General features: G+C 44.0%; 1 protein-coding gene across 3 annotated transcripts; it reads right to left on the bottom strand.

Annotated features, from left to right (window-relative positions):
* Window positions 1-19,905: 19,905 nt before the first annotated feature.
* CCNT1 (cyclin T1) lies at window positions 19,906-46,019 on the bottom strand. 3 transcript variants are annotated; one of them, XM_077483309.1, is made up of 10 exons: window positions 45,827-46,018; window positions 42,382-42,463; window positions 40,866-40,994; window positions 34,925-34,985; window positions 34,348-34,410; window positions 34,209-34,254; window positions 33,843-34,006; window positions 30,224-30,294; window positions 27,386-28,222; window positions 19,906-25,592 (listed from the first exon to the last, which is right to left on the bottom strand). In XM_077483309.1, exons 1-10 carry the CDS (start codon window positions 45,970-45,972, stop codon window positions 25,542-25,544), a joined length of 1,650 nt encoding a protein of 549 aa, XP_077339435.1. In that variant the 5' UTR covers window positions 45,973-46,018; the 3' UTR covers window positions 19,906-25,541. The 3 variants fall into 3 exon arrangements, with proteins under 3 accessions (XP_077339435.1, XP_077339434.1, XP_077339436.1); XM_077483308.1 differs by having other exon boundaries at window positions 19,906-28,222; window positions 45,827-46,019; XM_077483310.1 differs by lacking the exons at window positions 34,925-34,985; window positions 42,382-42,463; window positions 45,827-46,018 and having other exon boundaries at window positions 19,906-28,222.
* Window positions 46,020-72,089: the final 26,070 nt, after the last annotated feature.

The following is a 72,089-nucleotide window of genomic DNA, read 5'->3' on the forward strand; positions in this document are numbered from 1 at the left end:
GTACCTCTTCTACCCATAGTGCAAAGCAACAAAAGGTATAGGTACCACAAAAAAATGCACTGACTGCTGAGCACTGTAGTTCAGCAACTGCCGCTGTTACCAAGACTCAGTCCTGTGCCTAAGCAAATGCTGCCTGGGAATGCCTGTGTCCTCCACACTCACATGCGTCTTTCAGCTCTGTGTCCCTCCATAGGCTGTGTGTATCTGAAAAAGAGTGCATTTTAAAGCCTATGTAGCCTAGTGCGCCCCCCCCCCCCTCCCTTTTTTTTTGTTTTTTAAACAAGCGTTTCCCGCGCGAGCAGAGGCTTTAACCCTGCTGAAGAGCATGGAGGGGAGGCTGGGGCAGAGGAGAGGAAAGAGCCTGTGGACGTGAAGCCGCTGTAATGCCGGCAGCGAACAGCGGTGGATGGTGGCGGACGGTGCGGTATGTTACCGCTCTCTGCCCAGGCCTGTCTCAGTCACCTAATCCGCGGAGGTGAGAATCCCAGAACGAAAAAAAAAAAATCTTACCTTCATCCTTCCTGGAGCATGGCTGGAGGAGCATAGAGCGTGGACACCAAGCAGACAGATCAGGCATGAAAGGTATGTGCTCTTGGCAGCCCCCGGTGGTGACTATAGGCATAGCATACATTTACTTAAAAGGAGAAAACCTACTAGAATTAGAAAAATTCTTGAGGAGTCTCCCTTACCTTATCCAGCTGCAGGGTTTGAACAACAGACCCAATCTTCACCTCTCACGGTGGGCTTTGTTAGGAAAAAAACCTTCAGAAACTGGGGCCCCCTTGAATAGGGGGGATCCGCAGTTCTGGGCCCGTAAAGCACCCTGCCAGGAATATGGCTGAAAAAAACAAATACTTGGTCCCAGGGTCCAGCTCTCTAAAAAGAGAAGCGTTACAGGTAAAACCTTGTTTCCTCGGACACGAGGCCCGGGTACCATCCAATTCGGTCTGGAAAAGACACTTTGAATGGATCCGGTTGCATAGCTGGCCCCAGTAAGGATATTCCAGTGGAGCTCAGCACAGCACATCTTTACCTGTGACCAACACCTAAGACACTGGCGAAAAAACAGAGGTACCTCCAGTAGGGGGAGGGGTCATATGGGGGATTGAACTTCCTGTCTAGGTTGTGCCAGTGTCCAATCACCTAGTGATACCCTATAACCCATCAGTAATTACTGAGTCTCTGTGTCCTGTGATGTACGAGAAAGAAACATAGTTTTGAGGCTTCTGTTGGTCAGTAGAGGAGCAGTGGAGAGGGCCACCTCAGTGATGCTTTTCAAAAAAAATTTTAGTCCTCGGCGCCCAGGGCTGTCAGCTTCCATATCCCATTGGCAGCGTCTGCATCATATGGTGGGAGATTATCTAGGGGCAAAAACAGACATGGACAGCTTTCCAGTTGACAATCCACTGGGTTACTGGGTCATGAGAATAGTCCATTGGCCAGTACTTGCCCAGTATGCAATTGAGCTGCTGGGCTGCCCTGCATCCGGTGTGCTTACTGAACGGGTATTCAGTGCTGCTGGAGATTTTGTGACAGATAAGAGAGTGCATCTGTCTACAGACTACGTGGACCAGCTGACAGTTATCAAAATGAATCAGTCCTGGATTAGCAGCAGCTATCAAGCCCCTGATGCCGATGTCACTGATTAAGTGCTTTCTGGATCTGGAATCTCTGAAAGACTGTCTTTTCTGCCTAGCTTTGTGGGTGTTGCTTTGATCTGGAAGACATTTTTTGATGTAGATTTTATGGGCACAATTAACACTTAAGGGCCAAGTTTTCCACACCTGTTTCACAGGTGCATATAATTTAAATTTTTAACAGCAAGGCCGATTCTTGCTTTCATCAAGAGTACCTCTATAGCAGGGATATGCAATTAGCGGACCTCCAGCTGTTACAGAACTACAAGTGAGGCATAGCAAGACTCTGATAGCCACAAGCATGACACCCAGAGGCAGTGGCATGATAGGACTTGTAGTTTTGCAACAGCTGGAGGTCCTCTAATTGCATATCCCTGCTCTATAGGGTTATGGTGTCAAGGCACCACCGACAATCAAAGACCAATTTTTCCTCATCATAGAGACTTTTTTTTGGCTTTATAAATGTCATTATTGCTGCAGCAGGTTCTATACATAGTTCAGATGTGCCACTTTACAAGCAGACTAAGAAACTTTAAAGAAACTATATTTAAAGGAATTTCTAATTTTTATGGTTTCACTTTAAGCATCAGTAAATCACTCCTCATTTAAAACGTTATGTTTATTGATACATGTCCCCCAGGGAAGTACCCGATCCCCCATGCCCTTTGTATGCCCAAATACTTGCATACAAGCCTTCAAAATGGGCGCTTTTGATTTTTCCAGTTCAGGTCCCATAGACTTCAATGGGGTTTGTTATTTGGTTCCAAACTTTTGTGATGTTCACAAGTTCAGCCATGAACCAAACCCGGGGTCGTTTGGCTAATGTCTAGTGCAGAGTTTCTGAGTGTGCTATATACATAGTGCAGAGTTCAGGCATGCGCTATCTACAGAGTTCAGGAGTGCACCCTGTGTACAGAGTGCAGGGCTCATGCACAAGCTCTGAGGGAGGGGGCTTGTCTCCCAAAATGCGTTGTCTTTTCAGCAACAGATGTTTGGGCATCCACCATGCTGGAGTTGTGCAGAGTTGATGAGTGCACTACATACAGAGTGCAGAGTTCAGGAGTGCTCTATGTACAGAGTGCAGCGTTCAGGAGTGCGCTATGTACAGAGTTCAGGAGTGTGCTATGTACAAAGTGCAGAGTTTAGGGGTACGTTACGGACAGAGTACAGAATTTCTAAGTGCACTACGTGCTTAGTACAGAGTTCAGGAGCACACTACGTAGAGTTCAGAAGTGCGCTACCTACAGAGTGCAGAGTTCAGGAGTGCGCTATGTGCAGAGTTCAGGAGTGCACTATTTACAGAGTGCAGTGTTTTGGAGTGCGCTATATACAAAGTTCATGAGTGCACTACGTACAAAGTGCAGTGTTCATAGGTACGCTAGGTAAAGAGTGCAGTGTTCTGGAGTGCACTACGTACAGAGTTCAGGAGTGCACTACAGTGTAGAGTTCAGGAGTGCGCTACGTACAAAGTTCAGGAGTGCGCTATGTGCAGAGTTAAGGAGTGTGCTACGTGCAGAGTTCAGTGTTTTGGAGTGCGCTACGTACAGAGTGCAGAGATCAGGAGTGCGCTACTTACCGATTGAAGAGTTCAGGAGTACGCTACGTACTGAGTGCAGGGTTCAGGAGTGCACTACAGTTGTGCTCATAAGTTTACATACCCTGACAAAATGTATGATTTCTTGGCCATTATTCAGAGAATATGAATGATAACACAAAAACATTTCTTTCACTCATGGTTAGTGTTTGGCTGAAGCCATTATCAATCAACTGTGTTTACTCTTTTTAAATCATAAAGGCAACATAAACTACCCAAATGACCCTGATCAAAAGTTTACATACCCTGGTGACTTTGGCCTGATAACATGCACGCAAGTTGACACATAGGGTTATTAAAGAAAACCTTCCTCACCTGTGATCTGTTTGCTTGTAATTAGCGTGTGTGTGTGTGTGTGTGTGTGTGTGTGTGTGTGTGTGTGTGTGTGTGTGTGTGTGTGTAAAAGGTCAATGAGTTTCTGAACTCCTGACAGACCCTTGCATCTTTCATCCAGTGCTTCACTGACATTTCTGGATTCTGAGTCATGGGGAAAGCAAAAGAATTGTGAAAGGATCTGCGGGAAAAGGTAGTTGAACTGTATACAATTCAGGAGTGCGCTACGTGCAGAGTGCAGGAGTGCACTATGGGCAGAGTTCAGGAGTGCACTACAGGCAGAGTTCAGGAGTGCACTGCGTGCAGAGTTCAGGGGCACGCTACATTGAGTTCAGAAGTATGTTATGGACAGAGTTCATGAGTGCACTAGGTACAGAGTGCAGAGTTCAGGAGTGCACTGCATACAGAGTTCATGGGTGTGCTACATACAGAGTGCAGTGTTCTGGAGTGCGCTACGTACAGAGTTCAGGAGTGCGCTACGTACAGATTTCAGGGTGCACCGTGTATTCAGAGTGCAGAGTTCAGGAGTGCGCTACGTACAGAGGTCAGGAGTGCGCTACGTACAGAGTTCAGGAGTGCGCTACATACAGAGTTCAGGAGTGCGCTACGTACAGAGTTCAGGAGTGTACTACATCCAGAGTTCAGGAGTGTGCTTCGTGCAGAGTTCAGGAGTGTGCTACATGCAGAGTTCAGGAGTGTGCTACATGCAGAGTTCAGGAGTGTGCTACATGCAGAGTTCAGGAGTGCACTATGTACTGAGTGCAGAGTTCAGGAGTGCACTACGTACCGAATGCAGAGTTCAGGAGTGTGCTACAGTTGTGCTCATAAGTTTACATACCCTGACAAAATGTATGATTTCTTGGCCATTTTTCAGAAAATATGAATGATAACACAAAAACATTTCTTTCACCCATGGTTAGTGTTTGGCTGAACCCATTTATTACCAATCAACTGTGTTTACTCATTTTAAATCATAATGGCAACAGAAACTACCCAAATGACCCTGATCAAAAGTTTACATACCCTGATGATTTTGGCCTGATAACATGCACACAAGTTGACACAAAGGGCTTTGAATGGCTATTAAAGAAAACCATCCTTCCCTTTGCATCTTTCATCCAGTGCTGCACTGACGTTTCTGGATTCTGAGTCACAGAGAAAGCAAAAGAATTGTCAAAAGATCTGTGGAATAGGTAGTTGAACTGTAAAAAATTCAGGAGTGCGCTACGTGCAGCGTTCAGAAGTGTGCTACATGTAGAGTTCAGGAGTGCGCTACGTAGAGTTCAGAAGTATGTTAGAGGCAGAGTTCATGTGTGCGCTAGGTACAGAGTGCAGAGTTCATGAGTGTGCTGTAGAGTGCAGTGTTCATGGGTGCTCTATGTAAAGAATGCAATGTTATGGAGTGCGCAATGTACAGAGTGCAGAGTTTAGAAGTGTGCTATTTACAGTGTAGACTTCAGGAGTACCCTGTGTACAGAGTGCAGGGTTTAGGAGCGCGCTACAAAGTTCATGAGTACGTTATGTAGAGAGTTCAGGAGTGCTCTACATACTGAGTGCAGAGTTCAGGAGTGAGCTACGTGCAGAGTTCAGGAGTGTGCTACATGCAGAGTTAAGGAGTGTGCTTCGTGCAGAGTTCAGGAGTGCTCTACGTACAGATTTCAGGAGTGCGCTACGTACAGATTTCAGGAGTGCGCTACGTACAGATTTCAGGAGTGCGCTACGTACAGAGTTCAGGAGTGCACTACCTAGGGAGTTCAGGAGTGCGCTATGTACAGAGTTCAGGAGTGCGCTATGTACAGAGTTCAGGAGTGCGCAATGTACAGAGTTCAGGAGTGCGCAATGTACAGAGTTCAGGAGTACGCAATGTACAGAGTTCAGGAGTGCGCAATGTACAGAGTTCAGGAGTGCGCAATGTACAGAGTTCAGGAGTGCGCAATGTACAGAGTGCAGGGTGCAGGGTTTAGGGGTGCACAAGCGCTGAGGAAGGGGGCTTGTCTCCCGAAATGCGTCATATTTCCAACTACAGATATTTGTTTCAAATCTTCTTTTTATTATTATTTTTAGAAAAAATAAATAAAATAATCAACCATAATACATTCTAGTACATTTACAACATTATACATAAACCCCTAATCAACCATAATACATTCTAGTACATTTACAACATTATACATAAACCCCATTCAATATATACCACCTTTATTATCATCAACATACCCCCATACACACAAAAAAAAAAAAAAAAAAATCCACCTTACCCTTCTCTCTCCTCTTACCTCTCCCTCCCTTTTTACATTATAAATATTCCCTCAATCCATTTGAGAGCCTGAACTCTTCCCACTGCTTCCACACCATTGGTAACTGATTATTTATATATCCTTCTTCTCTTATTTGTTTTTCCATGTAACATATTTCGTTCAATTCACATACCCATTCCCACACTGTTGGACTCACTGTTTCTTTCCATTTACGTGCTATTATTGTTCTAGCTGCTGTTGTCATATGTTGTATTATCCCATTTTTCATACTATCCACGATATCTGATGTAAGAGAGAATAATGCTACCTTCACATCTGGAGCCAATTTTTTTCCAGTCACTTTTTGATATATCTCAAAAACATTTAACCAAAAGTTTTTTAGTTTTTTACAGCTGAACCAAATATGTTCCATTGTCCCTTTTTCTATCCCACATCTCCAACAGTTCTCTGTATTTCCTTTGTTAATTTTTTTTAATGCCACTGGACTCCAATACCATCTCATTGTCACTTTATAATTTCGTTCTTGATATTTTACCGCCGTTGAGGTTTTATGTATTATTCCTAAGATTTTTTTCCATTCCTCTTCTGTAATTATTTCTCCTAGTTCTTCTTCCCATTTTCTTATTCCTATTAAATCTCTAATATCTCCTGTAGGTAACAGCGATACATATACTTTAGATAGTTTATTCTTATGATTCTGCTCTTTTAATATTATCTGCTCAAATTTAGTTAGTGATCTATTTATTAAGTTTTTATTTGTTTCAACAAATGTTTCTAATTGATGATATTGTAGCCAGTGTTTTTTTACTTCTAATCCAAAATCAGTTAGATTAGGCATATTTCCATCCACCAGTATCTGGACCAATCTTATATTCTCCATCTTGTTCCACTTCAAATATCTGACGCTTTCCAATGCTGGCTTAAATTCTGGGTTGGACATCAATGGAGACAAGGGTCCAGTCCTGGAGGATAGCTTGCCTTTTTTTAACACAGCATCCCATATTTTTAAAGTAGCTCTTACAAAAATTGGCAGATCCCTATTTTTTTCCCTTAATTCAGGTTTTATCCACGGCAAAAATTTCAGCTGTGTCCCCGCAATATCTTCTTCCAAAACAACCCATTGTTTATTTTTACCATCGTGTTGCCAGTTTATTATTCTAACCAATGAGGCCGCCTGCATATATTTTACAAAATCAGGTAGTGCTAAACCTCCATTTTCTTTTGTTCTAGTTAACGTTTCCCTTTTTATTCGGGAGTTTTTTTTTGCCCATATAAAACTATTTATGGCCTTCTTTAAATCTATCATTATCCTCTTAAGTGGAACAATGGGTAGTGTTTGGAAGATATATAAAATTTTTGGTAATAGCTCCATTTTTATTATATTTATTCTCCCTAGCCATGAATATGTTATTTTTTCATATTTTTGCAGTTGTTTTATTGCTTTACGTATAACCACATTATGATTTAATTCCTGTAACCGTTTCAGATCCCTCGGGATCATAGTACCCAGGTATTTGATCGCCTCTTTCTGCCATTTGAACGGGAAATCTTTTTGTAAAAGTGATTGCATTTCTTCTTTTAAAGTAATATTCATCATTTCTGATTTATCGTAATTTACCCTAAAATTGCTCAGTTCCCCAAATCTATCCAGTTCTTTTATTATATTAGGGATTGTTATAATAGGGTTTGCTATATATAGCAATAGATCGTCTGCATATACTGCCAACTTATATTCTTTATCCTTAATTTTAATCCCTTGTATATCTTTATTATTCCTTATTGCATTAGTTAAATGTTCCATTACTATTATGTATAATAACGGGGATAGAGGGCATCCTTGACGGGTCCCGTTTGACACTTTTATATACTCTGAAAACATCCCGTTTATTCTAACTTTGGCCCTTGAATTGGCATATAATGCCATAATCCTGCCTAACATTCTAGGGCCTAGTCCTATCTGTAATAGTGCCTCCTCTAAGAACCGCCATCCCACCCTATCGAAAGCTTTCTCAGCATCTATAGTTAGTAAACAGGCTGGGATGGCGGCCCTCTGAGCATGCTCCATCAGTGTGCATGTCTTTATTATGTTGTCCCTGGTTTCTCACCCCTTTATAAACCCTGTTTGATCTAGGTTTATATATTCTGGCATTCTTAAAGTTAATCTATTAGAGATAATTTTTGAGTATAATCTAATGTCAATGTTTGTTAATGAGATAGGACGAAAGTTTTTACTTAAAGTATGATCTTTTTCTGGTTTTGGGATAAGTATAATATGTGCTTCCGTACTTTGTGGTACAAAGGTTTGCGTTTTAGTTATAGAATTATATGTTTTTTTGAGTAAGGGTATAATTAAATCTTGAAATTCTTTATAAAATCTTGCTGTATAGCCGTCTGGTCCTGGGCTCTTTCCCAGGGCCATTTCAGCTATTGCCCGCTGTATCTCCTCCCCTGAAATTTCTTCTTCCATTTCCTCAATTACTTCTCTAGGGAATCTAGGCAAAGCTGTTTCGTTAACGTATTTTCCAATCTTTTCCGCCCTTTCCTCTTTTTTATTTTCTTGTTGAATTTCTATATTATATAATTTATCATAATAGTTTTGGAATGTTTTTATAATTTCAGTTGGGTCGTATGTTATTTCCCCGTTTGTTTTTAAAATCTTTACTATAGATGTTGTGGGCTGTTGTTCCCTCAGTGTTTTTGCTAATAATTTCCCCGTTTTATTTCCTTGTTGGTACCATTGTGTTCTATTCCTGTCCCTTATACGCAGAGACTCCTCATCAAGCACCAACTACAGATATTTGGGCACACACCATGCAGGAGTTGTGATTTAATCGTCTCATGTTTGTGAGTATGTTTTTGACTTTTTAATAAATTGGAAATGGTGTTGGAGGTAATGCACTAGGCGTTTGCACCCTCCTTTGTCTCTTTTTTGCAACCCCAACCCCCCCACTGTGAAAGCATGTAGGAATCTGTTAGATCTGGAAGCCACTGAGAGCAAAGCTGTCCCTTGTAAATACAGAAGGCTTTTAAATTTACAAATATGAGAAAAAGGAAGGTGGGACTTTAAAGCAGAGGTCCACCAAAATTCGCAGCTTCATAAACTGGCCATTTCTGTGTCAGTCAATGAGGATTCTCAGTGTGCAGAGATCATTGGTGGGAATACACGTTCAAACATGTTCTCCCCCAATTATCTTTGTTTCATAAACCTTTTCTGGACTGTGATCTGTGGCGATCCTCAGGATCACAGCTGTCCACTGCTTCATAAACGGACATCACAGTATGATCATTTGGTTGTAGATAATAGGTCCAAGTAGGTTCCTATTAGTAGGCATGAGAATGAATCCTAAAACCCCAAAGTTGTTAACCACTTCAATGCTGGGCACTTTTGCCCCTTTCCTACCCAGGCTGCAATTTCAATAAGAATTGCATGGTCATGTAACACTGTACCCAAAGGAAATTTTTTTATCATTTTTCACACAAATAGAGCTTTCTTTTGGTGGTATTTATTCACAAATCAGTTTTTTATTTTTGCGATATAAGCAAAAAAAAAGCGGAAATTAAAAAAAATAATGTTTCTACTGTTTTAACCACTTGAGGTCCGGGCCATAGCCGAATGATGGCTACAGCATGGACCTCAATTTCCGGGAGGCCGTCATAGGACGTACTCCCCTGTGCACGGTCCCTGCAGGGTGCGCGGGCAGCGCGCTATGATCACCGAGTCACTGAGACTTTGGTGATCACCGATCCGAGTTAAGTGCCGGTCCCGACCCCTTACCATGTGATCAGCTGTCAGCCAATGACAGCTGATTACATGATGTAAACAAAAGCTCGGTAATCGTTTTTAGTTCTCAAAAAAGCTGATCACCGGCTTATGTTAAAGGGACATTGGTCCCGAAGAGGAAGCATCACCGGCACCTCATCTGTGCCAATCAGTACCCCCTGCCAGTGCCCACAAGTGCCACCTATCAATGCTCACTAGTGGTACCAATCAGTGCCCATTATTGCCACCTCATCAGTGTACATCAATGAAGGAGAAAAATTAACTGTTTGAAAAATTTTATGAAAAATATAAAAAAAAAAAAAATTTTTTTTTTCTTTTAATTCTGGGTTTTTCAATTTTCTTAACAAAAAATAAAAACCGCAGAGGTGATCAAATACCACCAAAAGAAGGCTCTATTTGTGGGGAAAAAAGTATAAAAATTTCATTTGAGTGTGGTGTTGTATGACCGCGCAATTGTCATTCAAAGTGCATCAGTGCTGAAAGCTGAAAATTGGTTTGGACAGGAGGGGAGTTTAAGTGTCCAGTAAGCAAGTGGTTAAAAGAAATCCAATAAAAACGAATTTTGTCATAAATTTAAACCAAAATGTATTCTGCTACATGTCTTTGGTAAAAAAAAAATAGGATTTTTTTGTACTCACCGTAAAATCCTTTTCTCTGTAGTTCACAGACTAACACAGCTCCTTTCTTAGACCATTGTGTTGTTACTCCACCTTCAGGAGAGGACTAGGCAGAGCATGTTAACATGTTATAACAAAACCAGAACTTTCTAGCTCCGCCCAAGGGGAGGTCCCTTAGTTAACAACCCCCAGCCTGCTTCCTGCAGCCTCAGTACATCAACAAGCAGTATAACGTAAAAAAATAGGAGGGGAAGGTGCTGTGTCAGTCGGTGAACTAAAGAGAAAAGGATTTTACGGTGAGTACAAAAAAAACTATTTTCTCTTACGTTCACCGACTGACACAGCTCCTTTCTTGGACAATCGGGACGTTCCCAAGCAGTGCCAAAATGAGGGGTGGGAAACAGCAGAAAAACTTCACCCACAATGGCATGTGGGAAACAGTATAAAACTTCACCCACAAAACAGAGTGTGGGAACAGCATAGAACTTTTATCCACAAAAAAACAGAGTGCTCCCCAAACTGGGAGTCACTACCTACAAACCGCCTCAAAAACTTGTGGTAACAAATGAAACAGTGCATTTACTTAAAAGTAAATGTGTTTTTTACCAAAAAAAAGGAAAAAAATGTAAGTGCAATTGCAAATTACAGGGCCACCTACAAAACTTTGCGGCCAAAACAGGCATCAGCCGATGCACTGACATCTACCTTGTAGAATTTTGTAAAGGTGTGAACAGACGACCAAGTAGCTGCTTTACACACTTGAGTGACAGACGCTTGATGTCGGAAGGCCCAAGACGTACCAATTTCCCTGGCGGAAGTGGGCCGTGACCGGAAAGGGGGCACCTGCCCCTTCAAGGCCACTTAGGTAGTCCGCCTGCCAGTTCTCCACTCCCGGGATGTAAATGGCCGATAAGGCCGGTACATGTCGCTCTGCCCACTGAAGGATGTGAGCGACCTCCCATGCGGCGGCTGAGCTTCTTGTTCCTCCTTGATGATTGACATATGCCACCGCCGTGGCGTTGTCTCACTGGATCCTGATCGGACGCCCTCGAGGTCTTATTGACCATGTGGAGAGACATAGCCTGATCAATCGCAGCTCGAGCACATTGATCAGTAACTTGGATTCCTCCTCCGACCAGAGGCCCTGGGTCAACTGAACTCCCATTACGCCACCCCAACCAGTTAGGCTGACTTCCATTGTGATCACTGTCCAATTCAGAGGTAGGAATGACTTCCCGGACCGTAGTGCCGGGGAACTCAGCCACCAGAGCAGGGAATCCCTGACTAACTGGCTCACCTGAATCTGCCGATCCAGGGATAACGGAGATTTGTCCCATTTCTTCAGGATCTCCTTCTGCAAGACTCTGGTATGAAACTGGGCATACGGTACTGCCTCGAAGGAGGCCACCATGAGTCCCAGGACTCGCATGCAGAAGCGTATCGACGACCACCTGCGGTTCATCAACAGTTTTATCGTGGCTCTGAGACTCTGCAGCTTGTCTGAAGGGAGAAACACTCTCGCTTCCATGGAGTCCAGCAGTAAGCCTAGGTACTCCAAAAGCTGAGTCGGTACGATCACCGACTTTTTTAGGTTCAACAGCCAACCAAATTCCTGCAGGGTCTGCATTGTGATCGTCACATGCTCCTCTAATTTTGAGGTGGAAGATGCTCTCAGGAGGAGATCATCTAGGTAACCTACGATCGCGATCCAGCGTTGTCGCAGCAATGCCAAAACAGGAGCCAATACCTTGGTAAAGACTCGGGGGGGCTGATGCGATGCCAAGCCAAAAGGGAGAGCCACAAACTGGTAGCGGGCTTCCCCAACTGCAAATCGTAGAAACTTCTGATGCCAAAGGCACATGGGTATGTGCAGGTACGCATCCTGGATGTCCAAAGACGCCAGGGAGTCCCTTTGATGGAGTGCAGCGACTACTGAGTGAACTGATTCCATTCTGAACCTCTGTACTTTTACAAAGTAATTGAGGGCTTTTAGGTCCAAGATTGGACGTACCCCTTTCTTTTTGGGGACTACAAACAGATTGGAGTAGAACCCCTGGAATCTTTCCGGCTCCGGAATAGGTACTATCACCCCGTGACTCAGCAGGTCCCTTACCACCCCCATTAGGGCCTCCCGGCGAGCCGGGAGTACGGGTAAGCTGGAAGGGAACAATCTGTTTGGTGGCCAAGAGAGGAACTCTATCTTGTAGCCAGTGGAAATCAGATCACAGACCCATTGGACGGACAGCTGAGAGGCCCACCGGGTTGCAAACTCCCGAAGGTGACCCCCCACCCGTGTTGCGGGCGGGGGCAAACCTTCATGCAGTAGCACTTATGCTCACAGGTTTGTTAGGCTTGGGGTTCCAGGGACGTTTTTGTCCTTCAGAGGTCATCCTGTCGGGCTGGGGACGTTTCGCCAAGGCCCCGGGCAAATGAAAAAGCCGTTTATGAGCGGAAAATGAGGGCCCTTGCCTACGGCGTGGCTCCTTAGCCTTCCTGGCCTGTGGGAGTAGGGTACTCTTACCACCTGTGGCTTTCTTAATAATGTCATCCAACAAGGCTCCAAAGAGCCGCTCGCCAAGGAAGAGTAAATCAGTCAGGGCTTTTTTAGATGCCTGGTCAGCCGACCAGCATTTTAGCTAAATCAGGCTCCTCAGCACCACTGCTGACACTGAAGCCCTGGATAATAGAGGGAGGGTATCCAGGGCCTTGCACCAACTGGTTTGCTAGTTCCACGCAGACAGGAGAAGCCTGTTGCTCCCCCAATTCGCGGTGCAAAAGTTATGCCCACTCAGTAAGTGTCTGGGACGCAAGTGCGGATACCAGTACTGGTCGCATTACTGACCCCACAACCGTAAACAAGGAATGGGCCACTCGGCCTTCCTGTCTGTGGGGTCCTTAAAGACAGGAGTCCCCTCTACTGGGATCTTGGTTACTTTACTTAACCTGGATACTGGGGGGTTCTTGACTGGAGGAGCCGACCATTTTTTGAGAAGGCTGTCCTCAAAGGGGTAACGCACTGCCATGTATTTGGGGACTGAAAAGGTCAGTTGCGGTCGACACCCCATTCCTTGTATATGAACTAATCTAAATAAGTCAGATACGGAAACACCTTAGGTGTATGGGTTGACTTACGGGACCCAAAAGGGACCACTACATCAGCAGAGGGATCTGCTGTCTCCTGAATTTTCAGGGTATTACGCACAGCCGTAATAAGTGCTCCAACAAGCGCTTTATCGCGCACGGACCCAGACGGGGACTCATCCTCACTGTCCTGATCAGCGTCATCTGAAACGACAGAGCAGGGGTCACCAGCCTCAGAGGGGCCCAAGTACGCGTCAGAGCTCTCCCTAGAGGACAAAGCATCCAGAGGCACTGCACTGTCTGCAGGCGAACCGGTTGCAATTGCCTTGATTTCGGGGGAAGAAACACCAGTTTCTGAAGCCATGCTGACCCTACCCTGTCTGCCACCTGTTAGGGACTTAGGACAGTGATGGTCCCACCCTCCTAACTGCTGCAGGCTGAGGGACCCCCACCGCAGGACTCACCACCTTGACCGAGTTCTGCGCTGTCCAGCTAGGTGTGCCTGTGTCAGCTCCCAGATGCTTGTGAGAGAACCGCTCTGTGCTGAGCCCCACTGTACAGTGCTAAACATGGAAAATGTGTTCAAGCTTCAACAAAATGGCTGTCGAACGTCCAGTATAAAGGACATAAACACAGGGAAAATGGCCGCCGGACTACAATATAATGGAGTCAGACCATGCTACTGCCTGGTAACACCAAAAATGGCTGCCAAACACTGTATGCAATGAGGGACAGTGAAAACAGGCAGAGGAAATGGCAGCAAACAGCGATCAGCAGACACAGCCTCCAGACACCCAGGGGAGAGACCTGCAGACATCCAGTGCACAGCTACCCAGCGCAGTCCCCACCCCAGGTGAGAGCCCCTGTCTATGGCATACACACCACTCAGCAGCGATTGAAGCATCCCCCACAGGGAAGGGGGGGGGATAGGGACAGGGAGAGAAGAGAGGGACCCCCGAATCGACCTCCCAGGGAATGCCCAGCTACTCAGCCCCGAGGCAGGGAGAGCTGTACTTACCAACCCTGACGAGCTGGGGAACATTCCATCACAGGCCCACTCTTTGATCAGTACGGGGTGGCTGTTGGCCCAGCACACTGTGACGCAGACATCAGTAGCCCGGTCATATGTGTGCCCCGGGGCATTACGCCCACCGGCCGCCCCTGGAGCTGGGGGGCATGTCGTGGCCACCCAGCATGGAGCTCTGGTCTGCACACGCTCGCTGGCCAGGCTGGGGAGACTACAAGGATAAGGGTATCCAGCCTGTCACCCAGCCGGCTGTTGATCACAGAATCTTAATCTTGCGCAAAAGGCAAATTTCTGCAGAAAAAAATCCATGGACTGATGGGCCCACAGGGTTCCTAGGTCCTTCTTCACTAGGCAGAAAAAAACTGAGGCTGCAGGAAGCAGGCTGGGGGGTTGTTACCTAAGGGACCGCCCCTTGGGCAGAACTAGAAAGTTCTGGTTTTGTTATAACATGTTCTGCCTAGTGCTCTCCTGAAGGTGGCGTAACAACCCGATGGTCTAAGAAAGCAGCTGTGTCAGTTGGCAAACGTAAGAGAAAATCCTGTTAAGTGTATAATAATTGGTTTGTGTGATCACGGACATATGTACACAGATGATCATGTACTGATGTGCGCAGGTGATCACGGGCATGTGTGCAGATGATCATTGGGACATATGATTTTACTGTTACATATGTGGGGGACACTGGGCCGGTGATCAGTGTGTAAACAAACAGCTCATACTCACTGATCACCAGCTGGCTTCAGTGATCCGCTCTCCTCTCCTCTGACAACTTCTGTATGAGAGAAGAGCCGATCGCCTAGCAACCGGCTTTCTATTTACATCACATGATTACATGATGGCTGTGATTGGACAGAGCCATCATGTGATCAGGAGGGCCAATCGCAGAGCCCTCCTGCCGATTGGAGATGCGCCATGTCCAGGTGACACGAGCGCATTGGGATTGCGTAGCTGCATGGGCACACGCGTGCCTTTCCCCTCCTTCTTAGGGACGTTAACCACTTCCCACGGGTGGGAGGTGGTCAAAGACTTGCTTGGCTGACTTTCCTTCTGGCTCCAGATCCTACTTGCTGTTCTATTACGCTCATCTCTGGCTCCCTGACATTTTGGCTTGTCTGACTATCCGTTCCGGTTCCTGAACTCTGGCTATGTTTTGACTACGTTTACTGTTTACCCTTTTTAATTCTTATTAAACAAGTGAGATTTAACTGTACTTCTGTCTCAGTCTGATTCATGGTTTCTGACAGAAATTATTATGGGGGAGGGGTGTTCTGTACACATTCTGTGTACAGAACACCTCCACAGAAAATTACAGCGCTGCAGATTGAAAAGGAAAGGTGAAAGTGAAGTTAACCTTCAAAGCACACCAGCTCTTGTATGGAAATGTTATACACAGATCCCATGAGGAGTGATTGTCACTTTAAACAAACTGCTAGCAGGCTTCAGAAAACTATTTACCTGTTTCATCATCACGACTTCATCCAGGCAATCCTGAATAAAGTTGTGATGACAAAACGCGTCAGTATGTGGCTGTACAGCAACCGCAAGTGACAAAGTGCAAGACACTGGAATTGACGTTTAGGCAATTAACTAAGGTCGGGGCCGACACTGCTCGCTGGCACTGTGTGTAACCGTGGATGCATTGTGGATGTACCTTTTGATACACTTATATGGTTTAAAGTAAAAATGAGCATGTAACGATTGAAGATTTATATAAATTGTGTTTGAGACATGCTGCACAAGTGGAGCTCTCTCCATACGTGAACTGCTTTATCCATTCTTATTGAGGTGGAGATCGCTGTGGATGATTTACTAATCTTTTGAGGTTGACAGCTCAATTGCTATACATGAGAATGTGAGGCAAATAGATCCAGTGAGTTCAAACCTGATGAGGAAGTGTTGGCATGCACTCACGTGGTGTGGAGTGAGGATTTGATAATTATTTTTCATTAGATGAACATCGAATACCTGTGGCAAACTTTGGCACTTTAATGCTTATATTGACTTTTTTCTTTACTTATCTCACTGGGTGTTTTTTCAGTTATATCATAGGTTTTCAGTATACGGTTATTTTGTTATATAATTCACTAAATGCACTTTAGCACCACTTTTTACCTTTTGGAATCTGTCTTAGATGAGTGCACTTGGTTTCTTCTAAGATTTCCCTGTATTTGACTTTATCCATCTTCCCATCAACTGACCAACTGCCCCATCCCTGCTAAAGAAAAGCATCCCTACATGATGCTGTCACCACTGTGTTTCACAGTGGGGATGGTGTGTTCAGGATGATGTGCAGTGTGGTTTCCGCCACACAGTGTTTTAACTTTAGGCCAAAAAGTTCAATTTTGGTCGCACCTTCCCCCACATATTTGCCCTGTCCTCCCACATCCTCTTGCAAACTGCAAATGGATCTTCCTATGGCTTTCTTCTTGCCACTCTTCCATAAAGGCCAGATTTGTGGAGTGCACGACTAATAGTTGTCCTGTGGACAGATGCTCCTACCTGAGCTGTGGGTCTCTGCAGCTTCTCCAGACTTACCATGGGCCTCTTGGCAGCTTCTCTGATTAACGCTCTCTTAGCCCAGCCTATCAGTTTTGGTGGACAGCCATGTCTTTGTAGGTTTGCAGTTGTGCCATATTCTTTCACTTTTTAAGATGATGGATTTAACAGTGCGCCACAAGTTGTTCAATGCTTGTTTTATTTTTTTTTCTATAAACCAAGGTGTGCTCCTTGGCCTTCATGATGCGGTTTGTTCACTAAGAACCTCTTACAAACCTCTGAGAGCTTCACAGAACAGCTGTATTTATACTGAGATTAACCACTTCAGGCCCAGAAAATTTTACCCCCTTCCTGACCAGAGCCCTTTTCAATTTGGCACTGCGTTGCTTTAACTGAAAATTGCACGGTCATGAAATGCTGTACCCAAACAAAATTTGCGTCCTTTTTTTCCACAAATAGAGCTTTCTTGTGGTGGTATTTGATCACCACTGCAGTTTTTATTTTTTGCACTATAAACAAAAAAAAAAAGAACAATTTTGAAAAAAAACAATGTTTTTTACTTTTTGCTATAATATCCCCAAATTAAATAAAATAAATAATAAAAAAAAATCAGTTTAGGCCAATATATATTCAGTATTTTTGATATATTTTTATATATATATATATAAAAATATATCGCAATAAGCGTATATTGATTGGTTTCCTTTTTTTTTTTTGCACAAAAGTTATAGCGTCTACAAACTATGGGAAAGATTTATGGCATTTTTTTTTTCTACTAGTAATGGCAGTAATGAGATTTTTAGTGGTATTGCGACGGACAGACACTTTTGACGAATTTTTGGGACCACTGACAATTATACAACGATCAGTGCTATAAAAATGCACTGATTACTGTGTAAATGTCACTGTCAGGGAAGGGGTTAACACTAGGTGGCAATCAAGGGGTTAAACGTCTGTTCTAACTGTATGGGGATAGGACCGAGTAGGAGAGGAGACCTATCGCTGTTTCTACTTACTAGGAACAAACGACATGTCTTCTCTCCTCTGACAGCACAGGGATTTGTGTGTTTACACACACAAATCTCTGTGCTGGCGCCCGTGACCACGCGCACTGTGTTCCCCGCCGTGCACCCTCTAGTGGCCAAAAAGTGGAAGGACGTACCTATATGGAATTTGCCCCCAGGAGAGCCATTCTGCCACAGTATAACTGCGTGAGCCAGTTGGAAACTGGTTAAATAGATGGGCTCTATTTACAATTTAGGCAACTTCTGAAGGCAATTGGTTCAACTAGATTTTAGTTAGGGGTATCAGAGTAAAGCGGGCTGAATACAAATGCAGGCCACATCTTTTTAGATATTTATTTGTAAAAATTTTTGAAAAACATTATTTTCCTTCCACTTCACAATCATGTGCCACTTTGGGTTGGTCTATCACATAAAATCCCAATAAAATACATTTAACGTTTTTAGTTGCAACATGACAAAATGTGGAAAATTTCAATGGGTATAAAAATACTTTTTCAAGGCACTGTATATTATACATAAATATATTTATTTCGGCAAAACAAAAGAAATGGATACGTGGATTTTACGGTGCCAACCATCACAAACAGCCCAGACAAAAATTAAAATAAGGATAAGAATGCCAAACTGGTGGTGAAGTGGTAGAGCCTCTCTCTGGATGGCCCTTTAAGTCATGCGTTAAAGTATAACTAAAAGCAAAACGTTTTATTTTAGTTTTAAATGGAGTGGAGAGGGATTAGAACACCTGTCAATTTGTATTGCTCCCTGTGCACCCATTAGGGAGATTCACCTTATTTGTCCTATTTACCATTATCATTAAAAGTAAAAAGGAAAATCCCAAATTTTGGGTTGTCCCCAGAAAAGTAAGAGGGAAAATCCTTCAGACACTAGTTCTGGTGACCTGGGGGTCCCTAAAGAATTTGTCTTGTATTAAATTTATTGTGATTGTTATGTATAAATTTATTGTGTAATGTATGGTGAATTTAGTGAACTGTTTTGTTATATGGGTATAGTAATTTTAGCACTTATTGTGTTTTATAAAGCACAATCATACGCTCTTTGCCACAGAGATTTGTTGTGTGCAACAGGCTGTAGGCTGTTACAGAAACACAAAAATGTAACCTCTGCTTTTCGGAACCCTCCCCCCCTCTGGTGTCACATTTGGCACCTTTCGGGGGGGGAGGGGGGTGCAGATACAGGTATTTGCACCCACTGGAGTCTATGCCTCTTCCTGTCCCGCTGTCTGCTGGGACACGCACGGGTCCCAGAGACAGCACGGACCATTTAGATTGCCCTGTGCGACTCGCGCATGCGCAATAGGGAAACGGGGAAGTGAAGCCGCAAGGCTTCATTTCTTGATTCCCAAGGCGAAGATGGCGGTGGCAGCAACCGAGGGACGGTTCGGTCTTGGGTGCCGACATCGCTAGACCCTGTGACAAGTGAGTGTCCTTATTTTAAAAGTCAGCAGCTGCAGTATTTGTAGCTGCTGACTTTAAGGCTACTACATCCCATGCAATTATCAATACCCTGATGTGGAATTCTTAAAAAGTCAGTGCCATGTAGTATTACACTGGAGACAATTCTGATTAAAAATCTTTATAAGTTTGGGTCAGTACTTCCTTATTTTTTACTGAAACTAACAAAGAAAGCACTTCACCATGCATAAGCCACTTTGATCCTTTAAGTGGGTACAAGTGTGTTTGAAGGTACACATACAATTCACTGGCTGTTATGGTGAAACATCTGCCTGCCTCATTTTGTCTATTTTTTATTGGATTAGTTTGCCAATTGTCTTTGAACAGATTAATCAACTGAATACAATCAACATAAATGTTCTCTGATGTATGACAGGCCCTATTCTATAGTAAAACTGTGGGCCTGATTCATAAAACCTGTAGCAAAAGTAGAGCTGTTGCCCATAGCATCTAGACTGCTTGTTTCGTTTGAGATCTGAAACAAATACCTGCTTCAGACCAAAGCTTCACCTTTGCTGCAGGTTTCCTAAATTGGTCCTACAGGATTAATAATAGCCAAAGCATTTTAAGACACAAAGCCAAAATAGATATCCAGTCACTTTACTACAAGCGCCATTCTCCATTTGCATAGGTAGAAAAATGACATAGCTTTTTTACTGTACAATCTTCATACTTCAATCTCATTTTCTATAATGCATATATTATACAAATATTTTATAGATTAGATATATTCCCTTTTATGACATTGCAACGCAGGAGGAAAACATTAAACAATAATAAATACATCTATAAAGAAATACATAATTGTTACAGATTTAAAGTATATTTTAAAATGCCACGATATTTCAAGTTCAGATGACAGTAATTTCATTTCATACATTCTCGCTTTTCATTTAAAGGAGATGTTCCCCTAAACATTAAAAACAGCTATGCGCTGTAGGCAATTCTAAGCTTCTATACATCTGAGGTTTATGAAGCATTATGCTGCCAAAACAAAAGAAATAAAAGATTTTGTTCCTCATATCACCCTCTCATTTTTTTCTGTGTGTATAAAGCAAAGTAAAAAACAAACTAACAAAACCTCCATGATGACTACTTGCCAAAAACACATTTGCTCCCAAATGAAGTGCCACAAACTTTTTGTATTCTTTTAACTTGAAATCCTAGTAACATGTTCTGTCACAAAATAGGAAGTAATGTGGCCTTTCGCATTAACACATTATATACCTGAGTAAAAATGTTATCATGATTTCCTATACAGGAAAAAATATCTATGTAACAGTAATACCTAATTTCAGTAAGCTTAAAATATATCAGTACTTTTACACAAAATCTAAAGATGATGCATTACACAAACACGAGTTCATACATATGTACACTACTCGCTTTTGTTTCTTTTAATACAGCTACACTTTAAAAATGGATTCCCACCATACCTGAAATTCAGTGCTGTGAAAAGCCTGATCTAGGAAGCGCTTGCCATAACACTGTAGAATGGAGTAGCTGTGCTATCAGGTTGAATTAAAATACAATTAGTTTCAAACCGCGCTCAAATTGTGTAAGAGATTCTTCAGACTACTTCTTATGGCACAAACCCAAGTCTGATAGAAATTGGTGTGGCAAATGAGACAGTGAATGGGAAGCCCAAAGATCAGATTCTGAAGTCCCAGAGTCTTTTGTGTCAACGACTTGCTGTGATGTTCAACACACCACACTTTACCCAATGCCATTTATAAGCACAGGTTTCAAATTCACTTTGAACTATTTTTAATCTGGAATTACACTTTCAAAATTAAGTCTTTAGGCTACTAATGAATGACAGCTACATCTCTATCTAGCAAGCAACGATTTTTCTGGTGTAAGCTGTAGAAAATATTTTTGTTAAACATAAAAATGCTTAAAGTAAATGTAAACCCTCACCACATTAAAAAAACTCATTCAATTTCAAATAGAAATGAAAGGCAAAACATCAATGTATACATATAAAAAACATAACACCTTCCCCCCCCCCCCTTTTTTTTTTTTTATAAGTGAACACATTCCCTCTGTTCTCAGCTGCATAAGGAGCTCAGGGAGGAGAAACAGCAGCAGACTGAGCTTCCCAGTGAATGGCTGTGCAGGGGGTGTGTCAGGACAAGTCTGAACATATAAGGAGAGCCCAGTATAGCTAGAGAACTGCCCACGCTGTGCTCTCCTGTTTAGTGTGGTTGGTTTTTAATAAGAAAGCAGTGGGACTGGCAGGAACACAAATGAAAGCAATACAAAGAACAGGATACATTTTCGCACAAGTACATAGTATAGCAGGCACATATCAGGAATATGAAATGTTAGGTTTACATATTCCTCAAGGGAAGAGGCAAACTGATTATTTTTAGAAGCTCAATCATAATCACTAGGACTAGCAATTGATCACTACAGAATTGGAACAAGTCTTCTATGATGTTAGGTACACAAACAGCATGTAGTAGCAATTAACATATTTTGAGCCCTGCACGATTTTGTGCAATTCATTAGTACTATATGCTACTTGCATAGTTTACAACACAGTGAGCCGTTTGCTACAGGTGTAATCAACTACTAATTATTAATTTCTACCAATTTTAGTTATGTGATTAACGTGATTGTAAAGCCTGAAGGTATTTTACCCTAACGTATTCTAAAAAACCTCCAGGAGGATCCCCTTCCAGCCCCCTTATAATCACCTGAGCCTGATCTTGCTCCAGCGATGTGCACAAGAGCAGTGACCCTCTCCTTTCTCACTGGGCGAATTAATAGCAATGTGAGCCATTGGCTACTGCTGCTTCCATTAAATTCTGTGGCAAGGGAGCTAGGCAGAGCCACCGTCAATATCTATAAACGCAGACAGGGCGCCCGCACGAGTGGACCCATAGAAAGCCACGTTTTATGAGAGACACTTGCTAAAAAGGTGGAGCCAGAAGTGCTGACAGGGGACCCGACTAGAGGATGATCGGCTTGCTCTGTGCAATACCATTGCAGGCAAGTATAAATAGTTATTTTATTTAAAGAAAGTGCCTTTATCCTGATTGCCCCTTTAAGGTGACCTAACTTATTCCACTCACCCTCTCCACAGATGCATACTTCATGATCCATTGGCCACAGCCTCTGCGGATTGTTTATATACATACTGAACCATAAGTTCACTGTCTCCTGGCTGCTCCTGCGCAGTGGAGCCTTATAAAAAAAAAAGTCGATGGTTGGACCAAAGCAAGCATTTATTCATACTAAAAATTAACGGATTCATCCTGAGCTAAAGGGTTATTTCTTGACGACACTTAAACATGATTGCACCCATATTACTTTTCTGTTAGAATAAAGCTATATCTTTTTTTCAAGCCAACAGAAACCTGCCCTGAGAAAAAATGGAAGCTACCACTGCTGACATCACCCAAAAATAGTAGTTGCCTGGTTGTCATGTTCAGCCTCTTATTGCATTACTTTGAATACCCCATTTGGAATAAGAATGCAGATAAGGATTTCTGACGTTCCTGATTTGCATACATCAGGGTTCACTAAATGGCGGACCTGACCGAGTGATAGTCCTATCTGGCCCGTGGCCATGCCACTTATCAGCCTGGCCACCGGTGTCATCCTTATAGCGGGCAGGGGAGGGGAGTGCTGCATGCTGGGACAGAGGGCAGGATTCGGTAATCATACACTTGTTAATGTAATAAGTTGGGCAGCTCCCGCCCTCTGTCCTGATATGCTGGACCTCATGCCTCCACCTGCTGTGAGGATGATAGTGACGCCCGAGGGGGGGCTTCCCAACTTATTAGTGCTATGTACTCTGCCCTGGTAGGACTGTGCAGTGGAGGCTGAATGATGAAAGGGGGACTGCGATGTGAAGGAGAACGGAGGACACTGTTGGACTGCTTCAAAGAGGGGAATGTAATGTGAAAGGGGTCTTTAATGTAAAGGGGGAGCTGTTATGTGAAGGGGGGCTAAGGACAGTGATGTAAAAGAGGGCTGCGATGTGTTCTAGCGCAAACATGAGATTTGGAACCCTAGCAAAAGAAAATTTTACAAACTAGCATGCAATGTACATATTCATTTTTTTTATTTTATTTCTAAATATGTCCCTTCTATTCTATTAGACCCCTGTGAATTTTAATTCAAGACCTTGGCATACATATTCTAGTCAAGGACTCAGAAAACACTGCAGACAGTAGGTCAACATTAAAGCCAGGCAACTAGAATATTCAGAAAAAGTCAGCCCCCATATTTTACTCAAAAAACCTTACTTTAAAGTGGAACTTCACCCATAGGGAGAAGTTACGCCTGTTTGCATTCCCACCCGCCCGCCATATTTGCAACTTTTTGCGGGGAGCTGGTACCTGGTTTTGGTAGGTACCCGCTCCCACTTCCGGTCAGATGCGGCGTGGCCATCTAAACCGTAAGTTCGGCCCCCTCCTGAGACATAGAAGACTGCGGGACCATTCACAAAGCGCAGTGCTACTTGTACATGTGCAGTAGGAAACTGTCCGTGAAGCTGCAAGGCTTCAATGCCAGTTTCCCTTACTTAAGATCCCAACACCTGCACCATGAATCTGATTAAAGATTCGGCTCAGGTGAGGACATCGCTGTATTCCTGGACAGGTAAGTGTCCTTATATTATAAGTCAGCAGCTACACAGTATTTGTAGCTGCTGACTTTTACTTTTTTGGGGGAGCCTGGAGCTCCTCTTTAGGAGAGAATAACTCTAGGATTATGTCAATAACTGACAGTTAAAATGATTAAGCTCATCTGTTTCTATGCTTGGACAAAAGTTAGGGCAATTAAAAGGGATTCCTAATTTCAGTTGTTGGCTTTCTTATTAATTTACACCAGGTAAGAATGTAAACACCAGTGTGGTCACATGAATAATATTCTAATGCTGACCATACACTTTACCTTCTCCTTTAGATCGACAATCAACTACGTAGTATAGCGTTATGCCTGATTTTATATGATTGAACGGGATTATGCAGTTTTGTCTCCATATTAACCCCTTGGCGCTGGCTGCACACATATATGCAGCCACTCAACGGGTGGGCCTTAATGCAGAGCAGCCACATATATGAGGCCCGGTTAAAACAACTTACCATGCTGAGAGCACGCTCCCAATGCATACTTGCGATCAGGAGCTTCCAATTATGTGACAGCCAATGACATCAGTCACATGACCCGAATGCCTGCCTCTCGGCTTTTAGAACTCCTAAAGGGCTGGGAGGCTGTCGCCGTGAAGAGGTTAAAAGAGTTTTGGTCAAGCTAAAGGGCATTGTACAAAAGTTGTAGTCAGATCGTATACTGTATTGCCAGCTTAAAGTTGTAATAAACTCCTGCATGCCAAAATCCGCTGACAGGCAGGGTTTTTTATAGCAGAAGAGTCCCTAGAGGTCTTAACACAGAAGCTGCCAAGGTTTGGGGGGGTGGCTGTGACAGGCCTGCACTAAAGGGCCCCGTTTGTAGGCAAGTCTCACATAATGTACTAGTCTGAGGTGACTAGTACATTATGATTTAAACCTGCAGAGGGGCACGATTTTTGTACTCTCGCAAGGAGACTTTACTACTGCTTTAAGAGTAGAACAGGAAACTATGGGAAGGTTTCACAGCTGGAAATTCCAAGAGGCATAAGAAGCCAAGGTGCCTTCAGCAGTGAAACCTTCCTGCTTTAGTTTCCAGCTCCAGAGGAGAAATCTCATTGCTAACCTCACAAAGGCATGAGGCCAGCAGGTGAACATATCCACCATTATAAATTAGACTTTCAGGTTGTCAGTGAAAACTGGGATTATTTGTTAAGATACTAGTGCTATATAAACATTTATAAATGCAAGAACAGTACCGCAACAGTAATGATAATAGAACAGAGAAGGTCCAACTGCCATATACAAGGATAATTTAATATGACAAACAAAAAACTCAAGGTGTGTGGGTTTCTCAAAATATTTTCATTAGCTATGTTCAAGTCATTAAAATGTTGGAGAAGTGTCCTCAGTTACCACTGTAAACTGTAGCAGAGGTTATGGGCGCACAACCTTGTTTCTTCCATCTCTTCCTTATTCTGACTTCAGAACTGCAGAAAAGCAGAGGCATAGCAGAGAACATTGATTCTATGGAGTAATGGAACCCTAGTTCTCATGGCTTTTAGTCAAAACTTTTGAAGAAATGGAAAGATATAGACAATATTTTCATCCATTCTTAAATGAACCCCTCAGACTGTCAGTCATGAGCACAAGGACTTTGTTACTGTGTACAGAACAGCAGCTCCACTCTTCTGCAATGGAAACAAAAAGCAATATAGAGCATGATTTTATGCACACATTTTAAAATAAGTGGGAATCTGTTAGAAATACAAAGTTTAAAAAAGTATCAAAAACTGGAAAGTTCTCTGTAAATGCAGTTAGTAGTTTAACAAATGCATTTTCCTATACAAGAAGGAAAAATGCTACAGGACATCTAGGGCATGGTGCAGATTTTGTGAAATTTTACCCATATGACTCCATTTTACATGCAGGCTAGCTTTTCATACAGAAATCCTGAGATGAGAAAATAAACATATAAGAATACATTATGGTGAAGCAGACCTCCGTACCTCAAATTTTTGCTTAAGATATTTTCTAATAGCTTCTTTATCTCAGTATTAACTTGTACATTTCTTCGTAAATTTAGCAAACTATTAACCCGTTTTAAAAAAGAGGACAGCAGTGATGGAAAGACAGACAACACATAAGGTCTCATCTACAAGGGGATTTTTCAAACTGCCACTGCTTAAACTTCAGAAAAAGTACATATGAAACGGAAGGCATAGTCCATTTTTGTCACCATATTTAGGGTGTAACATGAAACATGGATAAATTCCCCAACCCACCTACCCCCAACTTACCCGATTCGCCAGGTGCTTCTCCACAGAGCATCCTGTGCTCTGCCCACATAGATGCGTTATCCAGTCACAAGGATTTATGAATAGAAAGGCTACTAGGGATTTATGAATAGAAAGACTACGAAGTCCCATCTGCCATCATGGCAGGTTGACTCACAGATCTCAATGGAGCACAAATGCAGTGACGTCACGGCATTTGTAGTTTACTGATTACTTTCACCAGCTATCAATAGTAGGTCAATACCTCCATACACACCTGGGGCTGGGATCCTGTAAACCAAGGTTTCTAAATGCCAGTCCTCAAGTACCCCCAACAGGTCATGTTTTCAGGCTTACCATTATTTTTCACAGGTGATTTGATCACTTTCACTGCCTTAGTAATTACAACAGCCGTTTCATCTGAGGGAAATCCTGAAAATATGACCTGTTGGGGGTACTAGAGGACTGGAGTTGAGAAACGTTGTACTGTGCATTGCATCAGTAATGCACGGATCACAGTTGCAATGCTTTGCAGACTTTAATGCAAAAAATGTAATGAATGCACATTTTTTCTTTTATTAATTATGGGCACACTGAACCACTATTGAAGAATCTCCTATGTGGACAAGCCGTAAGACTAAAATGGTGACCAATGGACCAGTTATCCAAAAATCACAGCAGGCACACCTTGATTTTTTTTTTTTTTTTTAAAGGGAAGAAAACACAAGAATCACAAGAAAAAAAAAAAAACAGTTTTAAAAAGTTACTTTCGACATGAAAGTTGATCAATAAAATACAAAGGACAGCTGAGAAAAAGTAGAATGCTGGTGTAATAGTGCTTAAAAGTGGCTACATAAACACCCCCAATCACTTTCCCATCATTTTGGAAGTGGTGGCAGAGGAGGAGGTGGCTCAGAAGGGAGGGGGGGAGGCCTTTTTTTTTCTGTGCTGCTAGGTCTATGCTTACGGTACTCCCCATATTGATTTAAATACTGAGGGGGTGGTATGGGTTGCACTCCCTGTGCACTTAGCAGTGAATGTATCATGCTTACAGTGTCTTGATAATCAATTACTTTTGGTAGGCTGTGCCCATCAGAACCAGAGGTTTCCCTATCTGTTTTGCTATGAATGCTATGACTGCTCCATGCTCTGTGTGCTGACTGTGCAACTGGAGATTCAGTTTTGGAAGGAATTGAAGTCCTGCTCACTTTTAGAGAAACTGGATCGTGACCAGTGATATCTTCAGGTAAAGGTCTTTTTCTTGATGGATCTGCCGTTTTGTGCGATGATCCTCCCACACTAGAAGACGACCGTTTACTGCTCGAGCTGGAAGAGTTATGATGGTGCTGACGATGGGACTGACTGTTGTGGTGGTGATGGTGATGTGATGATGAAGAACTGCTTCGGTGTTTGTCCCGGACCTTGCCGCTGCTACTACTACTACTCTCCTCATTTGGCACTTTTACCCGGATCTTTGTGTCCTCAGGTTTCTCACGGGTGGGCACAGGAAGACGCAGCTTTAGGCTTGGGTTTTTTTCTGTCCGCTCATGGCTTACCTCATGCAAAGGAATCTTTAAAATGATAGGTGAGGCATGACTCTCCCTTTCACGATCTTTCTGCTGCTGTATAAGCAAGTTTTGTGCTGCAGAGGCATACTGTTCTTTTAAGCTAGCACCCATATTTTCTAGTTGACGCTTTTGTGCTGCTAATTCATCAGCATGCTTTGCACGATATTCCTTCAGCGAGACTTTTGCTAGTGTTGGTTTATTTCCTGGCAGCTGTGACTGATCTGTGCAAGCGATAAGCTCACTAGTCCTCTGGTGCTCCCGCTGGTTATTTTGAGGTGCACCCCATGATTCTCCAGACAATCCAGAGTCATGTTTTGATACTGGGAAAGGCTGGGAAGAAGAATCTGAAAAGGGGGATTTGCTCATGGGTCCACTGCGGGAGATCATCCTAATTAATGCCTGGTCAGAAAGGCTGTCGTTACCATCCTCATCTTCTCCATCATCATCATCTTTGGGTTTTCGGTTAGCTTGATATATCTATATAGCAAAAAAAAAAGTTTACATAAATACCCAGAGTAAACAATACAAGTAATTTTGTTCATAATACCACAGAGCAGTAATGTGTGATCTCCATATAAGTTAAAGAATCATTCCTCTAGAAGAGTACATCTGTTTAACCACTTAAGGACAAGGCCTATTTTCCAGACTCGATGTTTACAAGTTAAAGCGGAGTTCCACCCCCCTCCGGTGTCACATTTGGCACCTTTCAGGGGAGAGCAAGATATCTAACACAGGTATTTGCCCCCACTTCTGGTGAAAGATCGCTGCAGTTTAACTCCGGAGAGTTGGTGTTGCAGCTCAGCAATAGCAGAAAAGCAATCCTCCCTTGGCACTAAGGAACTGGAGGAAGGTGCCCTAAAGACAGTGAAAATACCACACAAGTGGAGGGAGTCAGAATCGCATATAACCAACTGACCCCCAGAGGATACATTGCAAAGGGAGCAATTCAGGTTTCTTCCCGTTTGATAAAAGAATATAGGAAACCCCACTGCCGTGATCCCCTCCTCTGGCAACAATTACGATCTGACCCTTGCTTAAAGTGGTTGTAAATCCTCCCTCCTGACTTTTACCTATAGTTAAGCCTAGAATAAGGCTTACCTATAGGTAGTGGAAATATCTCCTAAACGTGCACCGTTTAGGAGATATTTCCCTTGTAGTCGCGCATTCGCTGTGAAGAAACGGACCTCAGTGACGTTTTCCCCCCAGCGTGTGCAGTGTCTCATGACGGCTCCCGCGTGCATGTGCAGGAGTGATGTCACGTGGCGCCGGCCAGTCACAGAGCCAGAATCCGCTGCCCTGGAAGGAAGAGGGGCAAAGATGGACGCGGCCTGCACAGGGAACAGCATGACATTCTTTTGCAGGTAAGTGTCACATAATGGGCTAGTATGTGATGCATACTAGCCCATTATGCTTTTAATTTGCAGGGAGCAAAAAAGGAAGTAAGACCCATCAGGGTTTACTTGCTCTTTAATCAGCAATCCAAAGACAGCCAAAAGGACGCGGTGTATATAGCACAAGTACCCTTAAGATGGAGTAGTGTATGCCAAGAGAGAACTCATCACCGTGATCTCACCAGTCGTACCGTGCATATTAAGCCATAGACAGAGACAGGGAGCGGAGGGAGATACAAGAAGAAGATACCCAAGCTCAACCGCACATTTGAAAAATACTTGTGGAGAATCAGTGCTCAGGCTGGAGGATCCCCACTCCCCTGTTTGATCATCATATACACCGGATCAATGTTGACATGTTTCAGCTATTGCAGCCTTACTCATGGCATCTATGTCATACCATCTCTTGTATCATGTCATCAGTCTCTAACCATCTCTTGTATCATGTCCTCAGTCTCTAACCATCTTTTGTATCACGTCTGCAATCTCTTATTTAAACACACTGCTAATAGTATTGGCAACATTTCCATTCGGTGCACATTTAGCAGACATAATACAGGAAATAGTCAATGCAGACTTGATACGAGAGATCAATGCAGCCTCACCAGTGCCTGTCAGATACAACCTACCTGTGTCTGTCACATGCAGCCTCACCAGTGCCTGTCAGATGAAGCCTGCCTGTGCCCAGATCAGAGCGGCGATCTCCTGCTGTGTCACGGAGCTTGATTTGAACTTCCCGGCTGCAGTAACAATGTCCCACCTCCTGTGATCATGTCACACTGATTCAATGTCCTGCCATTAGATCAGTGTGCCGTCTATCACAGGAAGCGGGACATAGTAACTGTTGCCACCCTGACAATTAAGTTGCATGACTCACAGTGATTGCAGGTCTGCAAGGAGGAAGAGGGGAAGAGGAGGGGAAGAGGGATGCGAGGGAGGAGTGGCACCCCCGCAATGGGCGGCACCGCCCCCTTTTCGGCATTATTAGAAAAACTGTTTTCTGACGATGATTTTCAGTGGCCGAAGTGTTTATATATTCTCTAAATTCTGATATTTGATCAATATATAATAAAAGTAATTAACTTACTCTCCAGTTCCTTATGCGCTTTAAACGGTTTGGCGTTTTCTCTAGTATCTGAAGAAATTCATGTGTTAAATCTGAAAAAAAAAAGAAAGTATACTAAGCAGATATCTATGGAATGCAAATGTAAGATTCTGTTTGTGAGATTCATCTGGTGGCAATCGCGGCAAAATTGCTCCGTGATCAGGGTGCCATTAGAAGTGACAGGGATTGCACGGGCATCTTGCCATTTGCCATCATTCGGGATCGCAGGCAGAATCACAGCGATTCTGCTCACGATTCCAGACGCCAAGATCTGAACAAAGCCTTAGAGAAAACGTATAGAATTAGCATAAAGTTAGATACTAAAAGGAAGCATGCACTCTCTCTGCTTGTGCTTTTAAACGAACTGTCAAGTCATCCAGCTGGTGTCATAACTGATCACATGTGCAGCATCATGGCAACTGCAAACCAAACAGAAGCTAAGATAGCAGTTTTCTTGGCTTTAAATTATAGAGGTGTTTAGTTCCACTTCAAGGCTACACTGAAAGCAATGGGCGTCAGCGTTTTAGCAGTGCTTCTTGGCTGCTAACAGGGTGCTTTTTAACACCCACTAGCTGCCGAAGGAAGGCTTTTGCAGCACTGTCCATTCATTTCCATGGGCATGGGGTGTTACGACACTCCCAAACCGCCCCAAAGATGCTTCTTCCAGGACTTTTTTGAACATACGGCAAGCGCACTGCCCCAGTGTGACAAGCACTCGGCCGACACAAGAAAAGCGCTTTTCAGGCACTATTTTTAGCACTAAAATGCCTGAAAAGCGCCTCAGTGTGAAAGGGGTCTAAAGTGGAAGTAAACCCTCCTATCATTTTCAGCCGTTGCAATCTTGGCCTCTGTTTAATATTTAACTACCATGATGCTGCACATGTGATTAGCTATGATACCAGCCATTGGATGGTTTGACAGTTTGGTTGAGAGCACAGCCAATGTGACAGGTACATTTCCCGGCCGGAAATGTAACTGTTTTTGAAACTGTTACATCTATAGGTTTACTTCCGCTTTAACTTTTCACCTTACCCCATATTAAACCTTTACAATAGATAATAAAACTAAAGCCCAACTAGACATCATTTAGTTTGCTAAAGCACTATCATAAAAAAATGCCACGGCACTTTAAAAAAAAAAAAAAAATACTGTTTTAACCATTTTTTGCTTCTTAGTGCTGCTGACCTCTTTCAGACACTTTCTGTCTACATATGTATGCATCTAACGCCAGTGTTGGATGCACTCTATTGTAGGTGCATAAATTGTCACTCTAACAAGTGACTGAACAAGTCTGGTAAGTTTACCAGCTATGTGAATAAAAGCTATGTACTTAAAAAGAATGAGAATAACTTTTGGAATTACAGTAATATTTTAAAGCTTATATGAGATCTTAGTGATTATATTTAGATCCACTTTAACCTAACCCCTAAAATGAAACCTTAACATTTAGGTTGAACCTTAAATCATCATTAAACTTAATTCTTAAAGTGGATATAAACTGATTCATGAAAGTTGACCTAGGCACATATCTGTAGTGTTTATTTATCTCTCTCCAAAGCCCTGAGTCTTTCTGCTGTTTCGTCCCTTTGTTATCAGCATTATAACTTCTGACAGGTTCTCCGAAATGGGACATAAAATCAGCCTGAGATTTGTGTTGGGGTGGGTGCTATAAATAAATTAGCAGAGAGCTTGTCTTGTCACAGCACAGCTCTGAAAGTATCTTCCTTCTTCTGCCTATGTGGAGTGGGGGTGTGTGCCTTTCCTCCAATCAGCTGTTACACAGTGTAAGCCCAGACAGCACACCTACTGCTGAATGAGGAAGTAAAAATTCTAACAGGATGCAAGAATTCAAAAGAATATAGCAAGCTGAAGACAGCAGATAGGGATGAAACAATTCTCCCTACATAAGTTTTACATGCATATGTATCTTGAGGCTGTTCACTTCACTGGGTATAGGAGAGGGTTTACATCCACTTTAATACTAACTTAATCCCTAAACTACCATATTGGGTACTTGAAGGATACCACTGACCACTATGACCCATGTCACAAATGTTAGTCATCATTCTAGTCCTCGTTTGGCTCTAGGACCTTTTTCCTTCACTCTTAAAGTGGATGTAAACCCTCTCCTATACCCAGTGAAGTGAGCATCCTCAGATGGTACACAGGGATGAAACAAATCTCCCTACATAAAAGTGTTACATTTATATCTGCTGTCTTCAGCTTGCTATATTCTTTAGAATTCTTACTGCCTAATTCAGCAGTAGTCCTGGCCTACACTGTGTGACATCTGACTAGAGGAAATTTCTAGTTTTTAATTCAGGAAATTCCATTCATTTCAAAATCAAATGTTAAAAGCAAATGGAATTTTGACATTTTCAAACTACATTGGTTAAGTCCCTAATGGTATTATCGAATGGGCTGACAAGATTTTTCATAAGAAAAACCTAACAGTGGACAGCCAGCTTTACTTATTGAAAGCCCCCAAAGTAGTGTCTGTGAACTACAAATACATGTAACAATAACCATTTTGATGCAAGACAAAGTTTAATTATTTGCAGGGGGCTTAAAATATGTCTGAGAATTCCAGGTCGTTTACTCTTTGCAGAAATAACAAAAAACAGGGTCACGATGACTGGCTGGAGATTGGTGACTGTTGGATTACTTAAACTGCTCTTGCTTGCCAAACCTGACACTGTTTTTTTATCTTTTTCAAATTCCCTGAAAAAGATGGGGCGTCTGGAAACCAATGGGTGAATGGGGGGGGGGGGGCGGGGACATGCTTTTGCCGGCTGAAGATGTGAATGGGCAGCTTTACATTTCTATTACACAGCACAGCGCCAACAGAAAAAAAAACAAGCTGCTATTACAGCTATGAGCTAGTTTACATCCTCTTTCCGCTGCACCACAGTATTTACCAAGGCAGTGGTAAAAGAGTTATATCAAGTCAGATTAGTTATCTTCCTTTTCCCAATAAGCTTTGTTTGCAAAAATGTGTACTATTTATTTAGTCTGTCTGCTATTCTACTTGGCACTCTAATAAAGAGAGTAGCATCAGCTCCCCAATAGAGATGCTATCAAGCTGAGAGGTAAAAACACTGCAGCTGTGGCTTAGAGTTCGTGTTTCTAGGTTAAAATAAAAGAATCCCTCTGGAATCCAGTTACTCTAACACCTGTTCATACCTCTGGCTTGCATATGAGCAGCCTTCTGTAATAACGACAACAACTGAATTAACAATATCCCATCAAACGCAGAACTGCTCCTCCAATGGTTCTTGCTGCCCTTTCCCTCCTCGTTGGCTTCCCCTGCTGTGTATGAGCCAATGAGGAAGGAGAGAGCAGGGAGAGCCACTGCTCTTGTGCACATCACTGGACCAAGATTAGGTTTAGGTAATTATTGTGGGGTGTGGGTTAGCTGCACACAGTTTTTTTTACCTTCATACATAGAATGCGTGAAGGTATAAAACCTTCAGCCTTTAGAGCCACTTTAGAATCCTAAATCAAATACCATCTCAGGTTTTCTGAAAATATACCCATTTGTTACCATCCACATCTTTTGAGCAACCATGTATAAAACACACACACAAGAACAAATACAAACCATCTAAAAGTTTCAACGTTACAGTCGCATCCACATACTCCCACCACGGTTTTCCGTCTGTGGATACAGGGATCTCCCAGTTTGACCATTTACAGGCCAAATGGATGCAGACACAGGCCACTACTGGAGGGGTGTACTGGAGGCTGAATGTAGTTAAATGCAAGCTATGGGAAAGCAAATTAAATATTAGAGGTGATCATACTCACACCACTGCCAATCATCCTCTCTCTCACACACTACAAAATAATATAAGTATTACACATGGACTTACATCTCACACACCATGAAAACATTCAGCTCCTTTATATTAAAAACAAAACACCCATTACTTCATAACTTCAAAGATCAATATATATTTATATTAACCTGTTGGTTGCCATAAAGTAAGATGTCTGAGCCAAGTCTTTGCTTGCTAAAAAAAGAGACAAAACAAAACAGAAGTGACCATACAGACACCCACTTCAAGCACATGACACAAATCATAGGTCTCAAACATTGGCCTTACCTCTAACAAGCTGTGTGCACTTCACTACATGAGTATGCGGATGATCAATAGTTATCTCAAATCCTGCAAAAAATAAAGTACAGTCAGCACCTGGAGGAAATCAAATCTAGCATGCAGTTCAGCAGAAAATAAACATGACTATATACTACAGAAGATAACTGTATAATAACATGAAACAAAGCTACAAAGCTGTCATTGCAGTAAGCATTCCACTTAACAGACCACAAACTGTTTCCTAGTTTACTGCTCTTTTCATGCATTTAACATAATGTAAAAAAAAAAAAAAAAAAAAAAAAATTATAAAACATATATGAACATGTTCACAAGATCAAAATATTTCACGTATGGCATTATTTATTTTTTTCAGGGAAAAAAAACAATACTAAAAGGTAAAACAACTCTTCTTGTTTAACAAGCTTTACACAGTAATATTGCCATGCTTTAAGTCTTCAATTGCAAGATTAGCATCCAGTAATCTGCAGACTCTTCTGCCAGGTCAGTTTGCTCCATGGCAGCGGACAGGCTTTTTCTAGGGCTTTCCAGGATTCCCCGTTCTCAGCCATTCTGGAAGACTTACCCAGGGTCTGCAGTATAATGCTCTCTAGAATGACCAGGTCTTGGGCTTGCTGCAGATATGCCTGTTATTGAGAGGACGGCAAGTTACTCACTGGTATGCACTCTGTACAAAACAACCAGGGTATAAGGGCAAGGTCACCATCTGGTCATGCTCTACATCACAAATAACTACAAAAGGTGTTTACAGGGTCTTAAGTGATGTCTAGGATCTAAACAAATGTGATCATGACAAGCAGAACTAAAACCAGGTGGTGAGCCTAGCTGATAAATATGCACCCCAAAACAACAGAGTCCAAAGATCCAGTGAAAGACATTGCCACATCAAAGCCAGTACATAAACCATCTGCCCTCTCTTCTGTTTTCAAACAATATACACAGACACAACTTACGCATCCATGTGCCTGATTTGCTAAAGTTAGCCAATGGGCACTTATAACATTTAATTACATGCAAGGCAATAACACTCTGTCTGTAAATGATTAATGTGTGAAGTAAAATTGTATTTATTTTAACATTAAAATCATCTCTCAATATCCCAAAATGTCTTTAAAACCTGATGTGTTACGGAAAACTGCATGCCAGCTGTTTAAAAGACAAGGGCAATGTCTGCCAAAACCCCCCAAAATATTTACTGTATTACAATAATTCTTGCTTCACCAGCAGCTGCAGGCACTTGGCTAGTCTGCAGTAGTTCAGCATGTAAACTGATGTGATAGGAATAGGCAGAATACAGTGAAACAAATCCCCTTAAAGTCCTAATTACAAAAACACAGTAAACTACATACTATTGTCAAAGAAGTTTGGACATAAATAAGTATCTTATACAACTAGGATAATGGCTTATATTTAAAGAGGGATTCCACCAAAAAAAAAAAAAAATATTAAAAGCCAGCAGCTATAAATACTACAGCTGCTGACTTTTAATAAATGGACACTCACCTGTCCCGGGTTCCAGCGATGCCGGCAGCCGAGGCCGATCGATCACTCTGCCCTCGGCTGTTGCCGCCACCATTCTAGGTGAGGGAGTCAGGAAGTGAAGTGAATCGGCTTCACTTCCCGGTTCCCTACTGCGCATGCGCGAGTCGCGCAGCGCAATAGGAATTCTCCGCGCTGTCACTGAGACCCGTGTGTGTCCCAGCAGACAGCGCGGCAGGACAGGAAATTGCGTAGACTCCCATGGGAGTCTATGCCCGGAAGTGGGTGTAAATACCTGTCTTTGACAGGTATCTCCACCCCCCTCCCCCCTGAAAGGTGCCAATTGTGACACTGGAGGGGGGGAGGGATCCGATCAGCGGAGGTTCCACTTTAGGGTGGAACCCCGCTTTAACAATTGGTATATACAAAATATGACTACATTCATACTTTGCTGTCTGTAGACACGTTGGAGTATAACTACATATGACATGTCAAAAAGATTGACATTTTTCTTAGGAACATTATCAAACCCAAATCAATCAAAGAAACATTTTGTGATATGCCTCAGTAGCCGATTAAACCTAACCCCTACTTCATTGACATTTCACGCTTTACACTCTGGTATGTATTCACCATACACAGTAGGTTAGAAACAAGCAGGACTCAATGATAGTAGCCCAAATAAATGGTAATTAGAAAAACTAAAGTTCACAGAGATGTCCATCAAACTTAATAGATCTTTCTCTAATCTGCAATAGGGTAACTGAAAATCAATTATTCATATATAAAGATAAATAATCCTAAAGGAATGACAACTCTCACATATTATATGAAAAACAATGCATTCCATTATCAGAGATAACTAGGCATTTGTGTCTTCCTTCTAACCTTTCACCCTACAGAGGAAAAAAAAAACTCTTAAGCCCCATACACACTATCAGTTTTTCTGCTGAGTTTTTCCTTTAGGTTTACCAAAACCATGTAGTACAAGGGTCTGCCTGGTTGCATACAAATTGAAACTCCTAAGGTTTGACCTCATATTATATGGTTTTGGTAAATCTGAAGAAAAAACAGCAGAAAAACTGATAGTGTGTATGGGGCTTTACAAGATGTAAAGTCTACTAAAATCGTATTTGTGTACTTACCATAAAATCCCTTTCTTGGGAGTTCGTTGAGGGTCACAGGAATTCAGAGACTCTCAAGTTATGCTGTAGCCTACAGGAGAATGCGCAGTAGCTGTAAAGTAAACTTGCACCTCCCCCACTACATCCAGATAACAGAGAAAGATCTCGTTCCAAACAGTTTTTTTTTTACCCAATAAAGGCCACCAACTAAGTGATCAAAGAATGGGCAACAATCTCTGGAACAAACAAGAGTGCAAGCACCAAGATCTGATCCTTCCAAGTGCACTAAGGAACAAATTCTGGTCCCAGCCGATTTACAAAAAGGCCAGGATTTGTCCTACTGAGAATTTCCTGGGATGAAAGCTACTTGCTTCACACCATATATGCCTTCCATGTGACAGACCTTTCTGGAAGTGGCCTTGCTGACTTTGTGGGGATCACCAATTCAAAGATGCTTCTATCTTTTCAGGAATTTGGCTTCAACAGACAGCAAGCATGAAACCGGTACTAGGGACAGAAGGTCCAGACGATATGGAAGAAGCCTGATATTCCAAAGCAAGACAAGCTGGAAATCCAGTAAAGATCCTCCATGTGATTTATTGTAATAGATGGCTAAAAACCAGCCTGACAGAGATACTAATGCGTTTCGGCCTTAATACTGATCTGCCAAAAACGTTGGAGCATCTGCCAGAAAGTCTAATCAGAACAGAATACCAACTCCGCTTTCACCAGTCCAGAACTTTGAAAAACCATAAATGACCTCCAATCCCGATCCTGCAAAGCAGATGAGGAAGGAGTTTCAGAAGCAGAAATGAGTAGAGCAGCCAGATCAAACAAAGCTCCAGAATGTTGATAGGGAGACAAATTTGCTTCAGCGTCCCAACAAGGTGACCAGGACCCCTTCCTAGCCAGACCTGCTGGCATCCGCAATAAGGATCTCCCAAGATATCAAAAGGAAAGACATCCCTAACTACAAAGCAGGATTCCTGAGCCAACAAACCAGGGACAGGGTCTTTGGTGTAAGGCAAATCACTCTGCCCAAGAACTGGACTGATTTGTCCCATGGTGACAGGATGCTGTGTGTAGGGGTTTTAAATGTAATTAGTATATCTCAAAGATGGCTACCCATCAGCCCCAGAACACTCTCAGGCATAAGCAAGGAATTAAGTGGTTCTTGGACTTAAATGTCTGCGTATGGGAGTGAAAAGCATGTAGTTTCTCTTAAGGAAGAAACACATATTCCATACCAAGTGATGAATCAGTTCCAGTACTGACTTCTGGAGGTTCTGGACCCAGCCAAACCTTTGTAAGGTCCAGACAGTGCAGGCTATGTTGTCAGAACCCATGCCAACTATTTACTCAACAGGGAGGTTATTCAGATATCCCACAGTCAAGGCTAGCACAGGAGTCAACATTACCTTAGTGAATACCCAAGGTGCAGAAGATAGGTCAAATGGCAATGCCACAAACCTAAAGTTCTAACCTAAACTACCCACAGTAAAGAGAAGGAAATTCTGATGTTCTGGAAAAATGGAACATGGAGATACGCATTTAATGCCTACAGAGCCCTGAAAGTCTCTCTGAAGAAGGGAGACTATTATAGACCTGTGGGTTCAATGCACCATTTTTGGACCCAAATGAAGACATTTAGATTCTTGGGAATCAAGAGCTGAACGCCCCTTTTTTTTTTTTTTTAGTTTTGAAACGTATGAGATTAGAAAAGAATGACTAAACAATGACAACCTGCTCCAGAAGACCTGCTAACCTGTGCAGAGACACAAGAGGGTTGTAAGAAATGAAGGGAGGGGACTTACAACTCATAGAAACAAATTTCTTCACTCAAGCAAAGGCTGACAGATGTTAACCCATTTTGGAAAGTGGGGTCACCCCCTCATGCTGAAGATTTAGTGTGAAAGTATGGGGTACTCGGTAATCAAGGGCTTGCGGGCAGACCTGGAGCAAGGCTTGGGCTTGGCTTTGGAGGTTGAGGCCTGGGACTAACAAAAGTAACTCTTCTTGGCCTTTAAGAAGTTAGCCTTCCCAGACTATGCCCAGACATTTTTTTTTAAACAGCTTGTCGGGTTTCCTCCAGTCTCCAAAAAGGACAACAGTGAACAGCAGGTGCACTGGAAAAGTCCTGGAGAAGCCTGCAACTCCTCAGGTGTGAGATTACCTGTTAAGGAAATAACGAGTCTGGTGGCTGAAGGCTCACAGGCCACTAATGCCATGGGCAGATCAAATGAGGATTCTACAGGGAAAGGAGTGGAAGAGCGCTTGGTAACTTTGCTGAAGCTATTTACCCATAAAATCCTCCAGATAGAGTCGAGAAGGAGGCCAGCCTGACGAAGACAGCAATGATTCTAAAGATGGCATGAACTCAAGCAGAGGGCAAAATTCCAGACCATCAGTCTAAGGCATCAAGGAGCACACTGCAGGCAACGTCAGAACCATTACTGGACTATAAGCTGGAGGTACCCAGGACAGCAGGACCATTTCTGTGTCCAGGTTGCAAAATGTTGTACCACAAGGTGAGGACAGCATAGCTTGGGGTACAATGCAAGACCTTAAATATTCTCCGGCTTTGCTGCTGGGTAGCAGGAGAGAGTCAACAGCCAAATAGGACTAAGTCACTGTGGGCGGGCAGCAAAGACAAACTAAGAGTTCCACATGTCACTTTCAGAAACAGGAAAGTGTTTCCTCAATGCAGAATCTCAGGAGAGAGTGTGCAATAATTTACCCAGCAGATAACATTAGTCCTCAATCCCTCAGCATTACCACTTACCATAGTAAGCGCAAAAGAAAGTGGGAATTTTAAATAACGCTCAGAGGTCCTAGTCAAGACAAGTCCAAAGTCAAGCTGAAGAAATGCTGATTCAAATAGAATCATAAAAAAAGAAAACTATAGCTAAGAAAAAAGGTTAGACTTTTCTCTGCAACTTCTATCTCACAGGAAACTAGCACAAATACTAAAGCATGCTAGGAGTAGGAGGGGTTATACTGCACAGGCCCACAATTTTTTGGTTTGTTTGTATCCAATCCTCCTGCAGGCGACAGTATAACTTGATAGTCTGAATTTCTTTGTCCCTTAATGGAGGAGAAAGAAATAAGGTTTATTTAATATGTATGGCCACATTTCCACAGAGAGAAAGTCTTTGGAAATGAAGATGAACTAGTTAGTTCAAGCTACAATATAAAGGTGTTTGAAAATATTCAAGACAGGAATTTTATCAAAGTACCCTATTAGATCACAATCCTTACTGACAAATAGTCCCCTTAGTAATGACCAGCTGCCTATTTGTTAAACTGATCAACTGAATTTAATATTTTGAAACAGTAAACCAGAACAAGTAGGAAAATCAAAAATTTCAGAGAAATACTAACGTAATGTGCATAATTGCTCTGATTCAGATAATCAAAACACAGCAATAAAAGGAAATGTGACAGCCTTTATATTTCTCTCATGATAGGTTTCATTTAAGGCAGTATCTCAAAGACCTGGTTCACATTGGAGCGATTTGGCATGCAATTTGACATGTCAAATTGGCGGCAATTGCACAATCTGAATCTGTGCGACGCCACATTTGCGGCACTGCACCGATTCCCAAAAGTAGTTTCTGTACTACTGTTGGCGACTTCGGGTGCGATTTCCATTGACATCTGTGCCGCAACCCACAAAGATGCCTCTGAAATTGCCCCTGAAGTCGGGACTGACATGCGGGAATTAAATTGTGCGAGTTCACCTGAACTCGCATGATTTCATTCCCGCTTTCAGTGTGAACCAGGGCTTAAAAAGTTTATGAATTTGTTATCTTCTAAAAAAGCAAATATCTATCAGCTCACACATGACTTCTTTCACAGTCCTCACTTCTACAACAAAATTAACACACAGCAGTTGACATGTACCTCGCTATTGGTGTCCGGCATGGGTTCCTTTGAGTTAAGGCAAGCATGGACAACCTTGATTACGTGTTCCAACTTTCGGGGCTGTTCTTCCACCTTAGCTGCCAAAAACAGAGCTGCAGGTGCTATGGTCTGTTGGAACAAACACAAGCATTTTGATATGGCATAGTTTAACCAATCTTTTGATGAATATGTATTTTTTTCTGATTCAACCTAAACACGCAACTACAAAACAGACTTTTTTCAGGACCATGGTAGTATAACAGGTACAGTGAAATATTTTTTTTAAATAAGTGACATTTAAGCAGGTTTCCCTAAATAAGGAGGTCAATTTAGATAACACACATATATAGGCATACTAAGCCATTTACTAACTTTTGTTTAAGGCCTTATGCACACTGGGCACTTAGCCCAGGCGAAGCGCAAGCATTTAGATGTGGCTGGAGGGCACAGGTGCACCGGCCAGCCCTTCTGCTGGCAGCCAATCAAACTCTATGAAAATCTGACAGCTGCTGCAGCTGGACAGTGCACCTTGCTGAATACAAAGAACACAAGCAGTTTGTGTTCTTTGCACTCACCCCTGAGCGTATATTGCCCTAAGTGGAAGTACTACTCAGTGCAGTGTCCAGCCAGACTCTCAGTTTGACAGCCTGTCAGCAGTGATGCTGGTCGGTGCACTTGTGCCCTCAAGCCACAGCCACACGCACTGGGGCTAAATACCCAGTATGCATGAGGCCTAAAGTGCAAGTCAAATAAGCAGTGCTCGACCTTGGGGTACAGCAGTACATGGAATCCTGCCCCCAAATACTAATTACCCAGTGTCAGACATTCCGAAAATGGAAATGTCCTGCAACAATCAACATATTTTTGACCCTCAATCATGCTAAACTTATATTCCCCCTGAAAAAAAAAAGATAGTTGGGCTTCTTTAAGATAAGAAAAAATACCCAGCAGGAGTGGTTAAGCTGCATTCACACTGCATTTTGAATCGCGGGCAGATTTGACAGCGCCGATCTGTGAATGACAAATCACGAGACTCGCATTTCAGATGCCATTCATTTGAATGACCCCTCAAATCGTGGTGTGGGTCTGCCGCAATTGTTTGTGACACGATAATTTGCGCCGCAATCCACATTGCCCGAAGCATGTCGACCCAAAGTAGCTCCTGCATTTTTTTGTGGGGACATGCTTCCCACGATTCAGATTGTTGCGCAAATTATCGCGCCAGACCCGCACTGCAATTTGCGAGTCTTGCGGTTTGTCATTCACACATCGGCTCTGTTAAATCAAAGCAAATCTGCCCATGATTCTAAACGCTGTAGTGTGCATGCAGCCTTAGAGAGCTCAGCCTATACCACTTGTGAAGTTCTATCCACCAGTATGTCAGTACCCTGTTAAGTAGGTTTCAGGAACAGGCTTTTGGTAATACATTCTACAATACAATAGAGCTTTTAGTTTTAGTTGCAATCACCAATAAAATTACAAAAAAAAATAAGAGATTCAATCACATATCACTTACATTACGATGGAATTTGGTAAATGACTGGACCATATAGAACCGATGCATATACACAATTGCTGTGTTGATAGTCAGTTGGGATCTAGATTGTCAAACTAAGGAAAATCTAAAAATGCTTTAATTATAACACAAATTACAACTATGCACCAAATGTATTTCAAGTTTACAATATCAAAAGCACTCTTCCCTTTCTGTTTAACTTTTTTCATTTTAGCATACTACAAAAGGTTATTACTGAACAGCTACATACAGAAGAATTCATCCCACAGATATATTCCTGAATTGGTTGCGTGACAGCTCACGCGATGAGGAAGCAATAATGTTACATGGACATTTAAAATCTGTGTATACTGACTTACAAATGACCTACAAAAACCTAAGAACACCTGGGATGAACACCCACTTTGTTCTGGAAGATGGCCAGGATGATCCCATCCCACATCCAGAACACAGCACTGTGTACTGTACGCAGCTAAGGCTACATGCGGTTTATATAATGCTCCCAAATGCTGCATCTGTTTGTGAAGGTAATAGTTTGTTTGGACCAGCTTTTATCAAAAGCCAGAGATAAGACAAAACACGTTATCCACAAAGTGAAAAATTGTGACAATTTTTTTTATTGCTGGCTCTGCCTTCCTCTTGTGTATTTACCACTCCCCCCCCTCATAACTTACATGGACATCACAGGGCAGGAAGGGATGAAAAATCTCCAGGACAAATTAACACCAGACAGAAAAGATACATAGTCCACGTTTTGAAAATAGGTACATTTAGCCACACTGATTAAAACAAGATTGTGCATTTATTTTTAGTGCACTGTTCAGCCTCCTGTAGACTATTCCTACCACAAGTCCATACCAAGGTAGGGACCTTCAGTTAACAGGTTGGAGGTAATATCAATGGACTACAACTGTGGTGACAACAGCTCCACCAAAAACCACAAGCCCCTTTGCCTCAGTGGCCAACTGGACTTTTCTCTCCATAAACAGATCTTGTGACTCTGCTGCACAAACATGCAAAACTGAAAAAATCACAGGGGAAAAGAACCCCCAGATTGTGTATGTTATATCGTTTTTATTTGCTAGATTTTTTTCACGAAAAGTGGAGCTACCCCTTTAATCTCCCCTACTATCCGAACTAAATTTCAATGGGGTTGGGATTAAGGAAGCTGAGAACACACATACATACTCATGGATAAAGAAGAGGACTCCTTACACACCGCAGTTTTCTTCCAGGCATCTTAGTTAAACAAAGCTAAATTAATCTACACTGCACAGCAATGTGGAAACTACTGGGACAGCTATAAAGTTTCCAGGGCCCACATAAACACTTTCCCAGGACCAGCCCCATAGAAACCTATTAGAAGTTGTGGTTATACGTGGCTACGCACTGCGGATTTGCGTAAAGCACCTGCAAGGACATATTCCTTAAGGAATACACTGTGCATTCCTGTGCAATTCAAATGCAGTGCGATATCAGACTGTTCATTGTGAAACTGCACCGAACCAAAAGCAGCACACGCGCCACCTTTTGGAAACTCACTGCAACAGCATTGCATGATACTTCTGTACCATACAATCCCATGAGGGCAAATGCACTGTCATTAACTTAATATTGACACACGCTCAGATTGCAACTGCAATGCATTTTGAACACACTGTGGGAAACATGCTTGGAACATTGGTTTCCAGCACTGCATTCTGGTTTGAACTAGCCCTGTATGCGGAGGTCTATCCTTTACACCAATGGTCATCAACCCTGTCCTCAGGGCCCACTAACAGACCATGTTTGCAAGATAACTGAAATACATCAAATGTGATAGATATAATTTACTGCTCAGTGACTGCAGTATTCTAGTCTGTATCTCCCCAAGGTAATACATAAAACCTGGCCTGTTAGTGGGGCCTGAGACAGGGTTGATGACCACTGCTTTACACAACCCCGGCATATACTAGTGTACAATAAATGTCTAAATCCGGCTGTATGGAGCAGCTGTGGGTTTCAATAAAGCATACACCTAGGCTCTGAACACTGTACGGACCAAGAGTCTTTCGTCTTATTATAATGGTGTGTTGACCTTCAAGACCTATTAGGGCTAATTCATAGACTTGTGCTAAAATGTGTGGAAAATGCATGTACATTTCCATCCATTTTAGTCACGTTTTAACACGCACCGACATCTATTTTGACATCCATTATGCATGCACAGCGTTAGGATGTGAATAGGACACATTGGAAATAATTGTATTTTAGATGTCCTTCTGCTGAGCTAAGGCCTGTTCACTGGCCCTACAGTTTAGTATAAATGGTGAATTAACTCTTAAAGCCCTCATGACATGGGCATGATCATTGTTAAGACACATCTGGCATTGTAATTTTTATGCCTGTAAACAGTTCTATATCCGTCTAGATCAGGGATCTCCAAACTACAGCCCCTTTCAGCTGTTGCAGAACTACACGTCCCATGAGGCATTGTAAAACATTAACAGACATGACTGGGAATTGTAGTTCCTGAACTGGAGGGCTATAGTTTGGAGAGCCCTGATCTAGATGGCCATGCACATCAAACATTTAGATCAGCATTTTAAGAGCAGCGTTTAGTCCTGGTACATACTGATGCAGTGTAGGAATCGCACTGCACTCCTTTTCAAATCACATGCGATCCTTTGCAGGGCGATTCGAGCCCATTCATTTTGTACTTCTCAAATTGCACTGCACGCAAAAGTTCAGCCAATCTGTGTTTTGAAAATGTTTTTGGGGGTGTCGTTAACATTGAACAAGGTGCGATTGTGATGCAGTGTGGGAAACGCATAGAAATTGCTGCAAATCCCAAGTTGCATGAGTGTGAACCAGGACTCAGAGGTATAAAAAAATGCCACGCTAAAGCTGTGCTCACAGGAGCTTATGAGTATAATGTGCACAAGTGTATTCCAATGGCTAAAATACATGAACATGGCAGACAGTAGAAGGTGTACAATCTGAAGGACATCAGAGGCATTTGGTGGCAGGAAAATCGGGCCTACTTGTAGCATCGTCACACCTCTGTGTACATCGCAGGTTATAAAAGAATGAAAACATTTTTGGACTTCCATGAACACATTGAAGCTGATTTTAGTGATCTACTTTATTAGTGACTGCCAGGAAGGGACAGAGTCCGGCTGGTTGGAAGCCATGACTACCCGGCAGTGTCCCCCCATACACGGAGAACACGCACTGTGACCAGCCCCGTAGAAACGCCGGCTGCCGCCACCATGTAGCAGTCATGCCTTCAAACTCAAACCAGGTTTAATGTCGGAGCCGGGCCCCCGCACTGTGACCAGCAGAGCCGCCATCGGATAGAGGCCGTATCTCCCCCTCAGAGAGAGCACGAGCACAGCGGCCCACTGCCCTCATGTGCCTCTCCAGGCCTCACTGCCTGCCTCAGCTACAGGCCAGGGAAGGATACACGCCGAGCCTCTGGCCCATGTCTTGGATGAGGTTGGCCGCCTGCTGCCGGTACGAGAGCTCCTTGTCCGGATCCACGCCGGCCCGGCGGGACGGGCTGCGTTCTAGCTGCTCCCGGGTGAAGTACCAGCGGCCTGGAGGCGCCATGTCTGGGTGGGAGAGGACGTTCACGTAGTGACACCGGAAAGGCGTCGAAAAACTTAGCGTGCGTCATACGTCGTCACCACGTCGGGTGGGCGGGGCGTAGACGCAGCAGCGGATTTTGAAGTGGGCGGGGTTGTTTTTGTAGCGTCCAGATGGAGCGGGCGGGGCTACGGTCAACTGATACGGTTCAGTGTTTCCTTTACCGAAGAACACATTGTATTGTCATCAGCCCTTATCAATGGGTGCCTATTGTGTCTGCTTGTATTGGGTCTAAAGCCTGATGATAGGCTGTTGGCAGAAAATCCAACCGTTTGTACGCTACATCAGACAATTGTGTGATTTTCCACAGACAAATGTTGGATGACATGCTTTAACCACTTGCTTACTGGGCACTTAAACACCCTTCCTGCCCAGACCAATTTTCAGCTTTCGGTGCTCTCACACTTTGAATGACAATTACTCAGTCATGCAACACTGTACCCAAATGAATTTTTTGTCCTTTTTTTCCCACAAATAGAGCTTTCTTTTGGTGGTATTTGATCACCTCTGGGGTTTTTATTTTTTGCGCTATAAATGAAAAAAGACCGAAAATTTTGAAAAAAAACACATATTTCTTTGTTTCTGTGACAGAATTATGCAAATTATTAATTTTTCTTCATAAATTTTGGCCACAATTTATACCGCTACATATCTTTGGTAAAAATAACCCAAATTAGTGGATATTATTTGGTCTTTGTGAAAGTTATAGAGTCTACAAGCTGTGGTGCGAATCGCACAAAATTGATCACATCTGATGTACTGGTGGCCTATCTCGCTTCTTGTGACCCGAACAAGTCAGGAAAGTACAAATACCCCCCAAATGACCCCTTTTTGGAAAGTAGACATTCCAAGGTATTTAGTAAGAGGCATAGTGAGCTTTTTGATGTTGTCATTTTTTTCCCACAATTCTTTGCAAAATGAAGATTTTTCATTTTCTTTATTTTTCTCCACAAAATTGTCATTGCAATAGGTTATTTCTCTCACGTGGCATGTGTATACCACAAATGACACCCCCCAAAAAATTCTGCTACTCCTCCTGAGTATTACAATACCACATGTGTGGGACTTTTTCACAGCCTGGCCACATAGAGAGGCCCAACATGCAGGGAGCGCCATCACGTGTTCTAGAAGCATAAATTACACATCTAACTTGTTGACTATTTATTACACTTTTGAAGCACCAGGACAATGACACGTGACACTGATGACAGATGGCACTGATACGTGGCAATGATGACACTTATACGTGGCACTGATGACACGTGGCACTGATGACAGATGACACTAATATGTGGCACTGATGACACGTGGCACTAATACGTGGCACTGATGACACGTGGCACTAATACGTGGCACTGATGACACGTGGCACTAATATGTGGCACTGATGACACGTGGCACTAATACGTGGCACTGATGACATGTGGCACTAATACGTGGCACTAATACGTGCCACCGGTGACAGATGGCACTAATACGTGGCACCAATGACGCGTGACACTGATGACAGATGGCACTGATAAGTGGCATTGATGACACGTGACACTGACAACAGATGGCACGTGACACTGACAGGTGGCACTGATGACAAATGGCACTGATACGTGGCACTGATGACAGATGGCACTAATACGTGGCACTGATGACAGATGGCACTATGTGGCACTAATAACACGTGGCACTGATGACAGATGCCACTTATACGTGGCACTGATGACAGATGGCACTGGGGACAAATGGCACTGACAACAGGTGGCACTGGGGACAGATAGCACTGCGGGCAGGTGGCACTGGGGTGGGGTGGATTGCACTGGGGTGGATGGCACTGGGGTGGATGGCACTGGGGCGGATGGCACTGGGGCAGGATGGCACTGGGGGAGATGGCACTGGGGCGGATGGCACGGTGGCAGGATGGCACTGGGGCAGGATGGCACTGGGGGGGGCATGGCACTGGGGGGGGGTGGCACTGGGGGAGGATGGCTCTGGGGGAGGATGGCACTTTTTTTTAAACTTTTTTTTTTACTTTTTTTTTTTTTTTTTCTTTTGTACACTGACGGCTGCTGCAGCCGTTCTTCTCTCCCCTCTCACAAGCTGTCTGTGTGAGGAGGGAGAGCGGCGCTGAGAGATGATCTCATATGTTTACATATGAGATCATCTCCCATTGGACACGCCGATCCCGCTGTAAACGGCCGCTGTGATTGGCCGTTTACAGCGATCTGTGTTTGCCTGTCCCCGGGGGACACGGCAAACACAGAACTTCCGCGATGCGCGCCCGCGGCGGCGCGCATTGCGGAAGTAAACACCAGGCCGTCCAGGGACGGCCAGGCGAGGGAAGCCGCCCGCCCTAAGGCCGTCATTCGGCTATAGGGCGGGCGGGAAGCGGTTAAAATTTTCCGTGGACAAATGTCTGTTGTGGGATTTTCCGATCGTGTATACACAAATCCATCGGACAAAAGTACAAAGTACAAACACGCATGCTCGGAAGCAAGGACAAGCCAGAAGCAGTTGGTCTTGTAAACTAGCATTCGTAATGGATAATTAACATTCGTGACGTGGCAAATTATGAAATCTCAAAATGCAGAGCACAATTTTCTTCTTTAACCACTTGACGTTCATGCTATAGCCGAATGACCAATACGGAACAAACCTGAATTTCCGGGAGGCCGTCATAGGATGTCCTCCCCCTTTGCGCGCCCCCTACAGGGCGCTCGCAGCACGCACTGTGAGCACCGAGTCACAGAGACTCGGGCGATCGCCGATCCGAGTAAGGGGCCTTACCACGTGATCAGCTGATCATGTGTGTGTGTGTGTGTGTGTGTGTGTAAACAAAAGCTCAGTAATCGTTGTTTTTTTTTTCAGCTCAAGCTGACAGCGTGAGGGGAAAAAAAAAAGCCGATCACTGTCTTATATTCAAGGGACATCGGTCCTGAAGAGAAAGGAGACACATCTGCCTCCTCTGTGCCAATTAGTACCCCCTGCAAGTGCCATCTATCAATGCCCACAAGTGGTGCTTATCAGTGCCACCTAGCAGTGCTGCCTTTCAGTGTAACCTACCAGTGCCCATCACTGCCAGCTATCAGTGCCACCTATTATTGCCACTTCTCAGTGCCCAGCAATGCCACCTATTAATGCCCATCAGTGCCCACCAGTGCCCACCAGTGGTGCCCATCAGTGCACCATCATCAGCGTACATCAATAAAGGAGAAAAATTACCTGTATGCAAAATTTTATACAAAATATAAAAAAATTGATTTAAAAAAAAAAAATCAGTCTTTTTAAATAACAAAAAAAAGCAGAGGTGATCAAATAACCCAAAAAGAAAGCTCTATTTTTGGGGGAAAATGATAAAAATTTCAGTTTGGTACTGTGTTGTATGACCGCGCAATTGTCATTCAAAGTGCGACAGCGCTGAAAGTTGAAAATTGGTCTGGACAGGAGGGGGGTTTAAGTGCCCAGTAAGCAAGTGGTTAATGGGATAATAATGAAGCTGCTTTGCTAGTGATACTGATGGAGTTATTGCAAACAAATGTTAAAAGGCATTTATTTTCTAGTGATATCAAAAATAATATTATTATGCTTGTTATTTTTTTTTTGGTGCAAGTTTACAACAACATCATTTTGGTGTCCCTTGTCAATTTTACATTGTATTTTTTTTTTTTTTTAAACGTAACTGCCTACTCCCAAACTCTCATTTGAAGTAAAACACATAGCCAAGTATTATTCTCCACAATTTATTTTATATTGCATTAAAAAAAGAAAACAAATAAAATTAGACATGCTATCTGCCAATAAAACTTTTTTTTTCACAATAAAGTTTTCTGCCAATAAAACTTAACCAAAAAGGGCATTCTATGTGTAGCACTGACCCCCGAAGGAGCTGCTGATTGGACTTACCGTTACCTTACCTGCTCACCTCTCTGTCTCAGGGGTCCCCTTGGAAAGTAACCCAAAGAATGTTAGCTCCAACACTTAGTCCTTTTTTCAAGATTTATTTGGGATAAACACAAAGTCTTTCAGTAGAGGGTTAAGGGGAGTTCAGGTACCGGATAGGCCTCTCTCACTGACCTAGCAGCCGGTGGGATGCTCAAACAAAGTCTCTGCCACAGACTTGTCAATTGAAATGAGACTTATTTAGAAAAAAAAGAACTGTCAAGCAGTACCAGTTTCCTTTCAGCCGACCCGGCGATACTGTATGGTTGTTGACCCGGGTTGCGTCCTCCAACTGGGTCCCTAGGCTCCTCCAGAGATACCAGCCTTGTGTTTGGTCCTCTCCTGGAAAAGTCCTCCCCTGGATCCTCCAGTCGCTTGGATTCTCCCCGCAGGCAAGACATCACAGGACCACCCCTGGATCAGTAGGCCTCAAGACTTCTGGGCCTACTCTCTCAGTTGCAAAGCCTCGGGCCAGCCGGTCAAAGGCACAGGAACATGCAGCACACAACCCAGGCCAGGAGGGCCATGAGGTCAGGATAGCGAACCCTGGAAAAGAGACCCCCTCAAAATGGCATCAGTACCTTAAATACCCCCACCCAGAATGCACAGCGGGTGAACCATTCCGACTGGGCTATTTCCGAGCAAAAGGTGGTATTCAATGCATCCAGCCTGTTGCATTTCTACACTTATCTGTGGTTACAGCGACACCTGCTGCCAAGTGGAAATTAGTGCAACCCAGCTGAACTGATACAGAAACCAGAACTTTTGGAATAATTAGCCAGAGCCAAATTGCAGCTCAGACAACTTAAATTTGGGAAAAAAACAATAGCGTCTGCTCATTAGGAGCAGGGCGCTACATATGCATTCAAACATATATAAAATATACCAAATCAAATTATTATTCAACCAAAAAATAAAATAAAAGCCTCATGCATGTGTCCTGCTTCTTAATATAGGGTGTCAGCAATGCCAAGAGTTGGTGAAAGCAGGGGTCCGTCCTCTGGAGATAATTTCAAAGTCATCTGGATTATTCTCCTGGAGCTCCCCCAGCAAAGGCATATGACATAATTGGTCACGGTTAATAAAGCAATCAATTTTTGGTCCAAGAACTCCTCTTCTTCCTGTTCCTGGACTTGGGACAAAGCAATAACTCCAAGGCCAATAATAAAAAACACGTTATCTCCTCTGATTCCACAACATGTTGTCAGGGCTGGCTTAGCCCTTCCTCCTCTGGGCTGGCCGCTCAGCTGTTGGCTAATTGCCGGCTCTCTTCTCTTTCCACAGTTACCAGCTGTTCCCGATGATCCTCGTCTGACCTGCCTATTTAAAGCCTTCCAGCTCACTCTTTCCTTTGCCTTTGCGTTGGTGACATCACTAAGAACCATCTCCTGCTGTTTGTTTCAAGACTGGCTTGCTGACATCCCTCCTGACTTCTATCCTGCTTGCAGTTGCTCTCCTTGGATCCTTGACGTCTGGACTGGTTGATTACCCGATCTGGTTTATGAACTTTGGACTGGCTGACTACCCGATCTGGCTACTGGACTCTGGCTATGCTTGACTACGCTTTTTCCTATTTACCTTTTTATTTTTATTAATAAACAAGTGTGATTTGATTGTACTTCTGTCTCTGTCTGTTTCATGGTTCCTGACACGTTTGGTTGACGAACGGACGTTCATCAACCAGAAAAGCGCAAATCAACACTCATCAAACTTCTACTAACACAAAATTAGCAGAAGGAGCCCAAAGGGTGGTGTCTGACAATTGAACTGCCTCTTTATCAGCTCGTAGTATGTCTAATACCCCACTACATTCGTGTTTGTTGGCAGACAATTGTGTACTGTTTCTATGCAAGACAAAATCCAGGCACATGCCCTTTGGACAAAAGTCTGACGCTTTGTCTGCGGAAAATCTGATCGTGTGTACGAGGCTTAAGTCACACGATTTATACATAACATGGATAAAGCTGGCTGTAAAATACAATTGGTTGCATAATCTTTAGGCTTGGTTCACGCTACTGCAACCTAAAAGTCGCACAACTTACTTTGTGACTACTTTGATGTGACTTTAAAAGTAAGGAATGCCTGGGTAATCTTCCTGTAATGTCCAGCCCAAATCACATCAATATAGTTGAGGATTCAACTTGAAGGCAACTTCCATTAACCACTTCAGCCCTGGAAGATTTTACCCCTCTTCATGACCAGGCCATTTTTGCGATACAGCACTGCGTTATTTTAACTGACAATTGCAAATTCATGCGACATTGTACCCAAACAAAATTTATGGCATTTTCCCCCACAAATAGAGCCTTCTTTTGGTGATAGAAGGCTCTGGCCGCAATGCCAGGGACGCGCTGCCACTTATATATGGACAAGGGGCAGTGTCACATGGGTTGATGTCACATGGGTTGATGTCACATGGTGACAGTCCCAGCATCCTCCGGGACTGTGACATCATAAGGGGGCGGGGTCACCATGTGACATCAACCCATGTGACCAACCCATGTGACATCAACCCATGTGACACTGCACCTTGTCCCTATATAAGTGGCAGGGCGTCCCTGGCATTGCGGCCAGAGAGAACGTCGAGTCAACATCTCCAGGAGAAGAAGAAGAAGAACGGAAGGCGGCGGCGGCAGAAGACCGGGCCACCGCCTGTAAAAGAGCTATAAGAAGGCGCGGTGGCCCGGCAGAAGAACCGAAGAGGGGGACAAGACCCCCGAAGTCGGAAGAAGAGGCCACGGCGACGAAGAAGAATGCCGGGCTCCTCCGCTAGTAAAAGAGCTACAAGAAGATAGCGGAGGAGTCCGGCGAGAAGACCCCCGAAGACGGAAGACCCCCGGAGCTGTGCAATAAAGTATTTTATCTCGTGTGTTGTGTTTTTTTTGTACTTTTATTTTACAGGTGAATGGGTAGGGGTACATTGTACCCCATACTCATTCACATAGGGTGGGGGGCCGGTATCCGGGGGCCCCCTTATTAAAGGGGGCTCCCGGATTCTGATAAGCCCTCCGCCCGCAGACCCCAACAACCAACGGCCAGGGTTGTTGGGAAGAGGCCCTTGTCCTCATCAACATGGGGACAAGGTGCTTTGGGGTGGGGGGGCCGAACGCCCCCCCTCCCCCAAGGCACCCCCCCATGTTGAGGGCACGCGGCCTGGTACGGCTCAGGAGGGGGGGGCGCCCGCTCGTCCCCACCCCCTTTCCTGGCCGGCCGGGTAGCGTGCTCGGATAAGGGTCTGGTGTGGATCTGGGGGGGACCCCCACGCCGTTTTTTTTCGGCGTAGGGGGTTCCCCTTGGAATCCATACCAGACCTAAGGGCCTGGTATGCTCTCGGAGGGGGAACCCACGCCAATTTTTTTTTCAGAAATTTGGCGTGGAGTTCCCCCTTCAGAGCTAATAATTCTGTCAAAGTCTCCTCCGTATAGACAGAGATCCGACTTGGAGGCGACCTCCATTGAAATCAATGGGTACAAGTCGCCTACAAGTCGGATTGAAGTAGTACAGGAACTAAGCATTAAGACGGCTCTCATTCACTTACATTGATTTTTAAATGTTGTCCGACCTGAGGCGACTAGGGGCGACCTGAAGTCGGATCGCAGTCGCCCCTGTGTGAACCGAGCCTTAGTCTGGTGGACAAACCGCTGGACTTTTAAGCGGAGGTCCGCCGGACTTTCCAAACAAGTGGACCTGCCCACACACGACCGGACTTTTCCAGCGGACAAACCGCTGGACTATTGCGCTAGTCCGCCGGACTTTTGAAATGAACGGACTTGCCCACACACGGAGGTAAGTCCATTCATTTTGAACGCGGCTCCAGGTAGATGGGACTAGCGAAGGAAGTCAATCTCGCCACGGAAGGCGGCAAGATTGACTCCTCGCTGGCCCCGTCACCTGGTATGGACTTAAAGGGGAAGCCCTACGCTGAAAAAATGGCGTGGGGGTACCCCCAAAGTCCATATCAGACCCTTATCCGAGCACGCAGCCTGGCCGGTCAGGAAAGGGGGTGGGGACGAGCGAGCGACCCCTGCCTCCTGAGCCGTACCAGGCTGCATGCCCTCAACATGGGGGGTGCTTTGGGGAAGGGGGACCCTGCGGCCCCCCCACCCCATAGCACCTTGTCCCCATATTGATGAAGACAAGGGCCTCTTCCCGACTTTCCTGGCCAGTGGTTGTTGGGGTCTGCGGGCAGGGGGCTTATCAGAATCCGGGAGCCCCCAGATACTGGCCCCCCACCCTATGTACCATGTACCCCTACCCATTCACCTGGTGAAAAAAAGTGTAAAGAAAAAAACACAACACATGTTTTAAAAATAATTTATTGCACAGCTCTGGTGGTCTTCTTCCATCTTGGGGGGTCTTCTCGCCGGACTACGGGCGACGAAGAAGAAAGCCGGGCTCTTCTGCTAGTAAAAGAGCTAGCAGAGGAGCCCGGCTTTCTTCTTCGTCGCCCGGGGGGTCTTCTTCCGACTTCAGGGATCTTGTCCCCCTCTTCGGGGGTCTTGTCCCCCTGTTCAGTTATTCTTGCCGGGCCACCGCTATCTTCTGCTAGCTCTTTTACTAGCGGTGGCCCGGTCCTCTGTCACCGCTGCCTCTTCTTTTGACTTCGGGGGTCTTGTGCCCCTCTTCGGGTTCTTCTTGCCGGGCCTCCGTTTTCTTCTTCCAGCTCTTTTACTAGCGGTGGCCCGGTCTTCTGTCACCGCTTTCTCTTCTTCTTCCTTGAGATGTTGACTCGACGCTCTCTCTGGCCGCAATGACAGGGACGCGTTGTTCGGCGACTTATATAGGGACAAGGGGCGGGGTCACCGGGTGATGTCACATGGTGACTATGATGTCCCAGTCCCGGAGGCTGTTCACCCCTGTAGGTGACGAGCGGTGTCTCTGTGACACGCCGCCACCAACAGTACAGGGCTGCACGCACACGATCGCGCGCATGCCCTGTTTAAATGGGGTCACGTCATATGACATCCCTCCAGAACAAGAGCCTTACTGTCCCGCCGTCATATGATGGTGGGCGGTAGGCTAGTGGTTAACAACCAGCTTAGACTGTGCCCCGATTGGCTTAGAATGTACTGTGCTCAGTGCATTGCAGGGTGTTTGGGGCAAACACCCGCTGAACCCCCTTGCAAATTCTGGTGTTCGGCAAACAGCCGAACAGGCAAATGTTTGGCCCAAACTTATGCTTGGGCTGAACCATTCACCCATCCCTAATATAAAGTTAAAAATATATACAGTATAAACAATTCACAATCAAAAGGTAAACAGTTTTCTCATTTGAGCAAATATACAAATCCAAACTTAAAGTGAATGCCTCCTATCCTTTTCAGCCAAGGAAGCTGCCATCTTAGTCTCTGTTTAATCTGCAGTTGCCATGGTGCTACACATGTGATCAGTTATGACACCAGCCATTTGATGATTTGACAGTTTAGTTGAGAGCACAAGTCAATGTGACAGTTGGCATTCCCAGCACGCTGGGAATAAAACTCTTTGTCTGGGTTTAATTTTGCTTTAACCACTTGCCGACCAGCCGCCGTCATTATACTGCGGCAGGTCGGCATGATCCCCCGAACCGTCGTAGCTATACGTTGTTCCCTTTAAATGGGATAGCAGGCACGTGCGCTGCACGGGGGGGGGGGGGGGGGGGGGGGTGATGCTTGTGACTGGCAGGAAGCTCATCTGCATGCTTGTCACCCTCACCAGGGTCTCAACCTGACTGCAGTTCATCATTGTAACCAACTTGAGTGGGCAACTGCTCACATTCGATGGTGTCTGGCACTTTGAAGAGGTGTTCTCTTCATGGATGAATCCCGGTTTTCACTGTACAGGGAAGATGGCAGACAGCGTGTATGGCGTTGTGTGGGTGAGCGGTTTGCTGATGTCAATGTTGTGGATCTTGGCCCATGGTGGTGGTGGGGTTATGATATGGCCAGGCGTATGCTATGGACAACGAATGCAGTTGCATTTTATTGATGGCATTTTGAATGCACAGAGATACCGTGATGAGATCCTGAGGCCCATTGTTGTACCATTCATCCACGACCATCACCTCATGTTGCAGCATGATAATGCACGGCCCCATGTAGCAAGGATCTGTACACAATTCCTGGAAGCTGAAAACATCCCAGTTCTTGCATGGCCAGCATACTCACCAGACATGTCACTCTGCACATTTTAGAGTGGCCTTTCATTGTGGCCAGCCTAAGGCACACCTGTGCAATAATCATGCTGTCTAATCAGCATCTTGATATGCCACAACTGTGAGGTGGATGGATTATCTCAGCAAAAAAATGCTCACTAAGGCCCCTTTCACACTGGGGCGGTTTTCAGGCGCTACAGCGCTAAAAGTAGCGCCTGAAAAAACCCGGCCCCTTTCACTCCAGTGTGAAAGCCGGCGGTGCGCTAGCAGGATGGTGAAAAAGGTCCTGCTCGCTGCATCTTTGGAGCGATGAAAGGAGAGGTGTATTCACCGCTCCTACCCATTGAAATCAATGGGACAGCGCGGCTATACCACCGGCAAAGTGCCGCTGCATCGGCGCTTTGCGGGCGGTCTTAACCCTTTTTTGGCCGCTAGCGGGGTTTAAAACCACCCCACTATCGGCCGCAGACCGCCGCTAAAACGACGGTAAAGCGCTGCTAAAAATGGCGGTGCTTTACCGCCGACGCCCGCAACGCCCCAGTGTGAAAGAGGCCTAACACAGATTTAGACTTGTGAACAATATTTGAGAGAAATAGGCCTTTTGTGTACAAAAAAAGTTGTAGATCTTTGTGTTCAGCTCATAATAAATAGGGGCAGGGCTTTTTTTCTCAGAGAAACGGTGCAAGAACTCATTCACCTCCCCTAGACCACTCCTATCTCCGCCCCTACCCACCCCAGGACCTTCCCTTGTCTCCACCCCTCCTAGCACTGCCCCCTTTAGAGAACAGGTATACTTTGGGGGCTATACAAGTAATTTATATAAAATGTGTTACTAAAAAGCAGTGTAGTAAAATGCACAACACATTAGAAATATCCAACTCTTACCAAAGTAAACTCAGAGGCACTTGCAGATTATTTGAACCGGTCCATATCCAGCAGAGAGTAGAGGTCGACCGATATATCGGCCGATATTTGCCATTTTTTAATTAATCGGCATCAGCCGATTGTGCGGATAAAAAGCCGATTTAGAACTACAGCGGGACTTTGAAATGACTTCTGTATAGAAGTCAGTGTAAGTTGCCATAGAAACGTCTTCCTCCTCTCTGGACAGGCTGCCAAGAAAAGAACAGAAAGATACAATGTTTACACTTCAATGAATGAAGTCATCTCTGTGTGTAGAAGTTCTCAGTTTAACTATTTAAAGACTAAATCTTTTCTGACACTTGTTGCTTACAAGTAAAAATCCTGTATTTTCTGCCAGAAAATCACTTAGACCCAGGGCTCAAGTCCAGCGGGAACGCATGGGAACGGAGTTCCTGTACTTTTTCCACAACAGGAACTCAGTTCCCATTAGCAGCCATGTCCTGCAAGACTTTGAAGTATGCGAGCTGTGTGGCAGGTGCTACACCAGCAGTTGCCGACACAGCTCGCAATAGTAAGTGCCGCACGCCTGACCATTCAGGCATTGCCAGTAGGGGGCCCCATGACAGCTTCCGCTTCGATCTACCTGTCAATCACAGCTAACTGACGGTTAGATCAGGTCTAGGTCTAGCTGACGGGTAAATCAGCTATTCTGCTCACAGGACATGCAGGGAGAGAGGTGAGCTGAGGGAGGAACATCAGTTTGGGGTGGTAAGCTGAGCACAATACCTGGCAAAGTTTAATGCCAGGAGGGAAGTGTATGTGGAAATATGTGAAGGGTTGAAATAGCAGCGAGTGTGTGTTGGAGCCCTGCAGAGTTTGCAGCCCCCCCAAGCTAACATACATCTCCTAAGCAGGAACACATCACTATCTCCCCAAGCATTCTGTCCAGATAATGTGCTGTTAATTTATGACCTTTCCGTTTAACCCTGTGTTATCCAAACTCTGTTCAATGAAAAGTGTAAACTCACCACATAAACACTGTATATACAAAATAAAATTCCCCAATAAAGATCAGAACATGATGTTCACATTTTCATGAAAGCACAATTTAACGAATGCTGATTATTCAGAGAATTACCGTATTTATGTTTATTGAGGATTTATTTTTATTTTTATTTTTTTATGTACTTCATACACACAATGCGAAAATTGGATGAAAAATACCACTTTTGAAGCGTTCGTGCATATCATTTTTTTTTTTGGTGGGGGAGTGGATCTTGGGTGGGAGTTCCCACACTTTTTTCCCCAGGACTTGACCCCTGCTTAGACCCCCCCAAAAATTATATATATTTTTTTAGCAGAGATCCTAGGGAATAAAATAGCGGTTGTTGCAATATTTTATGTCACACGGCATTTGCACAGAGGTCTTTCAAATGCATTTTTTTGGGAAAAAAATACACTATTTAAAAAATAAAAATAAAATAAAAACAGTAAAGTTAGCCCGTTTTTTTTTTATTTTTGTCCAAAAGTTTTGACTACCTGTTTTTATTTAATATATAGTTTTTTTTTTTTTTTTATCTAAATCATACATACAAGTAAACTGATTGGAGGTTTGTTTTGTTTAATAAATGTTTAAATGTAAGAAATTTTCTGTATCACTTATGAAGGCTGCTTTCACACTGGAGCGGGCAGGCGTTGATGGTAAAACGCAAGTTTTAGCGGCTCTTTACCATCATTTTAGCGGTGCTATTTGGCTGCTAGTGGGGCACATATAACCCAGCTAGCGGCCAAGGAAGAGGTTAAATGCGCCCATGAAGCACCGCTGCCAAATCGCATTGCATGCGCTTCGGCAGTGGTGCCCATTCATATCAATGGGCAGGAGTGGTGGAGGAGCGGTATACACCACTCCAAACGTGCTGCTTGCAGGACTTTTTTTTAAAGCGGAGGTCCACCCTAAAGTGGACCTCCGCTCATCGGAACCCTCCCCCCCTCTGGCACCACAATTGGCACCTTTCAGGGGGGAGGGGGGGTGCAGATACCTGTACAGTACAGGTATTCTGCACCCACTTCCGGGATAGCTCTCTGCGGAAAGGGGCGTAGATTACGCCCCTTTCCGCAAGTGCCCGCCCCTTTCCGCAAGTGCCCCGCTGCCTGCTGGGAAACACACGGATCCCAGAGGCAGCGGGGACCATCCTTATTGCGCAGCGCGATTCGCGCATGCGCAGTAGGGAACCGGGAAATGAAGCCGAAAGGCTCCATTTCCTGATTCCCATACCCAAGATGGCAGCGGCAGCACCCGACAAGACGATCTAGAGATCGGCTTCGGGTGCCGACATCGCGGGCGCGCTGGACAGGTAAGTGTCACTATTTTAAAAGTCAGCAGCTGCAGTATTTGTAGCTGCTGGCTTTTAAAAAAAAAAAAAAAAAAACGCGGAGTCCCGGCGGACTCCCGCTTTAAGATCCTGCCAGCGCATCGCCTCAGTGTGAAAGCACTCTGTCTTTCACACAGACTGCAGGGGAGCCATTTTGCAGGCACTTTACAGGCGCTATTTTTAGCCCAAAAGCGCCTGAAAAGCGCCCCATGGGAAAGGTGTGTTAGATCAAGGGGGATTAAAAAAAAAAAAATAATATATAAAAAAAGGAAAAAAATAAAGAAATAAAATAAAATCGACCTAACATATCGGCCCAAAAAAAATCGGCATCATATATCGGCCGCCATGATATCTAAATATCGGCATCGGCCAGAGAAAAACCCATATCGGTCGACCTCTAGCAGAGAGACACCCTCATATCACTCAAGAGCAGGGCTGGCCCTTCCATGGGACCCAGTGGGCCCATGGTCCTAAGCAGCATTTTAAGAGGGATGGCAGCCTGTGGGACTGCTGTGACATAATGCATTCAATGAGTGTGCAGCCCCTGCTGCCTGTGAAACAGTTTCACATTGAGCAGATCATTCTGCTTGTAAGAGCCACTCAGTGGGTGACTCTGTCACTTAATGTAACTGAATGCAGAGAAAGACCAGCTGTCAGAATTGAGCGTTGATGTCAGGGGGTGGGCAGGACCCAGCAGCAATCAAATACCAGACAATAGGATGGGTCTGGGCAGGCCGCTACATGTGTGTGTGTGGCCCCGCCCTCCTTTCTTAAGAAGCTCAATCGTTGGCTGGTGTTTGATAGCTGCTGGGTCCCACCCCAACATCACCGCTGAATTTTGATAGCTGCTCTCTCTCTCTCTGCATTCAGTTACATTACATGGCAGTGTCACAGTTTCAGTAAGCATCAATATCGACTCAGTGTGAAACTCCCTCTCCTCTGTCAGTGCCAATCAGTGCCACGTGTCAGTGCCAGTGTTTCCAATCAGAGCCACCTGTCAGTGCTAATAAGTGTTTCCAATCAGTGCCACCTGTCAGTGCCAATCAGAGCTGCCGAATATCAGTGCCAACCAATGCCACCTATCAGTGCCAGTGTTTCCAATCAGTGCCACCTACCAGTGCCACCAATCAGTACCGATCAGTGCCACCTATCATTGCCCATCAGAGCTGCCAATCAGTGCCAGCTCATCAGTGCTATCAGTGCTGCCAATCAGTGCCAATCACTGCTGCCTATCAGTGCCATTAGTGCTGCCAGTGTCACCTATCAGTGCCAATCCGTGCCGCCAATCAGTGCTTTCTATTAGTGCCAGTGCCGCCTAATCAGTGGTAATCATTGCTGCCTGTCAGTGCTGTCAATCAGTGCACTGAGTGTAGTGATAGGGCAATGAACTCAGCAGCCAGGCACATTGTTCATGGGGTGCCGGCCTAGCGGGGCACAACTGAAATCTGTTGATGTTTATTAATTCCACATGCCAATCTTTAGTATAATAGGTAATCACCACACTACTATGTACAATAAACTACTGGAGGTAAAATAAAGTGTCAGTAAAAAGCTTACTGTTAAGCACTGTTAAGTGTTCCCAAACCACGAAAAAAAAAAGAAAGTGCAGCGTTAACTTACTAATCAATAACTTAACAATAATGAGGGAATACTCTAATAAATGTAAATCTCAATAAACTTCAATATTACCACAATACAGGTCTTCCTGATATGCAACTTCACATATAATACACAAACTGAAAATAAGACATACTGTATAAAATCAAACTTAGTAGGAATGGTGGTAACCCCTCCTATAGCTATTGGCTATAAAAAAACTCTTCAAAAAATGTCTTCATCATTTTAGGCCAATATGTATTCTGCTACATATTTTTAGTTAAAAAAAAAATCTCAATAAGCGCATATTGATTGGTTTGCGTAAAAGTTATAGCGTCTACAAAATAGGGGATAGATTTATGGCATTTTTAATCAGGTTTTTTGATAGATTAAATTTTAGTGATCATGATATAAAATAATGAATGTGGGAGCCTTTTGGTGGGCGGAATTATTTTTTTTTTGGGGGGGGGGGGCAGCATTTTATTCTTATTCCCAGGCAGCACAAAGTTGTGGGCCATCCCTCTCAAGAGACAGCCCCATAACCAGCAAATAGACTGCTACATATCCAGCAGAGACAGGCTCATAACCAGCAAAGAGACAGGCCCATAACCAGCAAAGAGACAGGCCCATAACCAGCAAATATACAGCCCCATATCCAGCAAAGAAACATGCCCATAACCAGAAAATAGACAGGCCCATATCCAGCAAAGAGACAGGCCCATAATCAGCAAAGAGACAAGCCCATATCCAGCAAAGAGGCAGGCCCATAACCAGCAAAGAGGCAGGCCCATAACCAGCAAAGAGGTAGGCCCATAACCATAAAATAGACAGCTCCATATCCAGCAAATAGACAGATACATATCCAGCAAATAGACAGCCCCATATCTAGCAAATAGACAGACCCATAATCAGCAAAGAAACAGCTACGTATACAGAAAATAGATAGCTCCATATCCAGCAATTAGACAACCACATATCTAGCAAATAGACAGCCACATATACAGCAAAGAGACAGCCCCATAACCAGCAAACAGACAGCTATGTATACAGCAAGTAGACAGCTCCATATCCAGCAAATAGACAGCTCCATATCTAGCAAATATCCAGCTCCATATCTAGCAAATAGACAGCCCCATATCTAGAAAAAAGACAGACCCATAACCAGCAAAGAAACAGCTACATATCCAGAAAATATAAAGCCCCATATCCAGCAAAGAAACATGCCCATAACCAGAAAATAGACAGGCCCATATCCAGCAAAGAGACAGGCCCATAATCAGCAAAGAGACAAGCCCATATCCAGCAAAGAGGCAGGCCCATATCCAGCAAAGAGGCAGGCCCATATCCAGCAAAGAGGTAGGCCCATAACCAGCAAAGAGGTAGGCCCATAACCAGCAAAGAGGTAGGCCCATAACTAGCAAATAGATAGCTCCATATCCAGCAAATAAACAGATCCATATACAGCAAATAGACAGATGCATATCCAGCAAATTGACAACTCCATATCCAGCAAAGAGACAGCCCCATATACAGCAAATAGACAGTCCCATACACAGCAAAGAGACAGGCCCATATCATATCCAGCATAGAGACAGCCCTTTCCAGCTCAGAGACACTTGCAGACCCACATCCAAGCAGCATCAACAAATCCCCATCCTGCATGAATACTTTACCAAGAAAGGCTGTACAGCTTTTCTACAGTCAGGCTACACATGTCGAGAGCTTGCTCTCTCTCTCTTAACACAGATCCAAGAGAGGCTGCCGCCAAAAGAAACATTCAGTCTGCAGGGAGAGGCGGAGTGCAGATGATATAACACCACCTTCCACTGTCTCAGGCATGCTGCAGCCGAAACTATATATGATTTCCGGTCTATGCAGTCTCCCATTCATGCCTGCTTCCACGTCTGTGTCTGACATAGGTGGCGGAACGGCTCTCCGGCGCGTTCCGCCAGAAAAAAAGGACTGAATACAAAAGTGTTGTGTTTATAATTTTGCTCAGTGTATTTTTTGCCTCCATCCCAGGGTTCCCCAGGTCCTTCATAATCCTCTATTTTAAGCTCTCTATCTATTTTCAGTATATACAAAACCATTATTGGAAGTATTTTTCTAAACATATGTATTTAATTTATACAGTGCCTTGAAAAAGTATGCATACCCCTTGAAATTTTCCACATTTTTTTCATGTTACAACCAAAAACATAAATGTATTTTATTGGGATTTTATGTGATAGACCAACACAAAGTGGCAAATAATTGTGAAGTGGAGGCAAAATGATAAATGGTTTCAAAAATGTTTTACATATGAATATCTAAAAAGTGTGGTGTGCATTTGTATTCAGCCCCCTTTATTCTGATACCCCCTTAACTAAAATATAGTGGAATCAATTGCATCCTCCGGGACTGTTACATCATAAGGGGGACTGGGTCACCATGTGAAGAGAAGAAGAAGGCGGCGACAGAAGACCGGGCCAACGCTAGTAAAAGAGCTAGCAGAAGATAGCAGAGGCCCGGCAGAAGAACCGAAGAGGGGGACAAGACCCCCAAAGAGCGGGACAAGACCCCGAAGTCGGAAGAAGACTCCTGGACGGCGGCGACGACGAAGAAGAAAGCCGGCGAGAAGACCCCAAAGACGGAAGAGAAGACCACTGGAGCTGTCCAATAAATTAATTAGAAAACTTGTGTTGTGTTGTGTTTTTTTATTTACACTTTTTTTCACCAGGTGAATGGGTACGGTTACATCGTACCCCATACTCATTCACATCGGGTGGGGGGCCGGTATCTGGGGGCCCCCTTATTAAAAGGGGCTCCCAGATTCCGATTAGCCTCCCGCCTGTAGACCCCGACAACCAACGGCCAGGGTTGTCGGGAAGAGGTCCTTGTCCTCAACAACATGGGGACAAGGTGCTTTGGGGTGGGGGGTCGCAGGGACCATGTTGAGGGCATGCGGCCTGGTACGGCTCGGGAGGCAGGGGTCGCTCGCTCGTCCCCACCCCCTTTCCTGACTGCTTGCTCGGATAAGGACTTTGATATGGACTTTGGGGGGACCCCCACGCCATTTTTTCGGCATAGGGCTTTCCCTTTAAGTCCATACCAGGTGACAGGGCTAGCGACGTGTCAATCTCACCGATGGAGGGGGCGACATTGACTTCCTTCACTAGTCCCGTCTACCTGGAGTCACGTTCAAAATGACGGATTGTCGTGTGTGGGCAGGTCCGCTCGTTCAGAAAGTTCCGGCGGACCTCCGCTGCAAAGTCCGGCGGTTTGTCCGCCGGATAGTCCGATCGCGTGTACGCGGCATTAGTCTTGCACTCCACAAATCTGGCATTTATGGAAGAGTGGCAAAAAGAAAGCCATTGTTGAAAGAAAGCCAAAAGAAGTTTTCAATTTATGAGAAGCCATGTTTGGGACACATCAAACACGTGGAAAAAGGTGCTCCTGGTCAGATGAGATCAAAATGTAACTTTTTGGCTTAAAAGCAAAACGCTATGTGTGGCAGAAAACTAATGCTGCACATCACCCTGAACACACCATCCCTACTGTAAAACATGGTAGTGGCAGCATCATGTTGTGGGGATGCTTTTCTTCAGCAGGGTCAGGGAAGCTGGTCAGAATCGATGGGAAGATAGATGGAGCCACATACAGGGCAATCTTAGAAGAAAACCTGTTAGAGTCTGCAAAAGACTTGGGACAGAGGTTCACCTTCCAGCAGGGTTATGACCTTAAACATACAGCCAGAGAATCTGGTAAGGAGCCAATTTTTATCTTCGTGGTGGTGAAGTTTTCCACACAGAGCACATTGTGAACATGGATATGGAATAAAGGATGTTTTACATTGCTAATCACCGTTCTGTCACGTGGTGGAACTAAGTTTGGATTTTTCACAGTTGGACTGTTATGAGGACTAATTTAATGAATTCAATGGATTATTCACTTTCAATTTTTATTTATTTATTTATTTATTTAATCTTTCACACAACCATTTGGGTATTTATGGTATCAATTTTGTGTTATATATGTACATCATAAGGAGGATGATGTGAATATATTTTATCACTTGATTTGATCATAGGATGAGTGATGCATGGTATTAAGGCATTATTGGCTCCATCCAATACTAATTGCATCCAAAGGCTAATATATCCTCCCTCTCTTCTGATAATATAAGGGCTGAAGGGGAGGAGTGAGTTCAAGTGTCATTTGTTTAGACACTGTTGGAGGGAGCGCGGTTCTCTTCAAATTCTCCTATTTAGAGCTCAGGACCTCTGGGCATTGGGTAACCAGCTGGGCTTGACAATGCTGGAGACTTAAGTCTGTGGTTTCATTTTTGTTACATACAACAGTCCCATAATCTCAGTCTTACCTGATCCTGTGAATTGTGGGACACAGCAAAATGACATCTGAGTGGAGGTATAGACTTACACTTTTGCAGTTCACATAGTCTATTGTGTAATCCTAAAATGCAGCCAATTATATGTCTGGATAGGTGCCTAAATCTGCACCTCCTCTGCCATTTTGCATGGGTGACTGTGAGGATACATAAAACTCTTTTCAAAATGAGATCTGCATTGACAGGCTCATTGGAACCTGTCAGATGCTAGGTATCTAGCTAGGTTGCTTTGCTGGTAATATGGCTTTGACCTGTGCCTTCTGTCTCAGCATTTAGGCCTGATTGCACTGCTATTAAACTGTGGTGACCATGCCAATTTGTACTCACCCATAACTATGGGTTTTAGCTCTAGTCTATATAAGAAGATGGTTTCCTATGCCTTGTGTTCCCAAATTTAGACATGTTAATCCTAAACATTGCAGCTGCTGTCCATTTTTTACCCACCCAATAGCTGTAGATAAACTTTTTTATAGGAATACAGTTGTCTGTGCCTTCTGTTTCTGCATGTAGGTCTATTTGTGCTGCCTTCAAACTTCAGTGTCACCAGCCAATTTTCACCCATCCATACCTGAGAACTGTGACTCTATTTTTTTTTATTTTTTATTTTTATTTTTTTTTAGAAATGGTTATAGGGAGGGCAGGGAATGGTGGTGGTGTCATGTGTGCTATGTGCACACTGCTTTAACACTTTTTTACTTGGAAAAAATGTACTGCACTATTTTTACCATCAGACTGGAGTACAACTGGACAATTTTTAAACCCTATTTCCTGACGCCTTCATGGCAGCACACACTGGGTTGTGACTCCGCCCCCACAACCTGACAGGATTGGATTAACTATAAATTTGAAGGGGAGACACCCTGCTGCATTCTCTTTTTTATCCTCACCTGACAGGTTGGACGGACTGAGTTTTCCTGTTACAGATGAATAAGCCTCTACTGCATTCGCCCCAGCAGGTTCAAGCCTCTCCTGTTTGGAAGTCCCTCCTGTACAGTCTCTAAAGGAGCTTCTATGGAGGGAACCCCCGCTCTGGTGGTCTCAAGGGGCTACTGGATTTCTGGCATTACCAAAGCTTTAAAGAAGCTTTTTTGCTTTGCAGTGGACTCCCCTTCTTTGCCTATTGATTCCTCTTATTTAAATAATATCCATCTTTTATTCCTATAGTAAGTGGTGGTTTATATTCCCTTTTTTTCTCTACCTTTGGGATTGCTGTCTTTTGTAGTCCCCTGTCATGGCTGCCGTTTGTTTCTCCTTCAGTGGTGTTTTCTCTATGCTGTAATTCCAGCCTAGATGGCGCTGTTCAGCCACTCTGAGCACGTGCAGTGCTAGTGTTTTTTTCCCCTATGTTTTTAATGTGTGTTCCCTTATCCAAAATGGCGCCGGAACACTCGGGACGCTTCTGTGCATGCGCAGAGTGTCAATTAGCCGCCGCAATGGCGCTATTTTCAAATACAGAGCTGTATTTCTCTGTGATTCTGCTGTGCAATCTGCAAAACTGAAGGAAGGTTGCTGCCTCTGCATGTAGATCACTCTGCAGTCTCCAGGTAAGTCCCTGTGGGACTCCTATATATATTATTATTGTTATTATATTGTTTCTTGCAGATAAACTTTGTTAATAAATAATATATATATTTATATTTATAAGTGAATTGTGTGTGTATGTATGTGTATGTATATATGTATATATATATATGTGTATGTATATATATGTGTATGTGTACACATTATTTCTCTCTATCTCAGACTGTCCTTCACCCCTTTCTTTCTATGGAGTCCACTGCCCACGCAGACCACCATCAGCAAGTTAGGTAAGAGGCTTTACCGGGCAATGTAAGTATTGAAGGGGAGAAAAAAAGAGTGCCAGACGTTAAATGCTGCATTTTTTTGGCAGCCCATCTAGATCAAGAGGCGCAAGTTCCAGCCATGGGAGAAGGTCTAGCCATACGTCTAGCAGGATGTCCCGCAGGAGCCGCTCAAGATCTCCTTCATGGCACTGAAGACACAGCCACTCACAACATAGCTACTCACGCCAAAGTCGATCAAGTCGCAGGAGATCTCTTTCCTCACAATGTCAAAGCCGCCACACCCAACCTGCAGCAAACGCTTGCTGGGTATGCGGCACTCCGGCACTGCCAGATAACTTGCCTGTCGCAGACGCAAGAATTGCTACAGACCTCATAAGAAAATCAGTGCGGGAGTCCATACTGGAAACAACACCAGCATTAGATAGAGCTGCTCCCAGTACGTCTTCAGCAGACCCCCATCTCACTCAGGCATCACAATCTTCCTCTGACGATGAGGGTCAGCAGATGTCAGTGGGCTTTGATTTTTCCCTGGTGGAACCCTTTGCAAAGGGCGTTAAAGAAGCATTCGGCTGGCAAGATGATGCGGCGGAACCTCAGAAAATACGGAAATATTTTCCAAACCTAAAAAGAGATCCGTTATCCTTCCCATTTTATAGAGGAGCTGGAGGATCTCATTAAAGACGAGTGGGAGAGGTCTGACAAAAGATCTAGTCTTACAAACAGATTAGCCAATATGTACCCTTTAAAAGAGTCAAAAGTGAAGCCTTTAATTAATGCTCCCATCGTCGTTTCCTCATTAATGCGCCTCATCCGCCACGTCACACTACCAATCGAGGATGCTGTTTCCTTTCAGGATGTGCTCGACCGAAAGATGGACCTAGAATTTAAGAAGGCATATTCCATGGCTGGGGGAGCCTGTAGACCAGCAATTACCACAACAGCAGTGGCCAGAGCCATCTCAGGATGGGCATCTAAAATAGAAAAAGACCTACAGGATGGCATTGAAATGGGAAAGATTATTTCCTCTCTGCAAGAAGTCAAGCTAGCAGAGGCATCAGTTGATATTATAAGATCTTCAGCCAGGGCTATGCTGGCCTCCGTAACAGCGAGAAGAGCGCTATGGCTTAAACCGTGGATGGCCGATACAGCATCAAAAATAAATTGGTGCAGAATTCCATATGATGGCGCAAATCTGTTCGGTGCCAAGTTAGACTCTGCCATATCCAAGGTAACAGGAGGGAAGTCAGGCCTGATCCCCTCCGACAGGAGACCCAAGACGCAGAAGGGACCTGTTCACAGACGTAATCTTCCGGACAAATATAGAGAGTCCAGGTCCTACTCTCCTGGTAGGGAATTTAGAAGGGACTGGGAAAACACAAAACCTTCTTTTCTAAGGATACAGAAATCTAAGGCCACCCCGGGTGGGGAACAGAAGGAACTTCACCAAGATCTGGTCAGACCATATAAAGGATTTATGGACATTGTCCACAATCTGATTCGCACACAGGTGGAAATTCAAAAACGGACTCCCACCAAATCATTTCCAGGCAACCAGAGTACCATCCGCAGTACCCCAAAGGATTCTGCTACTAAAGTACGTAGCAGAATTGAAACAAAAGGGAGCGATCCTGGAGGTCCCATCATGCCAAAAGGGAAGAGGGTTCTACTCTTCCTTGTTTCTGCTAAAAGACAGGGGATTTGCGTCCTGTATTAGACCTCAAGATGCTCAACAAGGATATCAAAGTGGAGGCTTTCAAAATGGAAAACCTTCAATCCATACTTCTAGCAATAAATCTGGGCGATTGGATGATTTCAATAGATTTATCGGATGCTTATCTGCATATACCAATTCATCTGGCCTTTCAAAAGTTTCTCCGGTTAGCCATAAACCAACATCATTTCCAATTCCAGTGCCTCCCATTCGGCATCTCTTCGGCACCCAGGACATTTACAAAAGTATTGTTACCGTTGGTGGCTTTCCTCAGAGAAAAGGGATTATGCGTCCACCATTATCTGGACGACATCCTACTTTTAGCAAAGGATCAAGAGATGTTGATTCATCACCGAGAGATCCACCTTACAACCCTCCAGAAGTGGGTGGATAATCAATTGGGAAAAGAGCTGTCTGCGACCCACACAAAATATGATATTTTTAGGGGTAGATCTGAACACCAAATCAAACAAGATACAGCTCCCACAAGAGAAGATCCGGCCTCTGATACAGAAAATGCAGAAGCTGCTATCAAGGAATCACTTACCAGCCAGAGCCTGTCTGAGTGTACTAGGGTCCATGTCCGCAACCATACCCATGGTGCGATGGGCACAGTGACACATGAGAATCTTACAGAACTCATTCCTCAGGCAGTGGGATGGAGTCTCAATGCGTCGGACCATCTTCATCTCCAGATCGGTGAAGCAATCGATATGGTGGTGGACGCGCCCGAGCAATCTCAAGAAATACAAACCGATAGTCCTTCCAGACCCGGAAGTAGTCACTTCGGATGCCTGCCAGAGCGGTTGGGGGGCCCACTATCAAGACCAGGCAGCCCAGGGCCAGTGGCATATTCAGGCTCAAGGTTTGGTCTCTAACATTTTAGAGCTCAGGGAAGCCGTTTATGCCTTAAGGGCATTCGCACCATTTCTGACGGACAAGAATGTGCTCATTCGAATGGACAACAAGTAGCAGTGTCTTATGTTCAGAAGCAAAGGGGTACCAGGAGTGCCACCTTGATGGAAGAAGTTCGGCCCATCTTGGAATGGGCTCGGATACATCTAAGAAGTTTAAAAGCAGTGTATGTCCCAGCGGCACAGAACATACTACCCGACTGCCTGAGTCGAGAAACGCTATCCAACAACGAGTGGTGGTTGAACCCTCAGACTTCTCCCTCCTTACGGAAATCTGGGGAACGCCGAAAGTAGATTTAGAAGCCACTCCGACGAATACCAAGTGCCACAGATTCCTGTCAAGAGGTTCATTCCCATCTGTGGAGGGAGTGGACTGTCTAGTTCACCCATGGAACTTCAAGTTGGGGTATATATTCCCTCCAACTCTGTTAATTGTGAGGTTCCTATCCAGGCTTCGGAGATCCTCGTGACGGTATTTACGATTATTCCACTGTGGCCGAGGAGGCCGTGGTTCACGACACTCTTACAGCTCAGCCTTCAACCTCCAGTTCCTCTCCCAATAACTCCGGATCTTCTGTCTCAAGGTCAATTTTTACATCCTGCATCAGAGAAATTGCACCTGATGGCCTGGAGATTGAGAGGGCTAGACTAAGAGCGCAAGGCTGTTCTCATGAAGTCAACCCTGATGCAAGCCAGGAAAAGCCACTACCAATACCATCTATTCAAAGGTTTGGGGAAGATTCTGCTTCATGGCACAACAGAAAGGATGGAATTCCCTTTCTCCGGAACCCTCTCAGGTCCTGGAATTCCTCCAGTCGGGGGTCAACAATGGTCTAAGCTTAAGTACCCTAAAGGTTCAGGTATCAGCTCTGTCAGCTAAAACAGATACTAAGTGGGCATTCCACCCATTGGTAATCCAATTTACAGAGCCTATCTAAACATTAAACCCCCCGGGAGGCCAGTCTTTCCATCATGGGCTCTTTCAATAGTTCTCCATGCTATCGCTTCTCCTCCGTTTGTTCCATTTGAAACTATCTCTTTATGGGACTTGACTTTAAAACTGTCTTTTCTCATTGTGATTACATCAGCTAGGAGGGTGTCGGAGATCCAAGCATTAAGTTAGTTCTTTTTTCCTGACAAAGTAGTCCTCAGACCTTCCGAACACTTCATACCCAAAGTGGCAACTTCCTTCCATTACAACCATCATCCTTCCATCCTTCACAGACGATCAGGGTAATCCTCATCCACTAGATGTCAAAAATACCATCATGAACTACTTAACTGCTACCACCTCTTTTAGGAAAACTAACTCTCTTTTGATCATTCCCCATGGAACCAGGCGTGGGCAAGCCGCCTCCTCATGCACTATTGCATCCTGGTTAGTCAGAACCATTAAAAAAGCTTACTCCACCCAGCATATGGCGATTCTTGAAGACATCAGGGCTCATTCAACTAGGGCAGTGGCTACCTCTTGGGCAGCGTATTGCAGGGTCTCACCAGAGATAATATGCAGGGCAGCAACGTGGTCCTCCAGGAATACCTTTATTTCCCACTACAAGGTGGATTCTGCTCATTTATCCATGGCCGACTTCGGTAGATCCGTCAGAGCCAATTCTTCAGCATTATAAGGAATAAATATTATTTTACTTGCACCCACCCGACTGGCGAGTTATTTCCCAGTGTGTGCTGCCATGAAGGCGTCAGGAAAATGGAAAATTGTATACTCACCTTTCCGTAATTTTCCTTTCCTGACGCATCTTCATGGCAGCACACAGTTGCCCTCCCTGTTTCTTTTGTGATGATATTTACAGAGAATGCAGCAGGGTGTCTCCCCTTCAAATTTATAGTTAATCCAATCCTGTCAGGTTGTGGGGGCGGAGTCACAACCCAGTGTGTGCTGCCATGAAGATGCGTCAGGAAAGGAAAATTACGGAAAGGTGAGTATACAATTTTCCATTATCTTATGGCTAAGTAATTTTTAATTTTTTACTTTTACGAAGGCACCTAACCTGAAAAAAAATAAAAATTTACTGAATCATTGCAACGAACTGCACTTAATTATAAATGAAAAAAATGAATCAAAAACTACACTGTCACTTGTGCTGTTTTCCATATCGCCCTCAAAGCCATCTGAAAAGGCCTTTCCCCTGCTGTACGTTTTCCTGTTTTTTTTACATTGGCAAAGATCCCCATGGCTGTGCTTGGCTTCTCATGCTATTTGGGTGATAATAGCTTGCCTAAAAAGTATTTGTTCACTACATTTTTGGGATATCAGAGGAAAGGAATTGGATTTTAGTCTATTAACTCATAACTACACTTGGTGGTGAGGGAAGTTGTGTTGAGAAGATATAGGTCTGAGCCATCATGGA

This window comes from Lithobates pipiens, unplaced genomic scaffold (assembly GCF_037356315.1).
Source record: "Lithobates pipiens isolate NorthernLeopardFrog02 unplaced genomic scaffold, aLitPip1_a1.2 Scaffold_16, whole genome shotgun sequence".
Taxonomy (NCBI): domain Eukaryota; kingdom Metazoa; phylum Chordata; class Amphibia; order Anura; family Ranidae; genus Lithobates; species Lithobates pipiens.

Bases quoted from the DNA above. Each gene is read 5' to 3' on its own strand.
- CCNT1 (XM_077483308.1), bottom strand. From the start codon at position 45,972: ATGGCGCCTCCAGGCCGCTGGTACTTCACCCGGGAGCAGCTAGAACGC. The intron at 40,995-42,381 runs GTAAGTGATATG...TTGTTCCAACAG, and splicing joins TTACCAAATTCCATCGTAAT to ACCATAGCACCTGCAGCTCT. The intron at 34,411-34,924 runs GTAAGTCTTCCA...TATTTTTTGCAG, and splicing joins CATTATACTGCAGACCCTGG to GATTTGAGATAACTATTGAT.